This window comes from Lampetra fluviatilis, chromosome 1 (genome assembly GCF_964198595.1).
Source record: "Lampetra fluviatilis chromosome 1, kcLamFluv1.1, whole genome shotgun sequence".
NCBI lineage: Eukaryota > Metazoa > Chordata > Hyperoartia > Petromyzontiformes > Petromyzontidae > Lampetra > Lampetra fluviatilis.
This window is the reverse complement of record NC_136275.1, coordinates 26377648-26448727: the sequence shown is the minus strand read 5'-3', so window position 1 is coordinate 26448727 and position 71080 is coordinate 26377648. Positions and strand designations below refer to the sequence as shown.

The window sequence follows — 71080 nt, the reverse complement described above, 5'->3', positions numbered from 1 at the left end:
ACTCTCTTTGGTTTTCCTTGTACCCGCTGAGAAGTTAATAAAAACCTTTAAATCGCAATTACCAGCGAAACGTCGTACTCAAATTGTAAATGTTGTGGTTTCGCGCTTCAACACACCGGTGGGCTAAAGCAGTGAACTAATTTGTCTTTTGTCAACGTGACACTTTTTTACTGATTGGCCGTGTCGGGTGGTGGAGGGTTACGACACATTTATAAATAACGCGATCTAAACCCAAAAACGTTGATTATAAAGGAGTGGACGTCGACCAATCACAGGCAGCAGATCCGATTCAGCAAAAAAATGTTTCTCCACCATCGACCACGTGCATATCATGAATCAGATAAAACTCGTCAATCGTGCGCGCTCCCAGCTTTGGTTCAATGAAGATGACGTGGACTGATCGTGAATGGAGTCGGAATGCGAGGTGGTGGGGGTGGTGGGGGGGTGGTGGTGGTGGGGGGGGGTGGTGGGGGGGTGGTGGGGGGGTGGGGGCGGTGATGGTGGGGGGGTGGTGGTGGGGGGGGTGGGGGGGTGGTGGTGGTGGGGGGGTGGTGGGGGGGTGGTGGGGGGGGTGGTGGTGGTGGGGGGGGGTTGGTGGTGGGGGTGGTGGTGGGGGTGGTGGTGGGGGTGGGGGTGGTGGTGGGGGTGGTGGTGGGTGTGGTGGTGGGGGTGGTGGTGGTGGTGGGGGTGGTGGGGGTGGTGGGGAGAGCGAGTGTCTCACAATTCAAAGGTTGCAAGTTCAAATATCGTTGGGGGGGGGGGGAGTTGATTCAGCTCATCATTCCCGCAGGATTGCTGAAATGGATATAATGTTGTGGGGACGTCATCGCCGGTAATCCTAGGATTGGACTCGCCCCCGCCAGAGCAATATGGAATTTCCAATTAGCTTAGCGATGTCGACAGGAGATGAACACGGCCCCAATGCTTATTTGAGCAGCCCGTGTGAGTGGATACCGCTAAGCGATGTCCGAGATCCCTTCAAGTGACATTCTGTAGTTCAAACAGCAGAGGGCAGCACGTCTCTCACTCGCTCTGCGCGCCACGGCGAAGTTCGTCACGTAACAGTCACACCGAGCTCGAAGTTAGCCTAAATTAAGTGCAGAATCTAATTCATTGTGAGGTTGTTCTGTACAGAAAATCTGTGCCCAGCCCCACACCATCAACTCACTGAACCTTGAGAACCCCATATAATCCCGCGATACAACCCTGTATAATTCCGTGGCCAGATGTTAAATACTTCGCCTGGCATACAGGATGTTGTGGGTCCGATCCCAACCCCAACCATGACGCCTGCTGTATATTTGGAGTTTGCATGTTCTCTCTCCCCGTGGTAGCGTGGATTTGTCTCCGGGTCCTCCGTTTTTCACCTCCACATTTATGAATATCCATTTAGAGTAATTGGCTGCTATGATAAGCCATTTTGTTGAACTATCATTTGTGGCCAGGTCGCTTCTGAAAAAGAGTCGTATAGCTGAGTGGGCCTTACCTGATAAAAATAAAAGAGTTTCAGTTTTTTTATTCCAAGACCTCAGCGGTACCGGTTCAGAGGTCTCACTTTCTGGGCCACCCGTCCACATTCATTGAAAACAATATTGTGTTAAAATACCCTCCATGGAGATGCAAAGGCTCAGCCGAGGTGACACGATCGTTATTATGCTTAATTCACAGTTCATAGCAGCGTTCTCAATGCATGTGTTTCCTTGTGCAACGACGGCTCGACGGAAAGGGCAAACGCTTTGCGCTTAAATACACCGCTCCAGCCGGGCGCTGATGGGCTGTGCAGGCGTGCAAGCCGTGTGGAGGCAGCGAGGGTTGGTGGGTCACGCATATTTGCGAAACTCCCTACCCATAGGGGTCAAATTTTATCGTCATTCTCCTGGCCGGCCATGGTATAATCATGCTACTTTTAAAAAACAATCGATGCCTCGAGTTTGCCGGTTGGCTGCGAGCTGGGCTCCTCTCCACCATCACGACAACTCCGCTCATTCTCGCAGCAGCAGCGGCTTTTGGCTGGACATTGAACAAAGGCGGTCGCTGCATCGCGCGATTTCCGATGCGCTTATGCGGCCGTCTGGAATGCTCTTCCTTCAAATATGAGGAAGCCACTGAGCTATGCACTTTTAATGGTCTATATTGAAAACGAATTTCTTGAGAACTTGCTTTTTGTGTTTAGTTTGTAGCCTTTCCCTGGCACCTCCGATTAGGACGATTGGCTACCTACGGTACGAAAGAGGTTCAACCCCAACAATAATTATTTTGTTCGTAGCTGCAGTCCGTTGCGACTGAATAGGCGCGAAAAATTGTTTCGAATAAATGTAATATTAATAATAGACAGCAACACAAAAGGGCTGGGAGCAACGAATGCAAAAGACTGGCACGGTTCATTTAAAAAAAAATTCCTATAAAAATAAAATGATTTCACCAAAGTCTTCTTTAAAACCTACAGAATATCAAGACGTATTGTGTTGTCGAGGAGTATCGTGAGAAGGGCAGGGACACGATGACAGCTGTCGCTTATTTCCCATTGCAGAACAACGGGTTCTCTACTCTTAGTAGTGGTAGTAATAATATATATTGGACTACCAAAATATGTATGTATGTTGAACTTATTTCGCACTCTACGTAGCCAACCATGCTAATCTCAAGATGCCGTGAATTAATGAAAGGAACGATGTTAAAGAAAAAACCGGGAGGCAAAACAAGAACCAAAACGGACGAGGAAAAAAGCTAGTTTATTTTTTTGTCACAGGATTCAGACGGAATTTATCGAGGTGTCAGCGCTCTCCAAGGCTTGACCTCCAGAGGTAGATGGGAGTTCCACGGCCGGGGTCCACACATAGTGAACGTTCGCTCATGCCGAGAACGTGACCGCGATCGTGGTGTCCGCAGATCTTTGAGGGGCCCCGGCGGGGGCATGAGATTGAAACGGCTCCTGAATATAACAGTGGTGAGATGTTGACCATCACGCCTCCTATGCAGGAGGGTATTGGGTTCGATCCCGACACTGACGCCTGTATATTTGGAGTTTGCATGTCTCTCTCTCTCCGTGGTTGCGTGGATTTTTCTCCGGGTCCTCCGGTTTTTCCCTTCACATTTAGAAACATGTGTTTAGAGTATTTGGCTGATATTAATTTCTACATGATAAGTCACTTCATTGAGCTATTATTTGTGGCCAGGTCCTTTCTGAAAGAAGCACTATATATCTGTGGGACTTAACTGGTAAAATAAAAAATAGTTAAAATGTTTTTTTTTTTTTTAAGTGGAGGCAAGCCCTCGCAAGGCCTTAAAATATGAACCCACATGATCTTGAATCTCACTGGACGAGAGAAGAGGAGAGACGTGCAAGGAAGCACCGTGGCTGCCACACTCTGAGGTCCCCAATCGACGAGGAATTGCAGGAGTCAATCCGCGAAAACACACAAATGCGTTGACCGGCCGTCGCTCCATCGGCAGACGTAACCGAGAAACTGATTTCAAGGTGGGAACACGAGATCTTCACGGCATTGTTTACATCTGCCTCGAAGGAAAGAGACTGACGGTGCAGCAAGTGTACTAATTTACAGCTGCATTCCATCCACACGGAGACCATGTGCTTCCCCGTCCGGTTATATTTTTAAAGATAAAAATTAAGAATACTCATGGCATTCATTGGTAATGAAGTAAAAAAATTAAAATATTGGTAACAAAAATCCCACATTAAAAACACCAGATAAGAATGTCTGTCACGAAAAGCAGTAAGTTTAACGTCAAATGGAGGGGGGAGGTTCGATTGATCATCTGTGATGGCGTGGGCAGTTATGAGCCCCGCCACAAGCTCCGTGAATGTTCGCCACGAGGCATCAGAAGCCAGGGAAGAGGTAGAAACGACGCCTGAGGCTATTCCTCTCATCCACGGGCATTTGCGGTGGGTCCTTCACGGAACACCTGTCCTTCACCTGCGGGGTTGGGGAAGGGGAGGGGTCGTGATCGTGCAAGGGGTTAACGTACCACGTATTGACAGAGTGAACTCGCTCGTTTTCAATGACCAAATCACCCGAATGTGCTTGATCCATCTAGAGCAGTGGTTCCCAACCTTTTTTTGGCTTCTACTGTACCCCTTGTTGGATTTTGTTTCAACCGAGTACCCCCTTGCATGACCCAACATGGTTCTGAGAAATAAATGTACAATTAATGAACATCATTATTTTGACCACTTGTCCATTTTGTGAGGTATCCTATCTGGTAACTGCAAGCTAATAAAACCAAAAATGCAACGGACACTGCACGCGTGATGTAATTTGTTCGCGCTCCCTGGTTACACTTGGAAACCACATTGTTCACTATCAATGAGTTTAAAAATGTATTTTATGTCGTTCGAGGTTACCATATGGATTCAAATGTTATCGTAGTTATTTCATATTGGAAGATTCATACATGATTATTCATCAATGTCTCTCAAGCATTACATAATTTCACACATTTATAAATTACCTCACAAACCCCCCTGGGACATTGCTACGTACCCCCAGGGATCCGCATATACCCCGGTTGAGAACCGCTGCTTGAGACCTTGAAAATTGAGCAGCTTTGAGCCTGGATAGTGCTTGAATGACCGACCACCGTGCATAGAAAGCAGGTGGTGTTGTATGTGTTGTATGTACTTTGTATTCCTTCCGCACCATAGATAGCTAACCGTGCTAATCAGTGTTTGTTGGTGGTAAAAAGGAGTGCACGGAAATCCATTGGTTCCGTATTTCCGTGGTTGAATGTACAGTGCTAAACATATAGCAACCTGTTTACGTTTATTGCCAGCGTCTAGCATTTAAAGGAACACATATATCATCTGAAAAGAAAACTAAGGGCACTCTTTAAAAAAAAGGGTCACTTTGCAAACCCAACAATGAACAAAACATAAAACTAGGTGTTGTGTTGACATCGCTATGGCGGCGGCCATGGTGATGGTGCCGTAAGCTGCCGGAAGATCTACCGTTTTGCTCAACGGTGCCTCTATTGTGCATCTGCAGGAGGCCGAAGTGGAGCAACTCACTCTGGTGAACAGTTCCTGCACGTGCTCTGTGCAAGCGTGCTCCTTTATCACCTCCACCAGATGTTGAATCAGGAAGCTGCCTTTAGTTGGGCTCCGGTATGATACGGCATCTGTAGCAAGTTGGGGAGTGGGGAACACAGGGGGAGACATGGGTTTCGGACTCTGCTCAGAGAGACATGGGTGTCAGACTCTGCTCAGACAGACATGGTTTTCAGATTCTGCTCAGACAGACATGGGTTTCAGACTCTGCTCAGAGAGACATGGGTTTTAGATTCTACTCAGACAGACATGGGTTTCAGATTCTGCTCAGACGGACATGGGTGTCAGACTCTGCTCAGAGAGACATGGGTTTCAGACTCTTATCAGACAGACATGGCCGTCTGGAATGTTCTGCCTTCCGATATTAGAAAGCCAATGGAGTACTTTTAAATTTAGATTGAAAACTAATTTCTAACTGCGTTTTGTGTATAGTTTTTGTCTTTCCCTCGCACCTCCAATTAGCCCGGTTGACTACGTACAGTGCAAAATAAGTTCAACAAAAATACATACCCGGTCTTAACCCGATCTCGAATGCTGTGCTTTGTGTGATCAGGGACATTTATGCACAGCAAGTGATTTAGGTCCAGAGAGTGCATGCTCCTTATATGTATACGTTTCAGTTTTATTGCCGCCGTTAATAAGCAGAGTGTAAATATCTTGATTTTTTTATTTATGCAATAATTCTATAACCAATACATTGTGCAAGTTTAGGTATGTTTTTGTTGTATTAAATAGCATGGGTTCAGCAATTACATCAGCCTACCTCCCGCTCTGCTAGTGGGGACCCTGCGCTCTCCGCCGAGTTCTGGCGTTGGGAGGTTTTGCAGTACAGGCTGTGATTGAACACTAGGCTGGTGGATCCATCTCTCTGAGTCAGCTCAAGTGTCCCGTAAATCACGTGACTTCTGTGTGGCCACGCCCACTTTTAATCTTCCCCTCTACCCGCCGCCCCCTGTGAGAAAACACTCGTCTGTAACTGATCGAAGCTGATAGAATAAACTCAACTATAAACTATTTTTATTTTACGAGGTAAGACCAACTGAGCCATATAGCTGTTTCTCAGACGCAACCTCACCACAAATGACAGCTCAACAAAGTGGCTTATCACATGTAAATTTATAGCAGCCAATTACTCTAAACACATGTTGAATCTAAATGTGGATGGAAAAACCGGAGGACCCAGAGAAGATTCCACGCTATCATGGGGAGAGAGAACACGCAAACTCCAAATATACAGCAGGCGTCAAGGTCGGGATCGAACCCACAACCTCCTGTATACCAGGCGAGGTAGTTGACATCTCGCCACAATGGCGCCACACCGCCCTCTCATCCCCGACATCTTGGCCTGGTCATTCCTATTCCCCTCTTCTCCTTCCTGCCCAGAGTTCATTCCCGTGCTGTGAGATGAATAAAACTTTTCTAGGCGTGAAGGTGTGCAGCCCTGTAAGCCTGTGCCGTGACGATGCCTGGGGGGGGCGGGTGAGGGACAGGGGCTGTGTGACCTCACCAGGCAGCGTGGAGTAGAGGCAGGTCATGTCGCTCTCCCGGGGCACCCTACGGCCACCCGTCTCCCAGCAGGCGTCCACCACCTCTTCCGGTGCCGCTGAGTCCGTGGCAGTGTGAACTACTGACAATGCAAGGCGGTCCAATATTAGAATTCCATTGCAGTCATGCAGTATGAACACGTTATGCTCATACGTTACAGTGAGCTTTACCTACGATGCTGCACCAATTTGCTTATAATAATCGTTCCTTACTTATCTATGTTGTATGCTATTGGTTCATAGCAATCCTGCAACCACTACACAATTTACATGTGTAGAGGAGTAGAGGAGAGTAGTGGCGTCGCGTGCGCTGTCCGGTGCTGTGACATCACGGGACGTGGGGTCGCACGCGCCGGGCAGTGCACGTGACGTCTCGCCTCAGAGGGTATTTAAGGGAGACCCCGTGACGTAAGCGGGGTCACTGGAGGAACGGGGATAGTGGAAGGGGTGAAGAGGGAACCCTTATAGTGATACCTGTTAATAAACCCTGGCGGAAGCCCCTAACTCACCTCCGTCTCCGAGTACCTCCGTCTACAACAGCAACAACTACTTAACACATGTACTGCAATAACAAAATATTATCATTATTAATAATCATATTCTGAAAATTTATTCAAAGCATGCGCGAACAGTGGACGAGATGAATCGTCACGATACAATCAATCGTGACACGAGCGCCAGGACTGCTGGCTTCACAGCGAGCTCACCCCTGCATGCCTGCACGATGATAATCTTGGGTTTGTGCTTCAGGCCCGGGCAGTTATTGTTGTTAAGCGCTGTGTAGATCGTCTCAATGCTCAGCAGGTCACTTTTGTCCTTTCCGAAGACCCCTCTGTTGCAGCCGTGGGACATGACAACCACAAATGCGCTGTCCGAATGCATATGCTCGTCCATCTTCGCAAACTTCTTCACGAGGTTTTCAATCTCCTAAAGATGAAGAAAGAAGCATGGATAGATGATTTAATCCGGCCCTTTATTGCTCAATTTTAGACGACCCTTTTTTATGTGCTTTTTATCGGGTAGGTATTTTTACTTTGTATGTTTTTTAAATAAGAGACTCAAAGAACCCGGGTGCTCGGCTTCCGAGTGACCGACGTGTCCGAGCATCATCGTAGTGATCCCCAGCAGTGATCTAGGGAGCGAGAGACAAGAGGGGGAGAGAAAAAGGCACACAAATAGGAAAGGGAAACGGAAGGGGACGGAACAAAGAGAGGAGCCAAATGAGGAGTGAAGCAATGAAAGGGGACTGCTCTCTTCCTTTGAGTGAGAGATCCGTGCAACGTTGTCCCGCGAGTGTTCAAGGGGTGGATATCAAATTGCGCGAGGTTGTAGCCAGTGTTCCAGCGTGGGTGATTCAAAAGATCTAATTTTGCTGAGGCTGAATGTCAGGCTGAATGTGGGGCTGAGGAACCCTTCATGGTGGCCTGATCTCGGTCTATCAAGTGGCAGGGGGTGTCAAACGCAATTGGACAGCGGCGCTGGTTTGGATTAAAATGCACCTCCCGTGGGCTACACTGTGGGGCACTATGCAAATGAAAAGCATAGTAATCCGGTATTAATTTACCGATTAAAAATCCGAAAGCGTGGGGGAAAATTTTTTTTTTTGCTTTGCGGCAGGGCGTGCCAAATCCCATGTGTTTCAATATCTGGTTTAACTTCAGGTTGACTTTAGGGAGAAGTAAAAATATATATAAGTTGTAAAAATTAAAACGTCTGTATGTTTGACACCCCTGGTCTAGGATGATACGCGGGGTCACCATTATTGCACAAGCACGATTTCAAGCTGGCGGCCCACTGAGGTGGAGGAGGGCTGCTCGCGCGGCCCCCACCGACTCGTCTGGGTAGCCCATCATTGCTTTAGAGCAGCTCTCTTTCTGCACCATCGAGAGGAGGCATCTTCTGCCAACAGCGGCTCGAGCAAGCGATCGCAGGGCTAAATCTTCACCACCTGTTGCATAGAAACACAAACTTACCTCTGCGCTTTGGTCTTTATGTACAATTGGAGTGTAATCCAGCTCCTTGAAAAGCCACACTAAGTACTTAACATCCTCGTCAGAGCCATTACGCTTCGATAACCCTTCAGTAAAGTTCATATTGTTGATGATGAGGGCCTGCCTCTGTCTCGCTGGTCCACGTGGCATCACCTGGTAAACCTGAAAATGCGCAATTGTTCATTCAAATAAGATGCAACAACAACAACTTGGGTGCCATTTTCAATACCTTGCTGATCTCGTCAAGGAGCATAAACCATCACGCGAACTCCGGTCATCCTCGCAGCAGCAGTGGCTTTTGGATAACCATCGAACAAAGACTTTCAAATGCGCTTCTGCAGCCGTCTGGGTCGCTCTTCCTTCCGATATTAGGAAGCAACTGGAGCTATGCACTTTTAAATCTAGATTGAAAACTAATTTCTTTAGAACTGCTCTTGGTGTCCTTCCCCCGCACCTCTGATTGGCACGGTTGGCTATGTACGATGCGAAAAAATTAAACATACATGCATACATTTTTTATTCCAATCTCAGAACATGGATCCACGACCATGCTATGCTTGGAATCTACTTCTTTAAATGAATCACTGCCAATTCACCTCTCACCTCTGGACTGATAACACGCTCCTCAAAGTCACTTTCTCGTGTGTCCTTACACTTCCACCCATCCCATTCCATCTCTGAAAATAAGTGCAACCTTCCATGTCAGAGAATGGCCTACAAAATGAGGTTTTATAGAACTACTTCCGCAGCATTTTCAAGGAACCCTTTATCCACACTCATAGCATTTCCACCACCCTCCAACCAAATGTTTTAAATTCTCAAGAGCTGGAATTTATCCAAATTAAATTAGACGTTTGTGTAGTCACTGGTGACTGAGGTGAGACCATCAACACCATCTGAGAATAAAGAGTATTTGGTTGCCGTTATACATTTCCACGCGAGATGCCACTTCGTTGAGCTATCATTTGTGGCCAGGTCCCTTCTGAAAAAGAACTGTATAGCTCAGTGGGCCTTAACTGGTTAAAAAAAACGTGTTTAGTTTATAAAGTTAAATGGGAATGATTCAAACTCCGTTTCGTTGAATGGATCTGCGAGCTGGCGACCCTCTGGCATCTCCAAGTACGTATGTATGTGTCTATGTTTAACTTCTTTCGCACCGTACATAGCCAACCGTAGTCGCAAAGGAATATGCCCCTCCTCCGCATGCTTAGAGTTTAGTTTTAACTCTCTCCGCTTGAGAGCCTGGTTTACTTACGGGCGGATGACACTCCAATTAAAACGCATTATCTCAGAGGCTGCAGCTCATCACTCTACCTTCTGAGTTATCTGACCACCACTCCAAGTGCCATTTTAATGACCAAGGATGGATGAGCTGAACTGTCATCGTATGTATCTAAATATATTTGCTTTATTTAGTTTTAAATGTCATTCTGATATCATAGGGACTTACATATTCTTCTTCCTTTTTTGAATTGTAAAAGTCTTCTCTTGATGCCTTCACTCTCTCTGTGCCTGAGGTCACACTATCCGTGACATCTTCTGAAAAGAAAAAAAATCAAGCAGCTAATCCCATAATCGCAGTGGCAGATGCTTGGTCTTCAGACAAGACCATCACGAACCCCGTGAGAGTTTCAGAAAAGATAACTGTTTTTTGAGCACATTGCTTAAAATAATCATGAGCTACATTGTCGAGAATATATATTTAAAGAGCAGACAATGAATCCTTTCAATATCCATTTTCTTCAGGAGCACAGATCCTATGCGGAGTGAATGCTCTAACCACGTTTCATGGCAAGCAGTTGGGTTGCAGAAAAAGATTCAGCAATATCAAACTTAACCACAAACAGCAGTAATCGGGTAGTGGAAATCAGTTTAGCGATATGGATGTGCAATCTTGCTTGAGCGCGGAAACATTTTAAAGCGAGTCCACATGGGTCGCCCATTATCAAAAGAATCAGAATATTTATTTATACTGGATGAATCAGATGATCTATAAAGCCCTTTTCCACATATTTCCAGAAGGGACGTTACGGCACGGCACCAACCACCAACACTCGCAGTTGACTGCCAGCTTTTCTCCCCCAAGACCCCGAGGCCTCGTCCCCCCCTTCTTTATATCCCCTCGCTCCTCTTTCCCGCCAAATTGTATCAGTTTTTTCCCCTAATCTACACCACCCTCCAACCCCCCACCTGTATAATATTTTTTTGTGGGCATGACCTCGTGTCCCTTACGTGACCACCTTATATCTATCCTTTCATTTATCATTTATTTTTCCAAGGTAAGGTCCATCGAGTTATATAGCTCTTTTTCAGAAGCGACCTGGCCATCACAAATGTCTAACCTCAGCGTACATACATGTCACCCCACGTGACCTCTACACACTTGAAGGTGCTTGGAAGTATGTGTGCTAAAGTTTGTATCCTTCTAAACTCCGTGAGGCACAAGTATGTTGGTTGCGATGGTGGCCCACGTAGACTTGACGGCGGTATGGATCCAGGCAGTGACAACAAAGGCATGGGAACAATTCACGAAGTTGCGGTCGAAGCGGAAAGAAATGACCGAGATGGCGATCACGAGATCAGGGTGACGGGTGGGGGTCGGAAATTGAAGTGGCCGAGTGTGGGGGGTGGTCATTTGGGATTGTGAGTTCAGTGGGTGAGGAGATCAGATTGGTCTATGGCAGTGTTTCTCAAACATTTTTAGCCCTGCGGACCTCTCAGTCGATCCAAACATTTCTGCGGACCACCCAGCCCTGGTGACAAAACACATTCACTTATCCCTAAATACCAGAAATATAAATTATTCATATTTTCGGAACATACTTTTTTTAACCCAGATATAAGGTTATTTTTAGGAGGTGGGGGGGGGGGGATTTAGATCTGAGTGTTAGGGTAGTTTACCTAACTTCATTTTGAAATAAAATATCATGAGTAAAATATGAATTCGTGTCCAAAACAAAATATATAAAAGTTGACATTATTTCCAGATCAACCTGCATTTACATCACAGTCCCTACGGACTACCTGAAGGACCGTCGCGGACCACCGGTGATCTGGGGACCCACACTCTGAGAACCACTGCTGGAGATGCGTGAAGTGAAGAAATGGGGGATCACAAGTCAGGGACATGGAGGTGGGCACTGTCGCGTGGCCTGTTGACAAGGATGAGACCGACTAGGTTCAGGAGCACGGTGGGATGCAGGCCGCTGAAACAGGGTGTGAGAAGGTTGCCGGACGACCACTGGTGGGGAACATTATGCCGGTGGCACCTGCAGCAGTTTGGTAGGCCACTGGGACTCGCAGCTGGGGCCTACCTGTGTTCAGAGTCATCAATGCTTCGTACACGGGTTTTGCTTCATCCTTCATACGATCTCTCAGTTGAGGATTTTCTCCGCAGTATGGTGACAACGTCTCTTTGAGAAATCTGGTGCAGACTCCATCACCCATATCGATCAGATGGTCGAGCAAATGCCTTGGCAGCTCCGCACGTGATTTTTCATCTAACAAACTATAATCTGAACGATTGATAATTTCGTTTGCATCAAGCCTGTCAAGGATATCCTTTATGAAGGGATAAAGGATTTTTTGCAGTTCAACTTTACATTTTTTGATCACTCGCAGATTACGATCACCAGACATCTTGAACAATTTTCTTTATCTGTAATAGAAAAATACATTATAATTATTGATATTACAAGATGTTCAAATGTCATCTTCTTGGTTCTTTCGGTAAAGTCACGTAGAAGGGAAGCAATAAAATAATAAAAACAAAACACAACAAAACAATTCTCACGACGTTTAGGCCACAACGCAAGCAGCCGTCCTCAGGCGAAGAATGAGACATTATCAAGCTAGGAGCTTATATAGGTGTAGCGAGGAGGAGCGCCTTAACAAAATAATGTGCATATGAAGAGGAATTTAGCATACCAATGGGCAATGCGTAGGAGGTGGGCGGAGGGGTTTCAAAGTCCCATTATGCCCATGCATTATGCAGGATCAACAGCACCACGGGTGGGCGCAAGGAACAGCGTTAATAAAGGAAAGGAATGTTAATGATATGTAGCTGCATTTACCAAACAACCATGTAGAAAACCAAAGTAAAAAACTACATAAAAAACTAAAATATAAACTGATACTTACTATACTCTACAATAAGCTGAGTTACTAACAACAAATAATAAATTACAATTCTACGTCGTAAGAAGTATATAATATACTTCCATCTAAACTTTATTCTCTTAGCATATACAGTACTATATACTGCCATAGATACACCCAGCATTAAATTATATACTGTATTGCTGATGCAAGCCATCTGGCTATCATGAGAGATTCGTTCATGAGGCGATCCACATATACAAACACAGAGACAATTTTAACCGAGAAGATGGATTCAGGCTTAGCAATCATTGGAAGGACGTAATAAACCATTTCGATACACATTAGGGTGAGTTGAATAATACATAGTGTTATATTAAAATGTATAAAGTATAGGGTGGTTTACAGCAATACAGTATATAATTTAATGTTGGGTTTATCTATGGCAGTATATAGTACTGTATATGCTAAGAGAATAAAGTTTAGATGGAAGTATATTATATACTTCTTACGACGTAGAATTGTAATTTATTATTTGTTGTTAGTAACTCAGCTTATTGTAGAGTATAGTAAGTATCAGTTTATATTTTAGTTTTTTATGTAGTTTTTTACTTTGGTTTTCTACATGGTTGTTTGGTAAATGCAGCTACATATCATTAACATTCCTTTCCTTTATTAACGCTGTTCCTTGCGCCCACCCGTGGTGCTGTTGATCCTGCATAATGCATGGGCATAATGGGACTTTGAAACCCCTCCGCCCACCTCCTACGCATTGCCCATTGGTATGCTAAATTCCTCTTCATATGCACATTATTTTGTTAAGGCGCTCCTCCTCGCTACACCTATATAAGCTCCTAGCTTGATAATGTCTCATTCTTCGCCTGAGGACGGCTGCTTGCGTTGTGGCCGAAACGTCGTGAGAATTGTTTTGTTGTGTTTTGTTTTTATTATTTTATTGCTTCCCTTCTACGTGACTTTACCGAAAGAACCAAGAAGATGAATCCCTGCAGTCACGAAAGCTTTAAATCGAAATGTTCAAATGTGCGTGTCCTAGTTACATGGCCGAATGGTCGTGCGTTCACCACTCATTGCATTTGTTGACAGTTCAAAGCCAGAGGCCGCCCTGATCATTACTGCATGTGTAATAACCTAAAATGTAAGCAACAACCGCTTTTCAGTGGATTTAATGATCCCCTGACTTCAGTTACAAGAGTAGGCCATTGTGTGCCAGCATCAGGGTCAAAATTCGAAAATTACCTGCAAATGACTCAATTGGGAGTCTACACACAGCAGCAATCATCGCCCCCTACTGACACAGCAATACCCCAGGTCACTCTTGCAAATGAGGGTCATCCTGAACTCCTGAGTTGTCACCTGGTTAAACAGAAAAATAGTATTTTGCTCTTATTGATGAAATGGCCGAAACACGGCGATTGAAAACTGGCATGACCTTGCCCAAGTACAGTATATGCACAGCCCCTTTGTCAATCCACTGCTGAGTGAGGGCCTCCCCACGCCATAAGATTCGTTTGGGCTATTTGTCCATACTTCACTGGGCTGGTCGGTGAGAGTTGGGTGAACTTAAAGAGCAGAGACTTGGGAGCGTTGGCGTAGAGTGCAGCAGTCAATCTGCCGACACACGTTTCCCGGCAGCAACAATGTATGACAATTAGCCAGGCTCCAATCTGCTTGGCATTCGAGATCTCATGAGGGCGGGCGTAATTCCGAGTGCCTTGGTTGATGGGCGTGGGGCTGTGCTCGTCAATGTTAGGGGCCTGGAGTCAATCGTGGAAATTCAAAAGATTCCCATGGCAACGGCCAATTTCTCTATATAATCATCTCAAATTACTGCATTGGGTTCCTGGCAATTGTACTTCTAGCACAAGGTTATCCCGAAGGAAAATAGGCGCAATTTATGTTTCACAGGCGACTATATAGTGTGCAGTCGCTTCCACCATAGAATTGTGAAATTCCCATGAATTAATGTTTTCCTTTAACCAGCAGGTGAATTAAACCCACGAAGACGCATGACACTGCAATGCCTCTTTTTCAGGGGCGAAACGTAGATGTGTATATGTAGAGTATGTCGAACTTCTTTCGCACCGTACGTAGCCAACCGTGCTAATCGCCGAATTTGAGCAGGGGTTTCCTCTTGACTTGTGAGAGTTGTGTGCTTGACATTACTGTTACTGTACCTTTCCGAGCCAAAACTACCTTGAACGAGAAATGATGAATCACGTGATGTGCGAGACAGTTCGTTCTAGCGTAATCGAACATGATGGACAACACGGATCTCGCTTCATCGTTCCGTCTCTGTTCGGTGTCACACATCATATCTGTTCTCGACCCCATTCTCTTTTCATCGCGTGAAGTGTGGATGGCTTCGCTGGCAGGTGGTCACGGAACAGACATATGTGCCATGAGTAGACAAAGATGACTGGCATATGCACCGTCTGTGTGCTCCACTTTGCCGACTTTTTAACCGCCCGGCGCTCCGCTCGCTGGTGTGAGCATCACTCAAAAGTGCATCTAGCCTGGCACTGCCCAGTAGCGTCCCTTCAAGAGCCTCTATCGGAGATGCCGATTTTGACAAACCGCTGCTACCAGAGTCATGGACAAGTCCAATCAGCTGCACATGCCCTCCCGTGGCGTGCACGTCTGAGCCCCTATCAGGCCAGGCGGTGGCTGGGCATGTCGGCTAATATGCCCCAACACTGAGAATTGGTACATCCATAAAGACAAAGGTTCCCCGGCCCCTCTATAAGCCGAACAGACTGTTGGGGCAAGTGCTTGTTAGCGGGCAGCACCTTTTGCAGGAGGGCAAGGGCAGCTGGAGGGGGGTGGGTGGCCAGCACCACGCCGTGTTTGAGTTCACTCACCTGCGTTCCTGGGCCAAGGGCGAGCGACAAGGGAGGGGTTGTGCGTGGCGCTCGACGCGGAGAATCGAAACCCAATAGTAGGAAGCAAAACAAAAACTTCGATTTACGGGAAACGCGGTGACGTCACGTGACATTGTCCGCTTCGCACATGCCTCAACCACAGGGTGGCGCTGTGTCAATGAATATTGTATCGGGACACCGTTGAATTTCGATGTAAAGCTTTCGTGACTGCAGGGATTCATATTCTTGGCTGCTTGCGTTGTGGCCGAAACGTCGTGATAATTTTTATAAATGTTTTATTTTTATTATTTTATTATTTCCCTTCTACGTGACTTTACCGAAAGAACCAAGAATAGGGACACCGTTGCTTGTATTATTAACAACGGAATGCCCGTAGTTCGCGGTGCGCATGCAGTAAACGTGGCTGAATCAGAATACGCTGGAGGAACCCGATGAGCTATAAAGCTCTTTTTCTCCAGGGTTAATCGCTGCGTCGACTCATCGGTAAGCGATCCATCGAGTTTGACCCCCCCCCCACCAATTGATTATTGCGACACGTGAACCGCCTCCTTTTTTGTTAATTGTCAGTCCGTTTTTTTACATCACAAAAAGTCAGACCCCCCTCAAATATGACGTTATAAAGCTCTGCCCCCCCCCCCAAAAAATATAAAACATGCTTCAAATCGCTTTAAACTATTGTGATTGTAGTGCGTATTTAATGTGGCGTTGCACTCTGATGTTGTAGGAGAACATTTTATTTAAAAGTCTATTTAAGTAGAACGTGTTGTCTATGTTTATTTAAAGTTGCGCATTTTGATGTGACGTCACATTTCTCAAACCCCCCCTCCTCGTCACACATCATCACAAATGTCTGACCCCCCCCTCCCCCTAGGAGCGTGACGCCATTTATGGACGGCCCCTTACCCCTGTGTTCGATTCCTGACTTGGGCGCCTTCTCTTCCTAGAATTCGTCTATTTCTCCCCCATGCTCTGTGAGAGTGGTGCGCGCGCGTGTGTGGAGAAGGCTCGTGAAGGAGACCTACTGGGGAAATTGGGAGGCAGTCGCCCTCCAACAACAAGAACAAGAATGGAAGGGCAGAGCGACACTCACAACAACGAGCGGAGCGCCGGGCCGAATAAACACGGCAAAGTTAGCACAGCAGGGGGCACAGCTGGGTACATCTACCGGTCATCTCAGTCAGCCAACCCATGGCACCTGCTGGGTCTGTCCCGTGACCTCCTGTCAGCGTGTACTCGACACTTCAGGTTGCCTCAAAGTGCACCTAGCCTGGCACAAGCGCCGTGGTGACATCACCGCCACTTCGTGGCGAACGGCGACTGTTGTGTGTGACAGGAGGGGAATGCCTTCATAGGTCCTTTCGAACAGCCTTTGCTCTGTTCAGCCTATACGGGGGATCTTTTGCGCGTGTGTGGTGAGCGGTGGCGCAGCGGTTAGCGCGCCGCGCTACGAACCCGGCGACCCGAATTCGATTCCCGCTCACAGACAACGCCAGTGGCGATTATCTGAATAGGTCCTGGGCCTCCCCTAGGTCGACTCAGCCTCAAATGAATACATGGTGCGATGTGTAAAGATCGCCACTGGGGAGACAAAGGTGGCCGGGCGTGGTGCTGGCCAACAACCCCCCTCGTGTGCTTTGCGAGCATTCATAGGTGCTCACTAACAGCACTTACCACAACAGTTTGTTAATGTTATACTAAGGAGCTTTGTTTTTTTTGTAAGTGGACTTTTGATGTTATCCATTTGTTCTGCATTCATTTCCTCCGGGTTCTCCTGTTTCTTCCCATAGCTAAAACAAATACATACAATGCAACTGGTATTGCCCAAAGTACAGTATCCCATTGCTGAAAAATTATCTCGAAATTACCCAATTGGGATTACACGCAACATCGCCCGCTGCTGTGAAAACTTGGCAGGACCCTGCTGAAAATTGGTTTGAAGCTCAGTGAAGCTATCTAGGGGTAAACAAGCGTAATAAAAATAAAAAGTATTAGAGTTCAAAGTCTTTAATAAATGAGAGACACGCAGGCATACGAAGGGGCGGCTCTGTTGTGGTGGGTATGTGTGTGTATCTTTGGAGTGAGCCACACCATTATACAATATATCATAGATAACCTCTGGATCGGATTTCACACACAGTGTCTCATCAGCAAGTCAGGCTTCCTTGTGTAGTGGTGGTGTTGACGTGCGCCGACTGTGACAGTGATGGATCACGGGGCGGCGCGGGGTGCGGGGTTGGGCACGCGTTGTGGGCGTGGTGTGGACGCGCGCGCCGGGAGTGACAGATGACGGGGCGGCGCGGCGTGGGTGGTGAGGCACGATGAGATGTGGGAAAACAGGATCGTAGCCAGCGCCCAGCGATTGGTCGAATAAGTGGGTGCTCGCAGCGACGTCCGCAGGTGGGGTATAAAGGGGGACGCGCGAGAGCACTCGGGGAGAGTTACCCAGTTGAAGACCCGAAGACGGAGCTGAAGACCTAGTGCCCCGAGACCCCTAGTCCCGCCGTCCTTGTGGGGACCGGGGCCCTGTGTGGCTCGGAGGCGAGGCTGTGGGACCCGGGGTCCGACGCCCCGTGGGTCGGGCTGGGGACCCACAGTCGAGACGGATACCCCGGGCAGGGAGTGTCCCGAGTAGCTCAGTGGCGTTAGTCGCCGAGTAGCTAAGTGGATGTTGGTCATCCGAGTAGCTCAGTGGCGTTAGTCGCCGAGTAGCTAAGTGGGTGTTTGTCACCCGAGATACTAGGTGGATGTTGGTCATCCGAGTAGCTCAGTGGGCGTTAGTCGCCAAGTAGCTAAGTGGGTGTTTGTCACCCGAGATACTCAGTGGGTGTTTGTCACCCGAGATACTAAGTGGGTGTTTGTCACCCGAGATACAAAGTAGGTGTTAGTCACCTGTGAACGAGTTTGATAAAATAAAGAGTGTGTTACCCGTGAAGTCGTCTCCCGCCGAGTTACTACATTACACTTGCATCGATGCTGGTGAACTGCCAGATGATGGCGACAATGTCCCTCACGTTAAGATATGGATCCTAGTTCGAATCTAAATAATACAATACACAAATCACAATTATAAATAGTGTAGTTGGCAAAATAGAAAAGCAGATGTCTCCTTCATATATATGTCTCTACGCGTACAAATATAAAACAATTCATGGCCTATATTTTTGGTTCTTTCGGTAAAGTCACGTAGAAGGGAAATAATAAAATAATACGTGACTTTACCGAAAGAACCAAGAATATGAATCCCTGCAGTCACGAAAGCTATAAATCAAAATTCATGGCCTATTTATTCTGAGGAATTGGAGACGCTTCTGCTGAACCTGGAGAATGCCACGTAGAGGTGCGACCTTGATCATCATCCACACGAAAATCAAGCACCTGCCTGGATATTGTATCATAAAATACATTTTCCATCATAAAAAATACTCAACTCTGAATTATCCATTAGTAATGGGGCAGTTGTGGCTCGATTTGAGGAGTCATATCTTTGGGCAGTTGTGCTCATGACCAGTTCCGGTTTGGCATCAAAGGATGTTGTTTTCGAATCAGTTGAGCAGCATTATTGTTTCATCGGTTGCATAACGCCATTACCGGCGATAGCTATGCCCTCTCTTCTCTATGTTTGTGAAACGTTGACCCCTTGAAAGGAAGATCTGCGCCGCCATGAACATTCAGACTGGATAGCCTACGACTCACCCTGGGTTGAACCAGATCGGATTGTGTGAGGAGCTCACAGATCCTTGAAAGGTTTGGACATGTTCCCAATCAGTTAGCTCCTCCGACAGGCGAGGCTGCGTTGAAATAGGTCGTGTAGCCTGCATGCCCAGCCACCGCATCTCCAAGCAGCTTCTGTTTGGCCGCATCAAGGGAGCGAAACGGGTACGGCAGGCGCTATAGAAGAGATTGGTTAATGTGGTGTGGAACTTAGTCGACTTGCCCAGTAGCGTCCAGCTCGTGCAGGAGGCTGCTGGTCCGTTGAAGGCAGTGGCAACAACGGAGTTGATTAGAGGAGCGACGCTCATAACTCTCCGAGTGCTGGACGACCTAAAGCATGTTGGCACAGTGGGCAGCACAAGTGTTGTATATGCCAGTCAACTCGTAACACCTGGATGAGTCCTGCGACTTGCTTAGTCATGTACGCCCGTGACAACTATTTACGTATAACTAGCGGCACCTTGAAGTCCACTCCACTCCCGTGGCTTCTTGTGTTGGCGAACATCGCTCCAGCAAACATCCGACGTGATGCCGCGACGATCCGGATGTACAAGATCATTGAAAACTTCGCGCTGCCGCTCCACCAATACATACAGGAACCCCCAAGCCCTCGGCTTAAATCCAGGAAGGCTTTCTGGATACGCGCCTCTGCTCTGGCAACTGAAAATAAAGACGCCGGCACTCGATGGTCTGGGATTCTCTCTCTCACGACGGCTGTGGACCACACTGAACCACGCTCGGACACAGCACGGGAGATGTGGCGTTAGTCGCCGAGTAGCTAAGTGGGTGTTTGTCACCCGAGATACTAGGTGGATGTTGGTCATCCGAGTAGCTCAGTGGGCGTTAGTCGCCAAGTAGCTAAGTGGGTGTTTGTCACCCGAGATACTCAGTGGGTGTTTGTCACCCGAGATACTAAGTGGGTGTTTGTCACCCGAGATACAAAGTAGGTGTTAGTCACCTGTGAACGAGTTTGATAAAATAAAGAGTGTGTTACCCGTGAAGTCGTCTCCCGCCGAGTTACTACATTACAACTGGCGTCAGAAGTAAACCTGTCTTCAAGAAGTATGGACACGAGGAAGACTACCCGTACCCACGAGCGAGGTCGGGACGACGACGGCGTACCGGGGACACCAACCTCGGCAGGAGAGGACGAGGAGTTGCCGCCGATGCAGCACTTCGCGGTGATGGCCGACGCTCCGCTTGCCTCCGACACCAGCCTCCAGGACGCGCACTCCCGGTTGGCGGAGTTGCTACTCGCCGCCGCCGCTGTCTTGGCCGACATCTCCGTTCCGGCGAGCGGAAAAACGGCTGCGGGGTTGGTGGAGGAAGCGACGTTGGAGGAATCCCGCCAAAAGGCGCTTCGCGCCAAAAGTCTGGAAGTTGCCGCCGTTTTTGGGGGGCCGCCACCGATTGGCGGGAAAGACGGACGCCACGTGGCCGGACACCTCCGCTCAGCGCTGCCCACGTCATCAGCGCGCGCCGGAGCTCTCCATTTTGCGCCTGACAACCGAGCCGACATTTTACACAACTACAGCGGAGCACGGGAAAATCTCTCCGACGTCGACGACGATCGGGTCCTCCAGCAAAGATTGCCCGCGCTGTCGGCGTTCAAGGCGGATGGGGGCGACTGGGGAGCCTTCCAACGAAGGTTCCTCGCTCATCAGGAGATGTTGGGGTGGTCCGACACCACTGCCCTGCGTGCGTTGCCAGCGATGCTTGACGACGACGCGCTTGCAGCCTTCACATCTGCTGCAAGGTCGTCCCGCTCTACGCTCCAGGCCGCACTACACCTGATGGCGAAGGTGTTCGGGCCGCCCTCCACGTGTCGCCACCAGTTCTACGATCGGCAGAAGGTGGCTGGAGAAACGACGCTCGCCTATCGCACGGCACTACTCGCCTTGGCGGACGCAGCTTTTCCCCGCATGGATAAGGAAGGGAAGGACGCCATGGTGACGGAGCAGCTGCTGGCGTTGGCCCACGAGTTGGGGGTCCCCATCAATGTGGCGGACGAGATGGATATCTGCTCCCTGGCGATCGCCACGAGCATTCACGCGTACGAGGTCCTCAAACGCAAGCCGGGGGTCGTCTGCAAATGGGCGGGGAACGCGGCACTGGCCGCCACGATCGCCGAACCTCAGCCAGCTGCGGATCAGGAGCAGGCCTTCGCTGCATCGCGTCCGGGGGAGTGGAGAACGGGAGGTCGTTCGCCCACACGTTCACCCCGCAAGCTGGAGCAACCGAAACCTACGACGTCCGTCGTCTGCTACAACTGCGGCCTTCGGGGTCACGTCGCAGCCGGGTGCCGGGCCCCGCGTCAGCGCGCCACAGGACCACGTCGGGACGACGACCAGGGCCACAAGTCATCCCAACAAAACCTGGCAAGTCGCGGCACCTCACACGTTCGGTCCACAAACACAGCACATTCGGGTCGCCGCTTGGCGGTGGGGGGTTCGCGGCTGGGTGCCAGGGGTTCAATTCGGCGAGGGGGGTCCGTACGCGGCCCGCAAGCAGTCGAGTGGTCCGAATTGGCCCACAGGATCGTGGCTGCGTCGGCCGGGTCGTCCGTGGTAACGGGGTTCATTGACGGGGTTGAGGTCCGGGTGCTTGTTGACACGGGTGCGTCGGCCACCATCATCTCGGACCTTATTTATAACATTCTTCCCGTCCAAAGTAGACCCCTTCTGCCAGTAGACGTGCCATTTTATGCGGCGAATGGGGGATCCCTGGGGATCATCGGCCAGATTCGGGCGACTATTTGCATTGGTGACATCAAATTGGCGGGCCCTATTTTTGTATCATCATCGCTGGCCGTTCCCTGTTTGCTAGGTACGGACTTTTTGTCCAAAATGCCCATCAAAATTCTTATAGATCAGGCCTGCATAGAGCTTCCGTCAGGTCGGCGGGTTGCGTTCTTGACGAGCCCTACCAAAATGCGCACGGTTTGTGCGACGGTGCAGGCGCTGGCAACTCACACTGTACGGGTGCCCCCGGGATCGCAAATGTTAGTACCCCTTCGGTTCAGGAAGCCACTCGAGGTGGGTGCGGAGGCACAGGGGGTGCTGTTGGGGCCGTCTAACAGAGCCAGAAGGGGCCTCGACTTAGCGGTTGCTCAAACCATGGTGAGAGGGGACAGTGAGCCGTTCGTAATGGTCCTGAATACGGGGTCGCGGCCGGCCGTAATTGCGCAGGGAACGGTGCTGGCTCACGCCGCGCCGCTACCCGTTGAGGAACGGCTCGTGGCTCAAGCAGATTTCACTGTCAAGTCGCATCCTCCAAGTGATGAGGGGACTGAGTGGTTAGACTCGTTGTGTGCGGGTTCTGCTAACTTGTCCGAGGTGCAATTGGGAGCGTTGAGGGGTTTGCTACTCGAGTTTGCTGACGTGTTCAGCAAACATAAGTACGATATCGGCTGCACTGACCTGTTGCGCCACCACATAGCTACAGGGGACGCGGCCCCTATTCGTCAGAATCCCTTCCGGCTCAGCCCAGCCGAGAAGGAACATGTGCAATCGGCGGTTAATGATATGTTGGCGGCCGATATCATTTCGCCCTCTTCTAGTCCGTGGGGTGCTCCTATTGTCCTAGTAAAGAAACAGGACGGGTCCTTGCGGTTTTGTGTCGATTTCCGCCGCTTAAACAAAATCTCGATGGCGGATGCGTATCCGCTCCCCAGGATGGATGAGTCGCTGGATGCCTTGGCGGGAGCACAGTTTTTTTCCACACTCGATCTGCTTTCTGGATTTTGGCAATTGCCACTCGATAACGAGTCTAAACCTAAAACTGCTTTCCGGACACCCGGTGGCCTATTTGAATTCAACCGTTTGCCCATGGGCTTACATTCCGCTCCCGCCACGTTCCAGAGACTCATGGAATTGGTTTTGTCGGGCCTCCAATGGGATACCTGTTTGATTTATCTCGACGATATCATCGTCTTTAGTCGGACTTTCGAGGAGCACCTCCAGCGACTGAGAGCGGTGTTCCTCAGGATGCGTTCCGCTAAGCTTAAATTTAAACCGGCTAAATGTTTTCTGCTTCGGGAATCGGTCCGGTATTTGGGCCATATCGTGAGTCGTTCAGGGATCTCGACGGACCCTGCTAAGACGCATTGCGTCAGCTCATGGCCAACGCCAACCTCGGTCACGGAGGTTCGCAGTTTCATTGGTTTCGCCTCCTATTACCGTCGTTTTGTCAAGCAATTTGCCACCATAGCCAGGCCCCTGCACGCTTTGACGGCTAAGGGTGTGAGGTTTCACTGGGGGGCGGAAGAGGAGGCTGCGTTCTGCTCCCTTCGTGACGCCTTGGTGCAGGCTCCCCCCTTGTGTTACCCCGATTTCACACAACCGTTTTTGCTTGACACAGACGCCAGCAACACGGGTATCGGGGGGGTGCTCTCACAGGTGGTCGGGGGGGTTGAACGGGTGGTCGCCTACGGTAGTAGAGTTCTTTCCCCCGCCGAACAACGCTATTGCGTAACTCGTCGTGAATTGTTAGCGATTGTGTTTTTTACACAGCAATTCAGGCCGTATCTTTACGGCCGTCATTTTACGGTCCGTACGGACCATGCGGCTCTACAATACGCTATGCGCGTGGCACAGCCATCGGGCCAATTGTCCCGATGGTTGGAGGTCCTTCAAGACTACCAATTCACGACGATTTACCGCAAGGGATTGCGACACTCAAATGCGGACGCCTTGTCGCGGTTGCCTCCGTGCACGGACTGCACATGTTTGTTGGGATCGGCGCGGTGCAAACCCCCGGTCGCCGGCACCCCGGGAGTTGCGCTCGCCGCCACTGACACCCCGGGAGAGGACGCCCCCACGGGGAGGGATTCGCTGTTGTCGTTGCCCCTCATTGAGTGGGGCCGTCTCCAGATGTCCGACAGCTCCCTACTTACGCTACGTCGGAAAGTTGGCGCTCCCGAGGTAGGGGAGGCGCGGGTCGGTTCCTGGGTGTGCAGACAGGGCCTTTTGATGAAGTGGGACAACATGTCCCGGCGTCACGTGCTCGTTGTGCCTGTTGCTATGCGGGGTAGGGTTGTTCTGGCAGCTCATGAACGGCTCATGCATCTGGGTTTTCACAAAACGCTCGCCCTAATCCAGCGAGACTATTATTGGCCGGGGATGGGTAACGACGTGGCGAATATTCTTAAGGGATGCGTAGGGTGCACCAAGAGGAAACCGCCACCATTGGCAGCTAATCCACCGCTGCAATCCATTCAGGTTTCGCGTATAAACGAATTGGTAGCGTTGGACATCTTGGGGCCCTTTCCGGCTACACCAAGGGGAAATAGGTTCCTGCTGGTTGGCGTGGAATACTTCACCCGATGGCCTATGGCATGGCCGCTCGCCAACCAGTCGGCTGCGGCGGTGGCGGACGCCTTTGTCCAGGGTTATGTTTTGGACAAGGGCGCCCCCGAACGCTTGCTGACGGATCAAGGAAAGAATTTTTCGAGCGTTTTGTTGCGCGAGGTGTGCGACCTGTTGGGTACAAAGAAAGTGCGTACTTCCCCCTACCACCCGCAGACTGACGGGATGGTTGAGCGTCTGAACAGGACGATTACGTCTATGTTGTGCCAACAGGTCTGCGACGATCAGGTTGATTGGGACTTACAGGTGCCGGGGGTACTCGCGGCCTATCGAATGGCCCCTCATGCGGCGACGGGGTTTTCGCCATTTTTTCTTATGTATGGGCGGGAGGCCGATCCGGCCATGGACGTCCAACTGGGGATTTCCCAGCCACGTGCAAAATCTAAATTGGCAGACCACATCAAATTTAATATCGCCAAATTGACTGAAGCGCGGGAGGCGGCGAGGTTGAATTCGCGGTCGCGGCAAATTGCGAACGAGAAATTGCATGAGCGGAGGGTGCATACGCATGATTGGAAACCAGGCGATAAGGCCTGGCTGCATTGTCCACATGCACCGTTGGCTACGTCCCCCAAGTTGTTGAGACCTTGGAGGGGACCGGTGGAAATTGTGCGGGTTGCACGACCCCAGAGTATACAGATTAAATGGGGGAAACGCCGTTGGTACGTGCACCCCTCCCGACTGAAGCCCTATGCGGCACCGTGTGACCCCGTTCTGTGCCGTGACGACCGGGCGTGTGATGTGACCGTCGACTCGGGGAGGGAGGTGTCGCAGGCTGATCCTCACGTGTCTCCACCTGACCCACCCCCAGGTGCCTCGGGCTTGACGGCTGCTGACCGTCGGGAGCCTGAACCCCGGGGCACGCACGGGTCCTCGATGCCTGGCCGATGTCTTCCTGAACCGCCGGCACCACCGGACGTTCAACCGCGTCTGGTGCCGTACGACGGACCGGCAAGGCGGACTCGGGCTAGGGCTCAACAATTTTCATGAAGACGTTTTTTCTCTACACCGAGCTCGCCCGGTGTTCCCCTCTGCCGGGGTAATGTCCCGTTGTAGGGACGCTCGGAAAAAAGGGGACACTGCACGAGTCGAAAGAAAAAAAAATTTCCATTTATTTTCCTTTCTGCATACACATTGCTATTGTCACTCGCCGGTTTGTATATATTGTTCTATTGTCGCGGTGGCATTGGTTGATGGTTGCGGATGGTAGTGTTCGCGTCGTGTTGTGTTGTTACGTTAGTTGTTGTTCTTGTTGTTGTGTTGTGTTACGGGGCACACAGGGCGGTTTGTATATTTTTATAGCAGCCGGGTCGGCTGCGAGCTATGTGGTAGGGGGTGATGTAGTGGTGGTGTTGACGTGCGCCGACTGTGACAGTGATGGATCACGGGGCGGCGCGGGGTGCGGGGTTGGGCACGCGTTGTGGGCGTGGTGTGGACGCGCGCGCCGGGAGTGACAGATGACGGGGCGGCGCGGCGTGGGTGGTGAGGCACGATGAGATGTGGGAAAACAGGATCGTAGCCAGCGCCCAGCGATTGGTCGAATAAGTGGGTGCTCGCAGCGACGTCCGCAGGTGGGGTATAAAGGGGGACGCGCGAGAGCACTCGGGGAGAGTTACCCAGTTGAAGACCCGAAGACGGAGCTGAAGACCTAGTGCCCCGAGACCCCTAGTCCCGCCGTCCTTGTGGGGACCGGGGCCCTGTGTGGCTCGGAGGCGAGGCTGTGGGACCCGGGGTCCGACGCCCCCGTGGGTCGGGCTGGGGACCCACAGTCGAGACGGATACCCCGGGCAGGGAGTGTCCCGAGTAGCTCAGTGGCGTTAGTCGCCGAGTAGCTAAGTGGATGTTGGTCATCCGAGTAGCTCAGTGGCGTTAGTCGCCGAGTAGCTAAGTGGGTGTTTGTCACCCGAGATACTAGGTGGATGTTGGTCATCCGAGTAGCTCAGTGGGCGTTAGTCGCCAAGTAGCTAAGTGGGTGTTTGTCACCCGAGATACTCAGTGGGTGTTTGTCACCCGAGATACTAAGTGGGTGTTTGTCACCCGAGATACAAAGTAGGTGTTAGTCACCTGTGAACGAGTTTGATAAAATAAAGAGTGTGTTACCCGTGAAGTCGTCTCCCGCCGAGTTACTACATTACACTTGCATCGATGCTGGTGAACTGCCAGATGATGGCGACAATGTCCCTCACGTTAAGATATGGATCCTAGTTCGAATCTAAATAATACAATACACAAATCACAATTATAAATAGTGTAGTTGGCAAAATAGAAAAGCAGATGTCTCCTTCATATATATGTCTCTACGCGTACAAATATAAAACAATTCATGGCCTATATTTTTGGTTCTTTCGGTAAAGTCACGTAGAAGGGAAATAATAAAATAATACGTGACTTTACCGAAAGAACCAAGAATATGAATCCCTGCAGTCACGAAAGCTATAAATCAAAATTCATGGCCTATTTATTCTGAGGAATTGGAGACGCTTCTGCTGAACCTGGAGAATGCCACGTAGAGGTGCGACCTTGATCATCATCCACACGAAAATCAAGCACCTGCCTGGATATTGTATCATAAAATACACTTTCCATCATAAAAAATACTCAACTCTGAATTATCCATTAGTAATGGGGCAGTTGTGGCTCGATTTGAGGAGTCATATCTTTGGGCAGTTGTGCTCATGACCAGTTCCGGTTTGGCATCAAAGGATGTTGTTTTCGAATCAGTTGAGCAGCATTATTGTTTCATCGGTTGCATAACGCCATTACCGGCGATAGCTATGCCCTCTCTTCTCTATGTTTGTGAAACGTTGACCCCTTGAAAGGAAGATCTGCGCCGCCATGAACATTCAGACTGGATAGCCTACGACTCACCCTGGGTTGAACCAGATCGGATTGTGTGAGGAGCTCACAGATCCTTGAAAGGTTTGGACATGTTCCCAATCAGTTAGCTCCTCCGACAGGCGAGGCTGCGTTGAAATAGGTCGTGTAGCCTGCATGCCCAGCCACCGCATCTCCAAGCAGCTTCTGTTTGGCCGCATCAAGGGAGCGAAACGGGTACGGCAGGCGCTATAGAAGAGATTGGTTAATGTGGTGTGGAACTTAGTCGACTTGCCCAGTAGCGTCCAGCTCGTGCAGGAGGCTGCTGGTCCGTTGAAGGCAGTGGCAACAACGGAGTTGATTAGAGGAGCGACGCTCATAACTCTCCGAGTGCTGGACGACCTAAAGCATGTTGGCACAGTGGGCAGCACAAGTGTTGTATATGCCAGTCAACTCGTAACACCTGGATGAGTCCTGCGACTTGCTTAGTCATGTACGCCCGTGACAACTATTTACGTATAACTAGCGGCACCTTGAAGTCCACTCCACTCCCGTGGCTTCTTGTGTTGGCGAACATCGCTCCAGCAAACATCCGACGTGATGCCGCGACGATCCGGATGTACAAGATCATTGAAAACTTCGCGCTGCCGCTCCACCAATACATACAGGAACCCCCAAGCCCTCGGCTTAAATCCAGGAAGGCTTTCTGGATACGCGCCTCTGCTCTGGCAACTGAAAATAAAGACGCCGGCACTCGATGGTCTGGGATTCTCTCTCTCACGACGGCTGTGGACCACACTGAACCACGCTCGGACACAGCACGGGAGATGTGCGTACACGTTCCATAAATGGAAAATCGAGAATCACCAAACTGCGGCTGTGGTAAAGCCCAAGCCATCAAACACATCACCGCCATCCATGCACACTCTGGCAGTATCGCTGCGATCCATGCAGCATCGACTGCCGCCTTGGATTGAAGGACCTTAACATTTAACCATGACATCATCTACATAAATTGTAGCGTACATGCCATACGAAAGAAGAAGACGTATAACTAGAGTATAGGGATACTATATACAAAGCATTATGGTTTCGTATGAAGCATACCGTATTGGTGCTGTCTCAGGGTGTCCAGGTGAACCCACGTTACGATAAAATCACGGGCTTGGTCCGTATCCACTCGCCGTCTCAGCTCAGGTTATATTACTGCGGGGCTGTTATATGGCCGTCCGCTCTGGATTACTCATGCGAATGACAGAAGGGGGGAAACCCCTTACCACGGACTTCATTGAGAGGGGTTATCGGTGAATCGACGAGGAAGGGAGACATGGTGGTATTTTACCTTCCTCGTGCGCTATTGTGGGTCTGATGTTTGCAATTCCACACGCGCTCTTTACGTGCTCTGCGTTCACAATAAACAAGCCAGGCGTGTGTGTTGTGTGTGTGCGTGTTTTCATCTTGTGGGGAGTGTAGCGGTTAGCGCGCTGCTTGACGAACCTGGCGACCCGAGCTTGATCCCCGCTCATGGCCAACACCCAGTGAAGATTATATTATCTGAACCGGTCGTCGGCCTTCCCTAGGTCGACTCAACCTAAAATGGGTACGGTGTGTAAAATCATCGCCACTGGGGAGACAAAGGTGGTCGGTTGGCACAGGTGCTGGCCATCCACTCCCTCGTGTACCGTGGCAGCCTTCATATGTGCTCGCTAACAGCACTTGCCCAAAATGTCCATTCAGACTATACGTGTGTAGAATTTATTTCGTACCGTACATACACAACCGTGCTAATCGGAGATGCGGGGTAAGGACAACAAACTAAACACAAAAAGCAGTTATTTGTATTTCCGTATGCATACGTGTGCAGTATTTTCGCATGCAGAGTTTTTTTGACCTTTGAGTGCGTGGGCGCGTGCAGGGGATCAATAACACGAGTCTGTGTCTCATCGCAGTCACCGTATCTTCTTGTCTTATATCGGGTTATAAACAGCTTTAATTTAAGGCGGTTTTAAACAATAATAAAAGTGTACATAAGATGATGGTAGCTGCAATTCCACATGTTGACTTTTGAACTGCAGAATCCCAATTGAAGGCAACTTAAATGTATCCACGTTAATTTAACAAGTAGGCTTTTGCAACCAATGTTATTCATAATAATAAAAGTTAATTTGGATTAGATCGCGTAAATATAAATGTGTAGTTAACCCACCACCACCCGACACAGGTAATCAGTAAGGTTTGTCACGTAAAAAAAAACCGTGCCAATTAGTTACTACTTCAACACACCGGTGTGTTGGAGAGTAAAATTGTAAATTCTGTGGGTTTTTCTGTTTAGTTTGTTGTATTTCCCCCACATCTCTCACGAGCACGGTTGGCTACGTACGGTGTGAAATAATTTCAACATACCTACAACATTTCACGTGAAAGCATTATTTTCAGATAAACATCAACGCGTGGGCTGTGATCCATAAACCTGCCAGGACAAACTTTAGCAATTCATGAGTAGGCAGAATTTGTAAAGCATGAGCCCACTCCCATCCTGTCATCTGCATGATGGACAGGGTTCGCTCAATATGTTTGTTATACATTTTAAACAATTGCAACAATGTTTATTTGCAATCATGAGCAAGCAGTCTATAACCTGTGTGCCACACACTGTGATGTGTTTCACTGTGCCCATGTCAGTACAATCCCCGCGGGCAGAGTTGTGGGCTGAATCCAGTTCAGATTGGAAGTTCAGACTGCGATGCATTTTAAAAGTTAGTCAGCAATGTGTTCATGTTATTTACTTGAATGCAAACACTTGCTGTGTGTAATGAGGACAACGTATTGGAGACGACACTACCCAGGAGACTGCACAGAAGACTGCATTGTGCAATAAACGTGAATGTGAGACAGGCGGGGGGGGGGACCATGTTCAGTGAGGCTGCGTATGTGGCCTATTGGGTGTGGAACCAGGTGGAAATCTGTATCCAGCATGCTGTTGCTTCTCCGTGGTATTCTTACTGTGATAAAAAAAAGTAAACGTAAAAACAAAATTGATAAAAACATAATCACAAAAAAATACATTTCCATTAAGTTACGTTTTACAAAGCTTAGGATGCTGGTAATTTTATGTTACGTCATGACATTGTTGTAATAAACACTAATTCTGTTATTGAACGCATACAACAAGTACAGTATTAATCCCGAAGAAACCCCTTTTCAGGCTGTATGTGCATGACAAATAATTGTAATATTTCACATTCAACCAATTAAGCCTGCAGTAACGATAGCTTCAAATCAAGATTGTAAAATAAAGTCTGCTGTGATCGTTTGTAATGAGTGGTAGATTTATGAGACGGCTATTGAGGCTTTTATATGGAGGCTCAAAATCCCCCAACATTTAAATAAAATGTGACCTGTTACCAGGTCTACTCCACAATTACCCACACCTCCGATTAGCACGTACGGTGCGAAAGAAGTTCAACATACATACATTGTGCAAATGGGGTTCATCGTAGCAAATGTATCAGAATCCGATATTCTTTGTTTAAGTCCTAGGACTTCTTTCTCTCATAAGAGATGTTCTTATTAAAGCACTTATTCAGAAACTGGTATTCCTTGTTATAGCCCTCTGTTTTATACATCTATTTAACATGGCCATGTCAGAGCACTGGTGCAGATTCTGTTTGACAGTTGCACACATCTAGGAAGATCGGGTTTACAAGAGGACTCACTCTCAGGGGCAACATCGATGGGGGGGATTAATCTTCAGGATTACCAAGCAAACAATGGAAGCCACGAGGAGGGTCACAGCCACACCACCCATGACCGCCACCTTTAAAATGCCTACATTATGAAATAAAATTGAAGAAACAATGTCATCCCATTTATGAAGGCCCGAACAAAATATGCACTCAAATTTGCTCAGATTACGATATTTATGCAAAACTGTACCACATTTAAGGAGCATATTCAATGTACATAATACATTTATAGTTACCTATATGAATGCAGTATCACATGTATGGTCTATGGATTGTATCAAGGCCGTAATTATAATATATATTATATTGGGGGGGGGGGCACATCCCCCGCAATATTCAAATTTGCTCAAAATACCCCCCCCCCCAATATATTGCTATAAAATAAATTTGTTTATGTGATTGTGGTTATGGTTGTACTTTATTAATCCCTAATCTCTGCCATTACATACAATGAAACAGAGCAATGTAATACAAGACCCTATTATACATTATTGTAAAAAAGAAATAAAAAGTCCATCCTATGTGTTAGTGAATTTTTAAATATTTTAGGCAGGAAATTATTTTCAAATTTAGATTTTTTTTCTTGGGGGGAGACCCCCAGACCCCCTGGAAAATTTGGTCCCCCCCAATGTTGACTCCATGGTTACGGCCTTGGATTGTTTACAATGTAGAGTACATCTGAAATCAATGCAAGTGAAGCACATCCAACTGAAAGCTGGACAATGAAGAAGGAAGAGCACGTGCTATTGAAAGCAGAAATGCCGAAGCTGTGCCAGATTACCACAGCAACACTGAGGGATAGGTAGAGATGTGAGGGCATCAGCATACAACAGCGAAGGAAGCAAGACAGCGATGAATGAATGATCCATTTAACACGTAGGCTTTCGCGACCGTTATTATCCATAAGAGGTTTTTGGGTTAGAGCGCGTAAATATAAATGTGTCGTTGGACACGCCACCACCCGAGACAGCCAATTAGTAAGTTTTGTCACGTAAACAAAACATTCCAATTCGTTACTAGTTCGTCACACTGATGTGTTGGAGTGTAAACCCAAAACATTTACAATTCGAGTACGACGTTTCGCCAGTAATTACAACCAGCCTAATCAGGCGATAGCCCGGTGACGTGACAAGCCTTACTAATTGGCTGTGTTGGGTGGTAGTGGCGGATTTAACGACACATGTAACCTCTTATGAATGAATGATCCTTATAGAGCAGGGGTCCCCAACCCGTTAGGAACCGTGCCGCACAGCAGCAGGAGGTGCGAGAGATGAGTCCGCACGTGACCCGCCCCCATTGTTTTATTATTCACCACTTCCGTCCGCGACTCTTTCCCGCACTGCGCACTTGTCTCAGTCACAGTGTTGGTAAGCTCACAAGCTCTAACCCCTAGTAGCCACAATGAGTAAAAAACAAACGTCGCTGGAGAGCTTCTTTGAAAAGGGGGAAAGACTCAATGATGACCCCCCCACCCGGTCCGTGAAAAAATAGTCTTCCATGAAACCGGTCCCTGGTGCCAAAAGGTTGGGGACCGCTGTTTAAATATCGAGGACTGTATTTTTTGTTTGTGTTATAGTGCCCTCTGCTGGAACACTTACCATCTTCAACCTCGCTTCTAGCTAAACTATATTCAAAACATAAAATCACGGTGACAGTTTTGCAGAAAACAATTAGTTTGAATGATAATGATAGGGGTTTCCCCATTTTTTCTGGCAACAAAACTGAAACCTTTTTACAATACTTGTGGTCAAAGTGCAAAAAAACACACTGATAATATATATGCATTGTCCTTGAAACTAATTGGTCCACAGCAGAGATTGCTTTCTTTTGAGCCTCGTCTCAATAAGTGCTAGACCAGAGGACGCCAAAAAGCGTATAACTCAAAGACAATGCACTATCAAAGTAATGAGGGCTCGGGGTAAGCATCTACATCATTAGACCTCCTTTGCCAGTACCAAAATATAATAGGGGTTTTCCCCTTTTTATATTTTTACACAACTAATCCGCCACACGGCATTCTGGGAGTCCAGCTTATCAGCAGCATTGGTACAATCCAAGCAAACTCTGGACCGGTTTCAAAATGCAGCATCTCATCATCAGTCAGTCTTGCTTGAACCGACGCTGACAGACCGCCAGATGTCCACAGGAAAGGGACCTCACTGTGAGATATTAGTCTTAAGATTGATATAAAACGATATAATACATACTCTTTGGTTGTTTCGGTAAAGTCACGTAGGTATAAAATAAAATGAAAATAAAAATAAATCACGACGTTTCGGGCACAACACAAGCGTCCGTCATCAGGTGGGAAAGCATAGTCTGTTGCTGAGGCAGACTGTTTTAAAAGGTTTGAAATGGGTGTAGCCCAAGGGTCACTTCTTTATGACTATGCTTTCCCACCTGATGACGGACGCTTGTGTTGCGCCTGAAACGTCGTGATTTATTTTATTTTATACCTATGTGACTTTACCGAAAGAACCAAAGAGTATGGATTCCTGCAGTCACGAAAGCTTCAAATCAAGATATAATACATAACACAATCTAACTATTTCCGCCAATAATAAGAAGCCCTTGTGGCCGTTGGGATGTGTAAACATACTTTTTAGTGGAGGGTCTGTGTGAAGCAGGAAGGTTGTCTGCTTAATTATTCGGTTACATTCTCCACAACGACGCAACACATTCTGCTTTTGTGTACATCGATACATATATATGTTTGATATATTGATGATTGTATTCGATGTCCCATCCTTAATTGGCATCCAAGTTCTACCTCCCAGCGATTCAATAAATTGTCATGCTTTACAATCACGTTTGAACTTAAGAATGCATTTATTTTCTCCATGTTTTCCTGTCTCGTTTGTATAATCTGTTTCGTTTAATGTGTCTCATTCGCAGTGCCCATCTCACGTGTCTATCTCGTTTGTGTAATGCCTCATTTGTCCTTTTCTTACCATTCTTCAGACTTGGACATCGAGCCAAAAAAATGCTAGACATCCTTCATCATAGATGCGTATGGCAAATTTGCTCCACTTGGGTTCATTGAAATTCTCATAACGTTATAACCCACGAAATTATTGCAGGCGTATTATATAATATATGTGTAGTAAGTCCAACTGAGTCGCAGACGTTGTTCCTTTTAGAGGCAACACATTTATTGTAACACCGTATCACAAAGGGGTAACTTCCCCTTTACCAGATACAGCTTGGAGTGGTGGCCACCCAGCTAACTACCCTATACAGAGGACTTACTTCTACGAAGGGTCGGGCCATCACTCGGGTCTCCGACCACATGGTTGCCTCGTAGGACGAAGAGCTTCAGCTTAAGACGTAGAGCTTCCCGCTTCCAGATGTTGAGCTTCCAGCTTGTAGAATGCAGCGACCCTGGTCCCTCTCAGGGACCCGCCTTATATCCCCCGACGGTCGGGGCTGCTCCGCCCTTGGCCCCGCCCGCCTTCTGGAGCCTTCTAGCTCCCTTTCAATTCCTCTCGAGAGCTCTCCCCGGACACGTGATCACCCCTAGTACCCCCACCTGGGGGCCTCTCTGTGGACACTCTAGATCACGTGTCTGCATGGCCCGGGGCAACCCTGCCCTTGGGCTGACTCTCCCGCTCCCCCTCGTGGGAGCCCCCACCACACGCTATGCGCGGTGCCCGCGCTATCCAGCGCTCACCAAGCCCCGCTAGGGCTGGTACTACACCCGCTCACAGGGTGTATGCGATGACAGTGCATCGCGTGCCATACAGGGCCCTCTCAGGCCGGCACCATACAGTGACATTCCCGATGTCACTACACATGGATTAGTGTGGCTGATAGTCACGTGCCCAGGCTTTCCTGTTATCCACAATATATCATTGCACCTTTTTGCCACTATCAAAGTATGAAAAATAAGAATATGTTTTATCCCTTTCTGGCAATAAAACAGGTGTTAAGATGTTCAAACACCAAATAGAAACCTTTTGCAAGGAATCAGGTCTGCATTAACCACACGTACTTGCATGTTCACCACATTGTGTTTGAACATCTTAAGACATCCTATGTATTGCCAGAAAGGGTAACACCTATTTTTATCATCCGTAACTTGTTAGCACATTAATCGAATCGCGTGGCTCTTTTCTCCCCATCATCGAAGGCGCATGGCGTCGGTGCGAATTTTTCGCAGATTATCGAATAAACCTCCGCAGTTCAGAACCCGCGATACCCCCTCCATATTACCCCGAGTTATTGGAGTGTTACTCTATTACGCAGCTCGAATAGGATCGGATTCAAAGTGAACACACATTTGATAAAAATAAACTTAAAAACCGAATTTCGTAAAAGCTTTCAGATGATAGTGAATAAAGAGTCGTTATATTTACATCTAATTTTCACTAAAACAACCATTGCAACACAAATCGATTATAAACCATGGAGAGTATTATCCTTCACAATATTTTTCATACGACAAATATATAAGATGGGCACATACTTTTTTTTATTATACATCACAACTCATAATCTTGTATCATTATTATAATAAACAATATGCATAGTTGATTACATGGCCACATTTAATGCTCAAAGAAGTGTAACACATTTACATCAAGTCTTGTACAAAACGAGCAGACAAACTAACATTGTCGGAGACATTTTAACTCGGATGCGTGCACTTTGCTGCAGCTGTCTTCACATAAATAAAAAGCGGTTTCAATTACAGAAACTTAACAATTCTACTAGATTTTTGTAGGTTTACCGATGTGATATGTTTTTAAAGAGCGTTAAAATATTTACAACCACAGCCACCTGGAATCTCAATTGCACTGTCTTGGAACACAATGAACGGGATATTTTGACTCACTGCATTTTAACCACGCAGAACAGTACAGTATTATAGAAATGTGGTATCTCTCCGTGGTGTGTCAACACAATCCTGGTGGGGAAATGTGAGGTGAATACAGTTCAGATTGAAGTTAAAACCGCAACGAATTTGAAATGTGATTATTTCATTTATTTCAAAAACTGCACTTTGCTATGTTGTAATTAAGACGATGCTCGTGAGAGACTGCGCCCCCAATTCAAAACGGTCGATTGCATCCACGTGGGCATACTAGAGCGGCAGGCTCGACCACTTCATTTTCGTTCCAACGGAGAAGATTGTAAAACGTGTAAAACGCACTGTGTGTCCCGTAATGGGTCGGCAGGACTGAAGTTTGAGACGATGTGGTCGAAGTGCCTCCAATTTAATTGCTTAAAATTATATATATATATATAATGATTCCACTTTTTCACACACTTCGTTTTTTGTTGTTGTTTCTACGTAAAGAATCACCCTGCAAAGTTTGCACACGCGAGGTCCACTGATCGCTATTGTAAATTAGGGAGAAATAATATGACCAGCATTGTCACAGGAGGGAGAGAAGAATATAAATTAGTGTTGTTGCACGTGAAACCAGGAGGCACCCGGTCTGCCACCCACCGAAGGGGCAATTATAGGCGATTATTGCCACCTGGTAAAGCCGTCAGCTCAATAGGGCGGGGAGTAGAGCGACCATAAAAAGCTGGTCCGGCAGGTCTAGCTGCGATATTTACGTATGAGTTATGGAGTCGTCTTTGCGCACCGGATGGCTGCTCGTGGTCCTATCGCTGGAGCTCTTCTCAAAGCTGGTTGCAGGTCATGTTATTGCCCGTTATACGAACAACCGAATATGCCAGTGCATAAACGGTTCGCAGATCTTACCTGTTGATGCTGATGAGCGTTCTGGTCTATAAAGCGATCTCTAACTGTTCGATAGTTTGTATAGGTATTAATGCTTCGACCACAATCTGATCGGCGAGGAGCATTACCATTGTCCTAGAATTGTGGCAAGTACCAAATGTTTTTATAGAACGCAAATGTTGACTTTGAGTCCTAAGCTATGTTTAAGTCCATGTGAGTTCTTATCGGACTTGGCAACTTGATGAAACCAAGGCATTTTTGAAGAGCATGGAAGCGGCAAACTCATGGGTTGAGCATTGCGCATGGTGGCACGTTGTTTGCAATCTCAAAGTGTTGGGAGCGAGGCTTTTTGGATGACGAAGATGTGACTTTCTCCGCACCCGATTGGGCTGCGATGTGGCTATTTAAATGGCAATGTAACTCGTCTCTCAGTGAACCCATCGGTGTAGATTATTTGAGGTTGGGGGGGTGGGGGCGCCACGGTGGCGAGATGTTAGCTACCTCTTTTTTTTTTAAATATAGGTGGTAAAGTAGCATTTTCTCCTGGGTCCTACGGTTTTTTCCCTCCATAGAATTATACATGCGTTTTACAGTGTTTGGCTGCTATTAATGTCTGCATGATAAGCCACTTTGTTTACCTATAATTTGCAGCCAGATCGCGTCTAAAAGAGCCATACAGTTCAGTGGGTCTGGTAAAATAACAAGGCTTAGTTTTTTATCCTGCAATGCGTGTGTTTCTCTAACTTTCGTTACCCCCACCCCCACACGACGATGCAAAGAATTGTCTTTAATTAAAATTTCCAACATAGCAGTGCAGAGCTCTTAGATAAATGTCCATTGCGGTTACTTGACAAGGTCGTGCGCTCGGTAAACATGCAATGTTGGCCCAACGCTCCATGTTTATTGGGTGTGAGGTAAGGACGAACGGCAGGGTGTTTTTTAGGCTGCGAATAACGTCAATGTTTTTAATAATGCGTAGGTGTTCGTGGTTGTTGCTGGCTGTCTTTTGGAACGCGGCTTCGATTTGCACATCGTGTCGTTCGGCACCCTGTCCCGACTTCCTTCCACTTGCTGGGTGCTTCTGTTCCTGAAAAATGTTTTTGGGTGATAACGGCATGGAACCAGCACGTGGAGCGCACCGTCATGCCGCAATGCCTTGCCGATTGCAAGTAGCATAAAATTATCACGCCAATTCTGGTCCTCCTCGCAGCGGTGTTTGGCTGGCTATCGAACAAAGACTGTAACTGCATCGCACGCTTCTGTGGCCATCTTGAGTGTTCTTCCTTCCGATTATTACGAAGTCATTAGAGCCGCCTATGCACTTTTAAATATACATTTTAACTTGAACTTTTCGTTTTTTAGTTCTCCCCCTGCCTCCGCACCTCCCGATATAGCACGGTTGTCTACATACGGTGCGAAAAGAGGTTCAACACATGGCAGGGATCTGTTAATATTTTTGTTTCTCCTTGTGTCCATTCCTACAGCTCCGAAGCCCGGACCCATGTCCATGTGGGACCACTCGTGCCCCAGGCTAGACTCTAACTTTGATCCCTGGACCTGCCTAGCCAACGTCTCGTCGTGGGAACGCAGCTCGGCAAAGAACATCGCCACGGGTGAGAACCCCCTTTCATGCGGTGGCAGTCTGAGTAATTTAAACGTTTGACAAAACGTAATTTGTCTCTGGACGAACACCTGTTGCTAACGCACAGTCCCTGTGATTTCTTCCTTGCAGAACGGGAAGGCAATCGAATCGCAGCAACGTTTAAAAATATAATGGGACGGATTTTGGCTGGAATCGTTCATTGCATCCTAAGTGCACCAAATCGATAGAATTGCACGCTGCATGATTTTAGTTTACATCAGTGTTACCGCTTAATGAAGGTGCTTTTCCCCAATAAACGGAACTTTATTCAAATACACTATAGCGCTATCTCGTATTTTCACTCGTGATGGTATGACGCATGCCCGAGAACGGGTACGTGCACATTGGTCAATTGTAGTCCAATGCTTGATTTTAAAGGTCGTGAGACCTGGTTGTGTAAAACCTCCCTTTGTGTGCATCCTAAAAGTAGTGGACACGGACTCGTACAAAACCTGCATCAAGGCGTGGTTTTCGCCAGCCCCTGGGGAGTGCACCGTGCCGGACCCGAGTTCTAGAAGCGGCAGTAGCTGCAGCCTGGTTCCTGACGAGAGCTGTGGCAACATCACTGCCTGCCCGGGCCCTTTGGGGTCGTGTGCCACACACTGCGGGTGGGACGACACCGGCACACGCCTAGGCGAGTGTCCTGACACATAACGCTTGACTGTCATTTTAATGATATGCCCACTTGTACCTCCCCAGACGTTGTTGCCGAATCTCCAAGATTGTCAGGAGGGTTCGAATATTGTTAGGCCAATGTCATGTTTTAATTAATATTAGCTTTATGTAGGTGGAAATTGGAGAGGGACCACCACTCGTATGATGGGATTACCTGGAACGGCCATCTCTTAATCTTGCAGCCTCATTACTGCAGCACCTGGCAGGCCCTGGCGGGGTCATCCTTTCAAGTGTCGTTAATGACTTGGAGACGCAATTTTTAAATTAAACGCCGAACACACTTTGTACACTTTACAATGCACACCCTACACTTACTGCCTCTTGCTTATATGCAACTCTTCACAGGTAGCTAGCCTACACACAACGCTAGCTGTCTAACACTGACGGTGCTGAATTAAGACTGCCAACTACGTCTAGCAGCGCAATTATTAAGTGGAGACGACAGCAGCGATGGCGACTCTTCAGCCGCAACGACGACGCGAATCCCACTCTAAACGACAGCCCTTAGGACCCCTCTGGGGGCCCTTCTTATACTCGCCCTGGCCATGCCCTCCTTTTGGAACCGATTAGCGGGCTCTCGGCGTGTCCCTTCTGTAACCTTTTCCCTAGATCCCTTTCGGGTCTATCACGTGGCCTGCTGTCAGTCAGGGCTTCTACAAGCTGTAGATGCCCTTCCCTGCCAGCAGCCAGCACTATGCTACTTGGTGACCAATTCTGTCGCTACACAACAGAGGTCGCAAACGGGTTTTGATTCCTTACCTGTACCCGGCTGCACCAGGGTCGCAAACGGGTACCCGTACCCGGCCGTACCCAACCGGGTACGGGTATCGGGTACCTGATTGCGACCTCTGGGATGAAGCCATGTTGCAGGCGCGGGTGGCTTGATTCTAGGAACTTGAATTGTGAGAAGAGACAAGACGTTGGGAAATGAGTGACAAACAGTTACTCACCAGTGACACACGGTCTACCCGTACCCGGCCGGGTAGCTGGTTATCAGGTAGGGTACGGGTATCTGGTACCCGGTTGCGACCTCTGCTACACAAGTAATAGCCACGTTCAACCCTGCTTGGTTTCTGATATCTGAATTTAAAGTGATTTGGTCACGAGCAAATGAACCGGCATGAAAAGATAGTGGTTATATGGGATAAGACGTCATTTCCGAAAAGCAATGGCAATGAATGCCCAAGTTTGGCAATTCAGACTTGATAATTGTTTTGACCAGATTTAAGCTACACATGCATACATTTTAGGACTTTGTTGGACCTATTTAATGGGAAATCGTGAGGACACGTTTGGGAAATTCTGCAGTAAATATCCTAGTATTTTATAAAACACCGTGTGTCCTTGCAATGTTTCACGAGTGCTGATGGTGACTGGCACACTACTGTTTGGAAATGCTTTATCTTCAACCCCAGGATTGCAGAAGCCTGGGTTCTGTCCCTCCGTCGTTCATGACATCTTGTGCATTCACTTTGTGGAGCGTTGCTCTGCCGATCTCGAGTGCCCTGGCCGACTGAAGTGCTGCGACGCAAAGTGTGAACGCTATTGCATGCAGCCACAAGAAGGTACAGAATTCACGGCTGGTCCATTGATTGGCTAAATGTACTATGAACGCTTAAAAACTGAGATTGCTCTTGGATAATGTATCGCCCAACTCGTGAATTAGTTGTATGGTCCATTTGTTACTCGGTCATGCACAGCTTGAACTTACAATCCACAACATGGTACTTTGCACACTGAAGGAACGCTATCAAGCTAACAAATGTAAGATTTAAAATATTATTTTAATGTCGCGTTACTCCGTTTGTATTGTATATTTGTAACATTTTAAGCTGCCTGACTTGTCCACGATGGCTGTAGGTGTGCACAAGCTCGGGTTGTGTCCCCTGGCGAGTGATAAGGTTGTGTGCACCCGGCTTGAAGAGGGCTGCAGCAGTGACTTGGGATGCCCAGGGGAGCTCAAGTGCTGCCTCGTCTCGTGCGGCCGGGCATGTGTGCAGCCTGGCCTAGGTATCAAAGTGAACCTGTTTTAAACATTGCATCCCTTCAAGGCTAAAGCCATTATTAAAAAAAATCTGTGGCTAGTGACATGTGTTCAAATTTTTACAAGAACTGCTTAAATTTATGGTGCTTCACTTGAGGCACGTCATTTTAACACGTTGTTTCGTGTTTTTCAGACTCTACAAAACGCTCCGTTCCATTTCAGTAACCTGGACTCGCATGGCTTACAGAATTTAAGAATGCGTTTATAATTATGCAGTGTTTTTTAAATCTTTTAATATTCTAATGCTCAATAAAGATTTTTTTTCTGGTAGATGTTTCAATTGTGACATGGCAGATATTAAAAATATTTTGGGTTCTAAAACCACACTTGTCATCTTAGACATTTCCCAAGCCTTGCAGACTCGTACAAAATAACACCGCATTAAAAAACAAGTCTTCAGCTTTACAACCTTCACTGAGCAGACTCGATTTTAAGATTAATTTCTATGTGCAGTCCTTTTAAATGTACAGTATTCACTTTCCCTTCACAATTTGGTCATGCAGCTTTTCCATTCTGGTGTAAGGTACTGTAACATGGCAAGGGATAGTGGGGTCAGCGGAGATGGGTGGAAACAGGTGCAGGGTACTGTATGAGGGACGTCGACGGCTATGCTGGAAGTATCTACCGGGGGAAAGTGGATGTTACCAGGGTGTGGCTGAGCAGATGAGGGAGCGAGGTCCGCGATAAGGGCAGTGGCTCGGACTTGACGACAATGTGGATGACATCGGTGCCGACATGGTGGAACCAAAGACTGTCTGATATCTACATGGTTTAAACCACCAGGGTTGCAGATAGTCATCGCCTTGTGAAATGCTAGTCTTACTCTGGCCTTGTAAATAGGTTGCTATAAAATAAATCGTCTAGAAAAGTAACCTACGAAGGCGCTTTGTTACACTGGTTGGTAATGGTTTAAGGTCTGGGGCTTGGTATAGCAATGGGTTTAGCTGGACTGCCATCTGCTGCCTGTGAAGCAACCCCAGACTTGAATGCCTGTTATGCATGGCCATCGATCCAATAACTCTTCGGGCTCAATGCTTTGCATTCGAGTTTGGAAGCGCATTCCAGTTGATTTTGGGCGTGTGCAAAATAATTTCACGTAGTTGAGCCCACTCCATTGCAAACGCATTTTGTTTTGAACCTCATTAGTTAAACATCGCTATAAAGGTAAGCTTTTACTTTCCTGGTTTTGTATCGAGACCATAATCTTTTTTTGGCAGCAGTGCCAGGTCTGAACAATGCGTGAGATGTACGTTTTTAATTAAAGGTATACCTGGCAAATATTGAAATTGGTGTATAGTGGCTAAGGATTAAAACTGAAAGCATTTGCAATATTAACACTGGTCTTTTAAGACATACATAGTTTTTACTTTGTGGAAAATGCAACACATTGCCCTTAAGCATGTTAAACAATATACAATCTCTGAATGCAAGCGATTTGGATTTGCAAGACTGCAGGTATGAGTCACCCAGAATCTACAAATACCATCAATTCCTGCATTGAACAATCCTTTTAAAACAAATCTCGTGTTCGAATCTCACGTTGGTAAACTTTTGTTTATCCAAAACTCAATTTTTATGGCACCATATTTTAATCTTAAATTCCCAAGCCCTTGGTCTTTGTGAACCTACCCCACCCCTACCTACCATCCCCACCAACCCCCTATCTGTAGCTGCACGCTCCCCTTTCCACGATCCAAGCTGTCTGAAGGGGTGGGTCTCATATTGATTAATGTGGGCATGGCCTAATGGGAAGGGGTGGAGCCTAAATAGGAAGTGGACAGCTTAATGAGACGACGCAAGAAAGGGCAGGACTGACAGAACCAAGCCCAAAATTCCAACCCCACTAAAAATATTGCAACTTAAGCTAAATTCTGAATTTAGTGCTTTAACCACAAACCTCCCTGTTCATTTTAAGAAAGTGGAGAAAATGCGAAAGGCAGCACATGTTATGCCAGATGAAGCCAAATGAGAACGTGTATAATTGCATTGTGTGGTCTTTCAAGATGGTAGAAAACAATGCTTTACAGGGAAGTTTATTTTCAGAAAGCTATTTAACCAGGCAATTCAACCCTGCATTCATATGAAAAAACTGCTGATACCCAATCCTTAAATATAATCGGTTGAAGTCCTTGTAAGTGAAACAAACCAATTCAACATGTAATAAAAAGGCCATTGTGCTTTGCAATTTTAGATTTCATGCAAAACAAGCGAACAGTACAATATTTGTATTCAAATGGTGAAGTAAAGGCAGTAATGAACAAAATGGAAAATTAACACTATCCATTAAAAAAACGAATTACAATGACATTACACAGGCAGCAAATGACTCGCGCTCCAATCGGCATCTATGCTCACAAAACCCAATGTGATAGTATGGATTTAAAGTATAAATATGCAACAGCATAGAGATATAAATCAACAGTAAAAACATTATGGGAAGGGTAACATGTGGACTAATATTTGATTTAGACCCCAAAAATCTATGCATTATTTTGTAACTAGTGCTTAAAGGTGGGGATTTAAAACATACCTGTTTCGATTTAAAGCTTTCGTGACTGCAGGGATTCATATTCTTGGTTCTTTCGGTAAAGTCACGTAGAAGGGAAAAACAATAAAATAATGTTTTATTTTTATTATTTTATTGTTTTTCCCTTCAACGTGACTTTACCGAAAGAACCAAGAATATATATATACCAACTGATTTGTTTTATATCAACACTCTGAAATGCCCTGGTTACCCTATTAATTTTACCTTTGTCAGTCAACAATCATTCACTTCTACAAGGGCAAATGTGCTTTTCAAAATATCTAAAAAATATATATTGATATGTTTGACAAAATTCTGGCATGTTGTAGCCACCAACACTGACGGACGCCACAGCCTGATCCACGTGCAGCAACGTGAAGGGCCACAGCCGATGGGTCACCCAGAGGACCTTACTCTTCTTACTTGTAAGCATTGGCCTTGTGTTTGGGCAGGAAGGTGAAGCTGGATGGCACTGGCCCTAAAAGCATCTCACTGCATACAAAAAGGTCACACCACATTAGGCAATAAAATCATACTTTAACAACTATTTGAACACAGGTTGACAGGCATCATTTTCACCGTAACATTGTGTATCACATTTCGATGAACACTGAAACGGTTAACTACTTTTTCCCCATTCCCATGACTACCATAGAGCACTTGTGACACAGAACTTGGCACAGGCCTTGGGGTTTGTTTCCATAAAGGAGTTGCACGCTTTCACCCAGGACTATTTCGAAAAGGGTCGTAACCTGATGGGGTCAAGACATCCCTTGCAACATAGTGTGGAAATACATATGGGAGAGGTTAGCTAGCGATAGTCTAACTTAACCCAGCCTGAGTGAAATTTAGTTGAAAAAATTTCGTTGGGAATAGGGCAGGGGAGGATGAAACGGGAGGCTGAGCAATGGAAACCTCATGGCTCTGTTCAAGTACACAGATGGGCACGAAGTCTGAGCATTTCTTATCGCGCACTCTTGAGTCCAGTCCATCACGAATGCACACGTGGAAAGCTCTTTGGAAAACACAGGTTTAAGTATCTTGCAAAACTGGCTCAGGGATGGATCCTGAAGGTGAGCTGGTAAGTCTTTCTAGGTTTTTGGGTTGGAGACTCCGAAAGTGTGCTAGCCGTATCGCACAAGGTTCACACGTGGGTACAGCAGATCACCATAGATTGCAGATGGAAGACGGTGTTGATTTGGGTCTGAGACTGGTACGCACTGATCAAACGGGTTTGAACCTTAGACAATAAATGGGCCCCATTCCTCGGGTATTGAGCCTAGATATTAGAGCAATAAATGAACAATGTAAGAATTAAGAACACGTTTATATTTGTGCGATCTAACCCAAAAAAATCTCATGAATATTGGTCACCATTCTACGTGTTAAACTCATTAAGAATTACTTGCAGAGTTACAATTTTCATAAATTTCCCAAAAAATAATAAGCATCAATCATTTACATAGAAATAATTTAATCATGCTGTCTGCCACCTGTCCACACTGAGCAGTCACAAATATGACTGGTTGGCATAGTTCCATTCTGTTCTCTGCACTGTGGCGCCAAGAACAAAACTTACAGGGAACCCTCCGTACCTGATTGTGATCCAGTCGGCGACGTTCTGGCTGGCCATCAGGCTCTCCATGTCATCCCGGCCCAGGTAGTATGGTGGACGCTCATTAATTTTCAGCGGCACACGTTCCAGGATTCCCACGGGGATATACCTGAGCCAGACAGTCAGGCATATCTTTTCTTGTAAAAAGCAAGCCATGCATTGATGGTCACCAACTTTTGCTTTTTAAGATACCTTGCATAACATATACACACGTGAAAATAACTTAAAAAGTGCATAAACACAATGCACATTGCAGATACTAGAGAAATATCAAATTCATGGTGCGCTAATTAAAAAAAACATTGCTTGACATTGGTGTCCGACACTGCTGCTAAACCTATGACATGGTCCTGTCCCCCATAATTATGAGCCCATACAGCAGTGCAACCCACCAGTGATAAAGCTTCTGTTATTTTAAAAATAGTTTCACATCTGGTGATGTAAAGCATGACCAGATGTCATGCAAGCAAACATCTGAGATGAAATTCCTGATCTCATGTAGACGTGACGAGCAACAAAGCGTCCCTCACCGGCAGAGGAAGGAGAGCCACTCCAGCAGGAACTTGCGTGTCTTTTCCACCCCCTGCGTGTCCGAGCCCCAGTGCTCCAGGCCATATTTTGTGAAGTCCCGCAGCAGCTCAAAGCGCTCGTGGGATGAGATGTCCCAGTGTCGCCGCCCTTTGATTTCCGTGAAGATCCATGGCTTGATCAGCGCACCTCTGCACTCAAGAGCCATAGGCACCATCATATTGAGCACTAACTTTGTGTCATCAGTCACAACGTATATCATAAAACGAACCAAGTGAATTCCAAATGCTTGTACGCGATGCTTTAAAATGGTTGACAACCTATTGTGCCAACTGATTCATTTGTTTTCACAAATAACTTTTCCTAGACATGAAATAACCTTCATTTCCAGTACAGAAAGCAAAAATTATATTTTATTTCTATTATTACTTTTATTAATTTTAATTTTATTTTCTACCTACGTGACTTTACCGAAAAAACCTAAGAGTTGGGGGGGGGGGGAATTCATTTTTGCATCATATTTACAAACTTAATCACGTACAAATCCATGGTATTTTTTCACATTAAATTGAGATACCTATCAAAACAGAACTATTATAAGTCGTGAGATTATGATCTCCTGAAGTGTATTAATGTTCAACAGATATCCAAATCACGTTTTGTTCATGACTGCAGCGCTTAAAAGGCAAAAAAACTGCACCAAGGCAAGCACCCCAGGCACAATGAGGCACCCTTAAATATTGTACAACATTGCAATGTATTTAAGCTCTTGTTAAGCACTAATTAAAATGTGAAGTTTGTTGATGTTTAATGTTTTGTCCTTCCTCCGCACCGATTAGCACGGTTGGCTACATACGATGCAAAATAAGTTCAACATACATACAAGGTTTGTGCACCATAAGACAAAGACAAGTGAGATGGTTCCCAACCTGGCTATCATGACGCCGGCTACTTTCGTCTGTCGAGCCAGATCCATGTCCTCGTAAGACAGCACATCTCCATTGCCTGCATGGGAAAAATGTAATTTAATCCTCACCATCACCAGCAGTAATGGTCAATCCACTGATAGATGAAGGTCTCCCAAAGCCACCACCATCTCTGATGGTCCTGCGATGTAATGACCCATGTGCAAATTGTCTGATTGAACCACTCCATCTCTGGAGCAAAACATATAAGTCACGTAAAACAAGTGTGCTGAACACTGAAGATTAATCTGGAAAATACTTCAGTGTGTATGACTATTATTGAGGCAGACCAGTAAGAAAACTAATTAAATAAAAACAAGAGCAGGCTGCGGTGCTTTTTGAAAACTGAACTTAATAATAAAATCATATAATTTGCGAAAGGATATTGTGTAGTGACAGCGCCGACTGCTGTCCAGCAGCAGCAACTGCGGTGGACAGTTAGCGCATGCGCCGTTGAGCATATACACGGGTGTGCTGGCAGGGTGGAGGAACTGGGGCAAGGGTCACGGTAGACCTCATAGGGAGGCCCCTGGAACCCTCTGGTGGGTTCGAGAAGGGAGGCACGGCTAGGGCGGAGCCAAGCCGTGCCGAGTAAAATAAAAGCAGCGGAGAGCGAGAGCTCCGGGCTGCCGGTTCGGGGAGTGGACTCGTCTCGTCGTCGCCGCCGCCGCCTTCGTCTGATCATTGCGCGGCCGAACAGTAGTTGGCCGTCTTGGTCGACGCCGTCGGTGCAACGCGGACAAGGTCGTGTCTGGGCCGGGCTGTACGGCAGTGTGGTCGTGAGAGAGGAGGCCGGAGTGGGTGGTGTAAATGAGATAGAGATAATAAAGAGAGAGACGGTGCCTCCTGCAACTGCCTCGTCTCCGACCGAGTGTGTGCGCCGCATACCACACCACACACACGCCGGGCGGGAGGAGGACACTACACATGTAAGCAAGACTGACATGACACGAGCTATTCATTCTCATGAGATTTTAAAATGTTATCACATTTCCAAGCCATTTTCACATGCCGATAAACTGTGCTCCAACTTTACTTCCCAAACTACCAGCACAAGTGCAGTAAATAAGTACTGTAGTGGCGGAGCCACTACAGTACTTTGAATAAACTGGCATAGTTTATTAAAAGTACTGTAGTGGCTCCGCTACTATCTTCCGTACATTTCTCACTCCACCGATGTAATCCTCCATCAGAAATTGTAGTGTGATAAATTCACAGCGCAGAGCAGAATAAAGTTTATTTACATAAATATCCAATGCAACACTATCAATTGTTGGCAACAAGTGTTCAATTCAAGGATAATAATTATAAATAGCATTAAAAAAATTGTAGTGTATTTTTTTATACCATATTCAGATCTTAATACTGACAAATAGTATGTTTGCACAAAACGCAAATGATCTGCTTGAGTGGTCAGGATTACCATGGGAGCATGCACATCACATATGTCACAACTAATACTCCCAAAATAAATCTGATCATTGTCAGATCTCGGATGCAAAGCAGGACTGAGCCTGCTTAGTGCTTGGGTGGATGACCACTAGTGCACATACTCTTAGGTTTTTTCGGTAAAGTCATGTAGGTAAAAAGAAAGAAAAAATAAAGAAAAATTATAATTTTATTTCTATTATTTTTATTTATAAAATTATAATTTTATTTCTATGATTTTATTTTTACCTACGTGACTTTACCGAAAAAACCTAAGAGTATGAATCCTTGCAGTCACGAAAGCTTCAAATCACTAGTGCACATCCGGATTTGTTTGGCAGGGGGATGCAAGGTGCCGGGAGATGGCAGCACAATGGACTAAGCTCACATTGAGATTCAATGTATTCATTTTGTACAGAGCTTGTTAGTGTTATCCCAAAATGTTAATGTTTTCTGTGTATTTCTAGTTTCCTTTCAGATGCCAAACTAAGGAGTCTAGAGACTCAGTAAGGCTTTCCAAGGTAAAGGGAATTATTAAAGATTACTATACCGAATAAGGGCAGCGGGCTGGCCACCTCCGCACAGTAGTCGATGTACTTCCAGTCAGCCAGTTTTGTGTAGCGTTGTTCCCGCGATCGGCCATGCAGCTACACTCACACAACAGAGCAGTGCCACCGCATGTAATAAGCTTAATACCTTTATATTAGCACTGCCTCTTATACACCAGCCAAGGCTCGTGTCAATCACTGAGCCAACCATGTGGTGAATGCTGTTCAGTGGATGTACACACACCCTTTTTTTTTTGTCAAAACAATTTGCCTCGATCATTGCTTTGTTGATTTACAAATGCACTTCAGGAGCTTAGGCTGGAATTTATGAGTGAATTCCCTAATAAGTGTAATGGCTGCAAAGACATTTTCTGCATAACTAACACCGGGCAAATTTAGTGGTTAGTATATATAGGCATGAACAAAAAAACATTACATTAACAAGTATAATTCGTATTGCAAAATTAAGTAAAAAAAGTGTATTCATTGTGTCTTTTAGTCCAACAAATTTAACTATAATGATGTGAATTTTAATGGAGGACTTTTATCATCTATTTATTACGGTAACATCAGCCTCCACAAACTGTATATATGCCTTACTGGATGAAACATTGACCAATAATGTATTTATTTTTCTATTTTTCACGGAAGTAAATTTTGAGGCGTACGTAGACACATCCCGAGGTTTGCGAATATGCATTCCAGCAGCGATATAATTCAACAAATCACCGAAAAATTATGCGTGGACATCTGCTTCCAGAGTAACAGAAGGAACCAGTGGTTAGGCTGGCCATTTCTGGCAGTAGTCACATTTGAGCTGTGTGCTTGTACGTACAGTGACCATCGAGATGCCCCAGTCACGCAGCTCAGGGATGAGTTTGTGGGCCGTGTTCGTTTTGTCCTGCACTCCGGTCCGTATTTTTGCCGTAAGGGGCATATCAAGAACCTACAACAGCGCACGTGCGCGAAGGAGAATACAGACGTGAAAAAAGTCTCTCACTAACACACACACCATAAAGTTAAAATGGGCAATGTGTGACTGATTGGAAGATATAAACACGTGGATAGAAATGGTCACGCAGAAATGTAACAAGTAGAAATGCATGATGTCCAACACAAGATCATGATGAGTGGATAAAGATTAGTTTAATGGTGTTAGGTTGTATGGATTTAATTGATTAGCCTTACCGACACCATGCCACGCACAATCTGCTCGAACTTAAGTGCCCGGTTCATGAGAGCACATCCTCCTCCCTGTGCACAAGAGCACATGTATTTATACATGTACACATGGTCAATAGAAGCACAAGGAACTTAAAGCACGAGCTACACACAGCTACTTATAAACGTAGAGTCAGTGTTAATTTTCCTATCCCTACCTTTACCCTAAGGCAATGCATCAGGGGAAAGGTTGGTCTGCGAAGGAGGTGAAAACATGTGTTTGAAGAATATTAAACCTCTTGTCAGGCATCTATCATCAAAAAAGGGCCTTTAATTTTGGTATGTCACCCAGAAGCTGTATGGTTAAAAACACCCAGCTGGTATACTCATAGATACCAACTTCACAGTGTCTTAAGATGTTGGTGAATCTAGATAAAATAAACATCCAAATTGTAATGTATAATGAATAACATGGAATTACTCAAAATTTAACAAAGCCTGCACATGTCAAGTGCACAGGCTTAACAAGAAGGTCTGCAATGTGCAACTTCTAACATTTGAAAATTGGATTTCATTTGATCAGAATTGTGTATAAAAATGATGTGCATTGATTATTAATTTGCAAACAAATAAACTATATTGTGTAACTTGGGAGTTGAATAGGTGTAACACTAAAATATAATATCGCACATGTGCATGTGGTACTGTACAGCTCTTTTGTGAAAACACTGCTGGATGAGGGACCTTCCCATGCCATGTGAGTTTTGGGGGTTTTAACATTTTTCACCATGCTGGTCAGTGTGGGTTGGTAACGGTGGAAAGCATATATATTGGCTCATAGCACAGTACACTGGTCTCTGCTATAAAATTTCCACGCAATAAGCCACTTTGTTGAGCTATCATTTGTGACCAGGTCGCTTCTGTAAAATAAGTTAATACATCAAGTGGGCTTTACCTGGCAAGAAAAAAACATATTTTTTATTTGCATAATTTTAAGTGATTTATTTACCTTTCCTATACTATGCACTCCTATCGTGTTTTGTAACACTTGTTGCTTTATCGTACTTACCCGCCCCTACTGGACATCTGTGAAAAATAGCTTTTGAGCTCATCAGATTTCTCCAGTATAAATACATATTCCAATTCTGATTGTTTGCTGGCAACAGTCCTGCAGCAGCCTCTAACAACAATTTTACCCATGGTGGCCACTCATCTAAGCACTATCCAGGCTCAAACCTTCTTCGCTGCCGATACCTGCCGAGTTCGGGTACATTCCAAGGTGAGTTGGTCATCGTATGAGTAGCTTCGCACCTTATTAATCACGAGGTCGATGGGGCAGCCAACATTTATGTCCACAAAGTCCATGTCCACATTCTGGTTGAGAAGCTCTGCACACTTGGTCATGGTGTCTGGGAATCCCCCCTCCAGCTGCGGAACAACATCGTCCAAGCGGACATTACAACCATGGAGAAACCAGGGGAAACCCCTTCGGTGTCTGCTGAACCTCATCCATTGACCCAGAATAAACACACTACACCTATGAGATGTGGCCATACAGTACGAATGATTGTTTTTCCCACAAGATACGTCATGTAGGTGGTAATTAAAGTGTAACATTTCATAAAAACAGATGTGACAACTGTTTCAGCTGGACCTGAAAACATTATATTTATATATATTTACACGGGTTAACCTCATGTTTGTTTATCTAGCGGAATATGCAATTGCCATGTTTTTGTTAATCACTCTCATTCAAGATTAGGTTATTGTTGGTAACCTATTAAAAACATGTTCATGGACCCAGGCATCTATATAAAAATCTGTTTCAAACATATACACATTACAACCATTTTGGGCAGTAGGGTTGAATAAACTCAACCTGCTGGTAATTTGATTAAATGCTACACTTCAGCGTCTGAATTTCATTCAGGGATATTTTTTTAATTTAACACTACAATGAACGTGTCTCTAGTGGCTCATGTGAACCCATTACATTCACCATACGAGTATGAAAAGACTCTTACATGCAATTTTATGTATATACCATAAGCTGAAGGATTAATATATTAAGCTATGAATGCATTAAATCTTGACTTAAAGCGTTCGTGACTGCAGGAATTCATATTCTTTGGGTCTTTCGGTAAAGGTTGAAAGAAAATGTATTACTAGTAGTTATATTGTTATTTTCATTCAATCTATCTACGTGACTTTACCGAAAGACCCAAAGAATATGAATGCATTGTTACACTGGAAATACTTTACAAAAGCCGGACTTTAAGATTAACATTAATTTACTAAAAGTCTGCAAGGGAAATCCAGAGGGAGCATGAATGCACCTGGATTCCAAAGATGTCCTCGGTGTGGTGCCTCTTGAGCAGAGCCCACTCGGACATCTGGCCTTGTAGCAGGTTTGTGCACATGGCCATCTCCCCACACGTGATGTCGGCGCCCTGCATCTTGCAGATCCTCCGGAATGGCAGGTTACCACACTGTATGCAACATAGGACAACGGACGAGTTTCCGATTTGGTGCTACACAACTCTCCACCCTGAGCAAATATATAAATTCAGGCATGTCACGAGTCAAAGAAATAAAGATTGTTCAATGTCCTGATGATTAACACGGTTGGCTACGTATAGTGTGAAAGTTCAACATACATACATCAGAAGAACAAAGCAAGGGAAAGGGCACTCTCTTCCAAATAAAACAATGCATCAAGAGTCAGAATATTGCACATTTATTTAGCTACGACCAATTAAAACTTACAGTGGTGAGTGGAGCCAGGTACAGCTTGTCTCTGAAATCAATCTGAAAAAAAAATTATAAAATGTTTTTCATTTTCTGGCAACAAGGGTGTTTAAATAATTTCAGTAAAGATACTTTTAATAATTCCGTAACATATTTAAGTGAAAATTTGGGTTTAAAAAACTGTGGCGTAATTGGGCATTTCCCTAGAACCCATGTGCATTTCTGAAAAAATAGACTCACAGCTAGATAGCAGATGTATCATATGATCAAAGATGGAGGATTCCTTTAACAACTGCAGAATCAGAATATTTTTCATCCTGTAGAAATACGATGTGCCATGAAGCTCTTTTTTCACAAATGTCCAGTAGGGGTGGGTCAGAAAAAAGAGCAAATTAAAAGAGCAGCAGGTTCCTGATTTTTTTGTGTAAAGGAAAATAGGTTTATCAAAGTATGAAGGCGCAATATGGTAGCAACTGCATGAATCATGGCAATATTTAGAAATGGATGGAAAAGCTGCAATCAGGATGTGAGCATGTTCTAGATGATAACAGAAGTAGTAGGCGAGCCAGCTACTCAGGTTGAGAAGCAAATTTTGGAAGTGGCAAGCAGGAATGAAGTACATAGTATCTGCCAGAGATAAGTGTGGGAAAATAATCCGGCAGCTTAATTCCTTGATAAATGTATCTTGACACCCTCAAAACAATAGCAGCTCACTGCTCTTCTAGATACGGTTGTGGAGCAATACACACTGGACTTGAAATTCAGAGGTTGACGGTTTGATCTCCCGGCTAAGCAGTTGAAGATATAAACAAGTTACTTAAGTTCCCCACCTGTCCACCCTACAATATTCATGGGACCACCACAGATTGCGTGGATACTCCCACCTCTTCGAAAACTTCTCATCAGTGTAGAAGAGTAGACCAAAATACCCTCTAGACATTTCAGGGCAGTCCATGTATCTTACACTGATATTTTTGCCATCTTTGACAATATTAACTACTATAAATATATATTTAATTTTACTAGGCAAGGCCCACCGAGCTATATCGCTAATTGTCAGAAGCGACCTGGCCAAAATGATAGCTCAACGAATTGGCGTATTATGTGGAAATTTAGAGCAGCTGAATACTCTTAAAACTCAAATATTATACTTGTCAACTCTTCTAATAAATTCCAGTCATACCCCATTCACTATACTATTTTTAATCAAATCACACCTAAGGTTATAAAGTTACGTTTTTTTATTGGAAAACTCCATTCCAAAATGTTCTATTAGCACTGTCATAAGATGAGGAACTATATATTAAATCTTGCAAACAGCAGTTCATTATCCTCTGCCAAAACAATCCTGGAAGGTGATATTTGTAGAATACTTCTTACTTAATTAACATCAACAGGCTTGCCAAGCTTCACTTTATCAATTGCATATAAATTCAATAAAAATGTTTAATTCTCATTATTTAAATATGAAAACTAAATGAAAATCAAACATGATCAAATTATGTCAGTGCAGTCATTGGTGACCAGACTAAGAGCATTAACCTACTCCTTCGGAGAACCAAGTGTAATCAAATGTGGCTGCCCAAATTCAAACCTAGTATCTCAGCAATGCCCACTCAGTGCCCTGGTATTAACCCTCGAAGCATTCCAAGCCACCTCAGCAGATTATTTAAATTTTAATTGATATACATAATGAACTTGAACATTATATAAACAATAATTCATTAACACTGCCTTAAAAGAAACATATATATGTAATTGCAACATTTCGGGTCAAGCCCCTTCTTCATACCTTGCTTATTTTAGGAAAAGAGCTGAGCAAAAAAAAGGTAAACAAATTGACACAAAAATATTACCGTCTTCTTCTCTGGCTGCCGGATTTTAATGATGTCCTCATCCGTTAGAACGCCACTTGTGCGGACAGGACACCCACTTATACTGCTACCCCTTGGCTCTGATGTCTTGGATGCTGCACATTCAGACGCGGCAGCTTGGCCGTGATTGTTCAGGTCACCAGCAGACACCATTTTCAAACAATCGGTCAACTTGCCAACTCCTTTTTCGAAATCACTGCACAATGTGCTACCATTAGACTCTATAAAACATTCCTTTTCAATCGGCACTGACGATGTGGTGGGACAATTGTTGGATATAAGCTCAGCTGGCTGGGTGCTGCTTTCCGACTTCGAGTCTCCATGCTTCACAGATGTACTGCTAGGATCTTCGGAAGCTTCAGATTTTGGGGTTGGCTTTTGTTTAGAATTTCCCTTTTGTTTGGACATCGAACGCAGGTACGTCTCTGCGCCAGTAAATGGAAACTGACGCTTTCGCAATAGCTTTTGTGTGCCCTTTTGCAAATGGTTAACAGTTCCCGGTAGTGGAACAAATGTAATTTCCCTCGCTGGAGTCTTTTCTTCCAGAGCCCCTCCAGCTATCTCTGGGTGACCACTGGCATAGCGGCAGGTGATGCCATAAGGGCAACGACCAAACGTCTGATACAGGTGACACTCAGGACCCAGGTCAGGCGGTTTAACGAGCATATACTCTGCCACGTCGTGTATGAAGTAACAGCGGTCTCCATAGAAGCACTTGGACGTAGATCCCTAAGCCATACCACGGCAAGAAAAACAGAGACAAACGTACATCGTCTGTAATTATGCATTGTTATCCAATATTTTATAAGATAAGCATGATTAAGCCATAACTGAAACTGCACATTGGCAACACTAAGTTTTCATTGTCATTTATCTACAAAATGGTTTAACTCTTTGCATATTACCAGTTCGGTTTATGCACGATTGGTGTGCACCTTTATTGCATGCAAGTAATCAATTATGGTTCAGTACTGATCAAATTAACGTTCATTTTACTATAAGACAATTGCATTCAATTGTGGCAATTATAAAATAAAACTTCAATATTATAAGTTTCTGCACATCACTGAAAGAGAAACAAACCCAATGTATTCATCTTCATGAACAAGACAGGCCCAGTGTACAAATGTTGTATTAAAACAAAGTTTGAATCATTATCGATAGAACTATTCACAGCCATGGTCGGTTGCCCTGGTTCTGTTTTTGTTTCCTGCTTTTCATGCATTGCGCATTTGGTGGATCCTAGGATGGAATGCTCATTATACATTTTAATTATTGTTCCAAAAAAGAGATAGATAATCGTGATCGGTTTCTGGAAGTTTCAAATTTAACACAGATGTTTGTATTCTCTCAAAAACTTGAGGACATACATATCCTGCACACAGCAGCCTTCTGTGCCTACCTGCAACACGGAGGGGCAGAGCTTGACCTCGTAGCTGTTGGGCTTCACGTGAGGCCTGTTCTTGTTTTGACCCCGTACTCGCTTCTTGGCCGTCGAGATTTCATGAACGGCCGTTGTGCTGGTCGGACGCGACGGCGCTGAGCAGTCATCGTCTCCCAGTCGCGGCCTCTTTTCTGGAGGCTCTGGTTTGTCTCCGGTGTTATCCGCCTTCTCTCCTGCGATGCCACCTTCAGAGTTCTTACCTGTACATTTTTGCTTGTCTTTGAAGGCTTTGACAATGTCATGAAAGTGATCTTTTGAGGTCAAGTAGCTGTGGAAGGCATTACACATTTCCAGATTTACCGAAGTTCAAGACTGAGTTTGGTGAATTACATTATGAGACGTGATCAACTGTGGACTTGTTTAAATATAAATATACTGAAACTAGTATATTACAAAAACATGTTACCAAAACTTCAGCAGTGTGTTTATGTAGTTATTTAAAACAAGCAAAAATAGTCAACGGTTCTTAATGCTGTGCCAGTACACCTGAGTACAAGCAAACACCAAAGGTATGGAAACTGGATAAATATGGCACATTAGAAGTAAAAGTTACCAATGTAATTGATTTGTGATATTACCCCAATAGGTCCTACGATTATGCAGTAATCCAGTATTGAGGTACAATGTTTCTGGTAGCAGTGTGACAACATTAACTGCAAATAAATGTATATACTTGAAGACATCTAGCTCATGGCTGGAAATACTTTTGGACATTCACCAGTGTGAGACAAGTCTGGTACCAAACATACTGCAGAGGGTGGAATGAGTCCCACAATTTGACTTGGCAACAACACGTGAAATGATAACCCACGTATCAACAAGGATTGTGGCACAAACTAATGATCTATAATCCAGTGGGAAGTGTGGTCGCGCAATTAAACCAATCCCACCTCATGAATGCAAGCATCACCACGATTCATGACTGAGCAGCATGAAGACCTTACAGAACATAGTCCACGTATTTATGTCTACCCAATCAAATGCTTGTAATCCAATTGTCATAGAAGTTGGGATGCGTTGGGTGAGACGGCTCTGCAAGGTCGTTGCACCATAAACATGTGGACTAATCAATTTCAAGGACAGTGCATTCATTATCAGTTGTCTTTTTGTTTGCATTTTGACCGCAAGTGTTGTGGTTAATGCAAACATGATCCCTTGTATAACGGTGTCAAGTTTTGTTGCCAGTTAAAAGGGTAAAAATCTATTAGTATATCTTGTTACTGGCAAAAGAGGTCTCATAATAAAAATTCTTACCCCGAGCTCTCAATATTCTGATGGTGCGTTGTCTTTGAGTTGTGCGCATTTTGGCGTCATCTGGTCCAACACCATGTGAGACTAGGCTCTAAGAAACGCTGTCTCGGGTGTGGACCAATCAATTTCATGGACAGTGCATTCAATATCAGAGTTGTCTTTTTGTTTTCATTTTGCCCGCAAGTGTTGTGGTTAATGCAACCATGATATAAAGGTGCCAGTTTTTTTTGCCAGTTAAAAGGGTAAACCCCTCTTACTATGTTTGTAGGATGTGAGAGCGCTGTGATGCCAGGAGGTACTACTCACGAGGGGTTGACGTGCGCGACACCCGATGAGCACGCCGCAACGGGGCTGTCAACGGCAACCCCATCCGCCATGGCGCTCCTACTTGGAACGGATGAAGCACCTCCGGTTAGCTACGTGCGGTGCGCAACAAGTTCAGCGTACAAAGCAATCGCGCCATAAGTACCGCTAACTTTTGCTCTCGCCTGTACATCATTTACTCGGAGGTCAATCATATTTGGCGAGGCTCGCTCGTGTCAACACAAACGTAACGTGACCTGCCCGCGCGCCAGCCTGCAGAACTAAAGTTGATAGTACTGCAGGGATTTATGAACAACAAAAATTATTACACATGCGACTCAACGCACATGTTTTCGTGCGCTTAAGAATCGATATAACGATCAACGCACATCGTTCCACCACGTGGAAAACTCCGCATGACTAGTTCAACAACACTTGACCAGTTATTGACATTGTGCGTCTCAGTTTAATGTGCGTGCACAATATATTTGTGTGTAAAGAGGGAGGCGCAGTGGTTGGTCCATAACGCCGCGGATCGCAGAACCAAAGTGGCCTCTTGAAACTCGACCGGTCCTGGGCCTCCTAGCACCTAACCATAGTGACCGGCGTAGTGAAGTATGGCCAAACGTCTCTACAGCCGACAAAGCGTGGCTTTTCTCGGGCTACTCCGGTTTCCTCCCACATTAAGCTACATTTTCGTGAAGTGTAATTTTTTTTATCGAATGTGCCCTATGAAGCAGCATCCATACAACACGACGCAATACCCCGATCCACAAATACGAAGGAGACATCACAGCGGTGATCTCCTCCGCGAATCCAGACGCGGTCATTTGGCTTGACACCACGTGGAATTGTTGTTCTGCGTCTACAGCAGCAGCCATACGAAGCAGCAGCCAACATCCTCCTGAATAAGGTCTCGAGACTCGCTATTAGTACGTGCGCACTACGGGCATCCAGTGACGCCGGAACTCCGCGTAATGCAGACAGATGTTACTGCGACTCCACTGCAGTCGACTTATTTACCTCTCTGCGCGGTTTTAATCTTTCTGGAGGCTCTCGACTCTGCCGCCTCAAGCTCGGAAGCGCTCCCGTGGCCGCACTGTACGCGGAATTGTGGGACGACGGAGGCCACGTGCTGGGTGGTGGCGGTGCCGCGCACTGTACGCGTGCACGTGGTTCCTCCCCTACCACCCCTATGGTATGGGTTTGGTTTGAGTTTAACAAAATATATTTTTTAAAACTATTTTTATAAATATATTTTTTGTCATTTTTTTTTTAATACCCACTGTCCTCAATTTCCAAACATGTAATTCGTGATTTTGGACAATTTATGTTATATTCTTGGTTCTTTCGGTAAAGTCACGTAGAAGGGAAATAATAAAATATAAAAATATAAAAACAATATTGTTTTTATATTTTTATATTTATATTATTTTATTATTTCCCTTCTAAGTGACTTTACCGAAAGAACCAAGAATATGAATCCCTGCAGTCACTAAAGCTTTAAATCAAAAAATATTTAATATGTTGTCGATAATTAAGGACATGTTAGTAAAGTTATTAATATGTTGTCGAGAATAAAACATTTACTAAATATGTTACCGATTTTTTTACATATTAAAAAACTAAACAGTAATTGGCTTTGATTTGTATTGGCCTCAGCTATTACTCCTTAGTCCAGCAGGAGTCAGTATTGCACTTTCTATTGGATCCATGTGCGAAGGGAGCAGAGGCAGCAGCGGATATTGAATCCAAAATACCAGCTCAGCAAAGCCCGCAGAGTCTATACTATAGAATAGATACTTCCCCTCGTGCTGTTTAGGAGCCCAGCGATTGTCTCCTAAAATTTGAGAAAATAATGTTCACAGTAAAAAAGGTAAAAGCGCATGCCTTCAGTTGCTCGCTTTACTCCACTGGTTGGTGGAAGGCCCTCCACTAGAGGGAGCTATAGAGAGGCCCTCTAGAGGGTATTTGGCCTTTTGTACCCACACTTTACCAGTGTGAAATCCACAATTTTCTATACAGCATGTTATCACCAATTTGTCAGTAGCGCTACAGGCCGCAGTCATTCCATATCATCGGCATCCAGAAGCTTAGAGAGTATATAATATCCAGGAGGATTTTGCATTGGGATGTTTGGCCATTTCAACGAATACGTGATTTAGTGATATCTGTAGCAGTACTGACTCCACGAGCTTTATTAAGCCGCACTAACGAGTACGGTAAAGTACTCCATGGTCAAACAACCCCAATGACCGATACAGCATGGCGAGACTTTCATCCAGCAGTACACTAACAAAATACAATACATTATGAGTATTGGTACGCAAATTTCTACTATAGCCATTGAAACGGCCTGGCTGTGCACTAAATTCACGTTTGCACCCAATGCTTGTTGGAAGTGGAGGACCTCTCTCTCTTCAGAGGGCCATTTATCCGACATGCACACTGACCAGTGTATAGTCTTCCAAAGTGATCCTCCGGGAGACTCACTACAGGTTACGCATTTTACTGCCGAATGGACAGAAATAAATATGGACGAGTTAAATGTGTCCAGCCACTTTGACAGAACAAACTATTGTCTTTCATTTGTAAGTTGAGCTTTCAGCTTCTACACTGACAGTAGAACTACATTCATACATGCATGTGTAAATTAAATCCTTGCTCCGGATGGAAGACAGTTGATGTGGTCAAGGTAGTCAAGAAGGGTGCGGGGGAAGTTTGGGGGTGGGGGGGAGGGAAAGGCGAGTCCAATCAATGCACCAGTGTTGGTCACTTCTCTGTGGCATCAGGCACTAACATTGTAATTGATTATTTGACAGCTTGTACAATCCAAAATCGATAAATACCAATTGACATGTGAGCAATGAGGTAAACAGATATGGTACTTTGGTCTGGCAGCAGGAATCCCATTGGATTGGCTGCAGGTGAAAACAGAAAACTGAGCTCTCGCTCAGGAGGTTAACTATATGTGGTAATTGAAGACAAAGAGTGGTACTGATAGGACCCGTCTGCTTGTGAAGTGCATGTGAGACCATTAGGCGTAATAAATGGATTTCTTTGTTGTGTCTTCCAAGGGATAAGAAAAACAATCCGTTGGTAGACAGAGGCCCTTTGGGACTGACTTATGTTATGAAATGATAGGATCCCTCCTGTACCCTGCCTTCATGCTCGATTCACAATGAAGGATAGATGACTCGCTGCACTGCAGCAATAGTGTGCGCACTCTGCTGTTGTAGTGGTGCTGATGTTGTTCTACAAATGCCATTGATTGCACTGATGCGGTGGGAAGACCTCTCATTCTGTGTAATAGGATGATCTTCCTACAATATTTTGAAATACGTATGAGGGGTGTTCAATAATAATCGCAATGGGTTAATTTAGTTATGCATACACTTATACTGTATAATCTCACGCAATATACAAACTATGGACCATATAGTAAATCACTGTGGTCTGTGCTCCTTCAATGGAGGAATAGCAAAACTACACAAACTCTCTCCTGAAGCCCTCTCATGGCCGGCAGACCGACATTGGCATACACGAGAATAGAATTGCAGACGTATACTCTAGCATGCAAACGAGAATGCAAACTTTAATAATCTGACTGGGCAGGTGAGGCTCTGAAAATCCCTGGGGCAAGTGTAATACATAAGTGAGGCACATCACAAAGGCTATTTACAGGATATCCGAGCCTTCGGTTATAGAGTAAAAGATGTGCAGAGGAGAAGCATACTTGTGAAAAGGGAATAAACATCATAAGTGGAGAATCAGGAATGTTTAATTTGTAAGTCATGTAAAACAGGGTGGATGGTGGAATGTTGAGAAATAAAGTGGTAGATTTGGTCCGTGAGAGGTGATACTATTGCAGACCCTTGATGATCTGGTAAGGATTGTGCTATGAATAAAGAGGGGTTCGGCATGTTGGAGGAAAACGGAGTTTGTACAGGGAGAAAATCCATGCATATAAGGGGATGATGCTCAAGGTAACCATCTGCCAGCCACATAGCAGCTCCAAGGTCCGAGGAGACTAGGCACACTTGGAGTGATTTGGTTCGAGATAGAAATTGTCTTTGCGTGGGAAGAAGCGGTGGTTGTTAAATAATAAAAAAAAAATGATTAACATGATAATGTTGCATAACATTGCTAAATGTAAATTAAATTAAGTTCAAATTGGCCATGGTGTTTTGGAGATTATTGAGCCTAAATAATATGCATGATGAGGATATTTAAAGTAAGCACGCACACAATAAGCACATTTTTTATCGTAATATGTACCGGTTAGTACAAGATGGCTTCGATATAAGGCCAACGTTTGTTTTTATATGACCTGGTATTGTTTTAGAGCAATATCGAATGACCTTCACGCTTAAGGCTCAGATACTCTCTAGCACTATCACAGCTTGTAAATTCCAAACTATGCCTAGGGAAGCCAGTATGCTTTTGTAGGTAAACGTGATTTGATTGTTTTTATACTTCATTAACTTGAAACTATTTAATGGCATGCATATACAAATACTATTGCTCATATTGTAGGTATAAATGGAGCAGATTAATACATGTCATTACTGTTGGTACAGCGTTGTTCATTGTTGTTTACATTGCATATAATATCATGCTGCTCTTGAAATAATCTATATCTCCTGTTTCCTACCTGGCTCCTGTCTGGGCTGCTCGCCACACCAACAATAACGCTACGTATTCTTGGTTCTTTTGGTAAAGTCACGTAGAAGGGAAATAATACAATTTTATTATGTTTTATTTTTTAAATTTTATTATTTCCATTCTACGTGACTTTACCGAAAGAACCAAGAATATGAATCCCTGCAGTCACGAAAGCTTTAAATCAAAATTTTCAAAATAACTCTACGGTTAGTGGCTGCAGGCCGTTGCCACCAAAACTAGCTTGGTAACTGGCTAAACGGAATTTCCAGTGTAAGAAAATAAACGCTGAATTGGATTGAAACTGCGGAACAAGTTCGGAAGAGGTATAATAGTGGCACAGAAGAGGTGGGAGTAATGAATACAGAAGACTAACGTGGTTCATATGAAATTGCTCAACTTAAATTCATGCTCCTGTTAATGTCATTATCTAGCCAGAATACTGTTAAAATCCTAGAGATTAGAAACAGAACCCTCACAATACATGTTATCTTGACATTTTGTGAACTAAAAAATAGATTACTTTTAGAGCCCCGACCAGTACAGAAAATGACAGCTGTTTCTTAATTTCCGCTCTCTGCTAGTACGGTACTGTTTATTCATTATATTGCGTAAAGCACAGTTCGCGATGACACATGAGATGCGTATGCAGGCTGAACAAAGACCGAGGCGCGTGGGTAACATCTGGAAGTATCCAGCAGTGTGTGATGCGATGTCGAGGCAGCCGTCAAACCGCTTATTCCTACTCGCGTGACGCAATTCTGTTCACTCAATCGCGTATTATCCAATTCGTATTATGAAAACATGCATTATAGGAGATCAGACTGTATATGCTATCTGCAGTGGATAAATTACAGTGAGTGATATTGCGTCTGCACTCCAATCATCTAAAAAAATATATATATTTCTCATCTCTCGGACTAATGAATAGCTTGCAATCATTAATGTTTTATACGCTGATGAGGTAGGCAACTATGGTTAATATGTTAGTATATTTAATTTAAATTGAAGTATTCTGATTCTTGCATTGTCAGTTTTTGCTTTGATATATATAAACAGAATGAAGAGCATATATTAACCCATGTTCTCACAACATCTTGCTCATATTTTCGCTAGGAGGTTGAACTGGCGACTTTGGATTGCAAGTTCAATTTGCTAACCATTACACCAGTGATACTGGACCAACCTTGGACCAACGTCCACCAACGTTGGCCCAATGTTTGCATGTTTACTGGGATACTAGCATATAACGGTGCATCAATTCATTTATTGAAATATATTTTTAAGCTCTCCATACACACATCCAAACGTGTGGAAATTATTTTTTTTTAATCGGAAAATGTTCTAATTGGTTCGTGTAAACACTACATCCACTTGAGGCTGTCCATTCAACACAACAAAACGGCAACAGCAAAAATTGAAATCGATCATGACCCCAAACCGTGATAAAGTATTGAATGATCAGGGGAGACATTGTTTTGCTGTAGAGGTTACAATCAACATCGCAGCTATTGGGATGATGAACAATTGGATAATTGTCAAGGAGATTTCACATAATGCTAATACAGTAGTTTTAATACTTAAACATTGTGGCACATGTCTTGTTGTATCTACTGTATGTATATATGTATGTTGAACTTATTTCGCACCATACGGAGCCAATAGTGCTAATTGGAGGTTAATGTTAATGCTGCAACATTGCAGTAATACAACCTGGCATCATCATACCTTTGTATAAGCCTTGATAATCTTTGCTTGGATATACACGTCTCAAGCCACATCAGACAATTGTGGGGTGGTGTTAATTTCCCGTTTGTATCCTTTGAGCCAGTAGTAGAAAATTTCACATTACTATTGTAATAAAGGACTCGATCCTGGGTCTGTCTCCGTTGTCCTTTATTCGGGTTCTTACACTTTTCCCACACGGCCCTCGCTCAGAGCTCTCCCCTTGGCAGCTCCATAGCTGCCCTCGCTCCCGTAGCCTCCACACCTCGGCAGCTCCGCTGCAGATCCCCTGTGCAGTCCTCCGGCTGCCCTCACTGCAGCTCCACCGCTGCCCTCACTGCAGCTCCACCGCTGCCCGTCGTTCCTCCGCGCTTGGTCACCGCTGGCCGACGGTGCCAAGTCTTACTCTCCGTGTGTGTGTGGCGATCTCGCCACTCCTCGACCTCCGCCCTGCGTGGCCTCACTCTAACTCTATCTCCCACACTCTCCTGTCTCTTCCGGTATCTCTCCCTTAAGACCTCACCCCTCTCTCACACGTGACCTAACTCCTCCCCCCCATGACGTCATATCCGCGAAGCCGTTTACGCCCGCATTACACCACCCTCCCCCGTAGAGAAAATCCAGCCGACCTCGGCTGAACAATAACGAGACAAGTAATGCGAGCGAACACAACCATCACACATTCAAGGACAACGAAGCATACAATAAATATAACAACAACAACAAAACACAACAATAAAATTCAACGAAATGTAAGGGACTTTGAGCGCGTTCGGGTCACCGGTCCGTCCCGGACGGGCGGCGGCCCTCCTGCAGACCGGGAACGTGACGGGGTTTTAGGAGCGACAGGATGAAGTCCTCCTGTCGCTCTTGGAGGCCCGTCAACGTCCCGGTCCCGTGTCCCTGAAGGCCCAGCGTCGGGGGTGCGTCGCGATCGTGTCTGCGACGGGGTCGGAAGGGCGGCGGGGCTCGGAGTCCCCGCAGCCGTGGTAGGCACACCCCGAGCAGAGTCTCCTGTCTCCAGCAATGTCACGGCCGGCTTGTCTGTAAAAGGCACGACAGGCGCTCTTGCAAGGTCAACAGGCACAGGCAAGGATGAGTCGGCAGCCACAGACCCCGGCAAGGCAACATCGGGAGATGACGCATCGTCTCGAGGGGCCACATATGGTTTCAAGCGCGACGTGTGAACGAACCAACGCCGAGATCCAAACCGAAAACGCGCAGACTGTGGGTTGGGAACCTCGATGAGGCGGACCGGCCCTTGCCATGGTTTGTGTAATTTAGGAGAGGTACCTGGCCGCACCTGCGGGCAATGGAGCCAGGCCATGTCCCCCACCTTCCAGGGGCACTCCCCCTTCGAGTGTCGAGCACACCGCTCGTTCCGGGCCTGGGCTTTGGCAGTAGCCATGCGGGCCCCCTCCCGTGCCTCAGTAACCCGGCGAACGGTATCCCGAATGTAATCAGGAAGAGGCTTAGCAGGTCCCCTCACTCCAGTTCCCAACTGCACATCCATTGGCGGCACGTTCTCGCGACCGTACATAAGGAAAAACGGCGAATATCCTGTAGCCGCATGCGGCGTCATTCGGTATGCCGAAAGTACCCCAGGGATATGCAAATCCCAATCCGATTGTTTTTCACTCACGGTGTGACACAACATTGCGGACAATGTCCGATTCAGCCGTTCGACCATACCATTCGTTTGCGGATGGTAGGGAGATGTCCGTATCTTTTTAGTTCCAAGAGCCACGCACACCTTACCCAACAATTTAGAAGAAAAATTACGGCCTTGGTCTGTGAGGAGCCTCTCCGGCGCCCCCTTGTCCATAACGTACCCGAATAGAAAGGCGTCTGTGATAGACGCCGCTGACTGGTCAGGCAAAGGCCAGGCCATCGGCCAGCGGGAGAGGTACTCCACCCCAACTAGCAAGTATTTATTTCCCTTAGCGGATGGCGGGAAGGGTCCCAAAATGTCCAACGCCACCAATTCGTTAACTCTAGACACCTGAATAGACTGTATGGGCGGCACATATGGTTGTTTAGGTGGTTTTCACCGGGCACAATCGGGACATGCGCGAACGTGACCGACGACATCCGTTGTCATGCCGTGCCAAAAATAGTCTCGCTGCAGCGTCAATAGGGTCTTCTGCACCCCCAGATGTAAAAGCGTGTCCCCATGCAGAGTCCTAATCAACTCGTACCGCAAGGATGCCGGTACAACCAGACGCCAGCGTTCCTGTAACCCTTCCCTCCACATTAGCAGACCATCGCGGAGAGCGGTTTCCGGCATACCCCCCGTACCCAGTCCCCCACTCTTCTTCGCAGTCCGATTCCGTAACGAGACCAATGAACCATCCAACATTTGTTCCCGAATCCACACAGCCCTTGGAAGATTCAGAATCCCATCAGCCGGTCCCGGCTCCTTTGGAGCTTCAGGCACGTCGACCGCCAACGCAACAGGCTGAGGGGGTTGCTGAATCGGTGCACATCTATGCGTCCCAGACGCGCACGTGCAAGGGGATCGCTGCAGCAACCTAGAAAGCGCGTCCGCATTCGCGTGACGCACCCCCTTCCGATGTTGAATTTGGAAGGAAAATTCTTGCAGCGTGTCCAACCACCGCGCCAACTGGCCGGATGGTTGGTCCATCTTGAGAGCATACTGCAAGGCCGCATGATCTGTGCGTACAATAAACGAACGACCGTAGAGATACGGTCGAAATTGGCGGAAAAAGAAAACAATAGCCAAAAGTTCCCTGCGTGTGACGCAGTAGCGAGTTTCTGCGGGAGACAAAACCCGGCTACCATATGCCACCACGCGTTCCACACCACCTTTTGACTGAGACAACACGGCCCCAATACCCGTGTCACTCGCGTCCGTATCCAGAATGAAGGGGTGATCGAAATCGGGATAATCCAACGTCGGTGCCGTTGCCAGTCGATCGCGCAGGCCCTGAAACGCCGCCTCTTCCGGCGGTCCCCAAGCAAATTTCCTTCCTTTACCCGTAAGGAGGTGCAAGGGCCTCGCGATCGTCGCGAAATCCGGAACAAACCTCCGATAATATGAGGCAAACCCCAAAAACCGACGTACATCCCCCACCGTGGCCGGGGTTGGCCAGTCACGGACGCATGCTGTCTTGTCCGGATCCGTGGCCACCCCGTCCGCACTTACGATATGCCCCAAATAGCGCACAGACTGTTGCAGTAGGTGACATTTCTTAGGCTTAAATTTCAAATTTGCGGAACGCATCCTGGCAAACACCGCCTCCAACCGCAGTAAATGCTCCTCAAATGTGCGGCTGAAGACGATAATATCATCTAAATATATCAGACATGTCTCCCACTGCAACCCCGTTAACACCAACTCCATCAACCTTTGAAATGTGGTAGGGGCAGCATTCAACCCCATCGGAAGACAATTAAAGTGGAATAATCCCTGCGGCGTACGGAAAGCAGTCTTCTCCCGCGAGGGCTCGTCAAGGGGAAGCTGCCAGAATCCCGAAGAGAGATCTAGCGTTGAAAAGAACTTCGCCCCCGACAAGGCATCGAGGGAGTCGTCCATACGCGGCAGGGGGTACGCATCTGCCACAGACACTTTATTCAATTTTCGAAAGTCGACACAAAATCGCAATTTGCCATCCTTCTTTTTAACCAAAACAACAGGCGCGCCCCATGGGCTGTTAGATGGAGATATTATGTCCGCAGCCAACATGTCCTCCACTGCCCCTTGAACCTGATCTCGCTCCGCCGGACTCATCCGATGCGAGTTTAACCGAATAGGGGCAGCGTCCCCTGTGTCAATATGATGGTAAAGCAACGAGGTGCGTCCCAAGTCCAAATCGTCGGAGCTAAACACATCAGAATAACTCAATAATAATTTACGAAGCGCACAACGTTGTTCACCGGAAAGGGAAGAATTTTCCCCACACAATTCGGCGATCCAGCGATTATCTGCGGCACCAGGACCTGAAACACCACCAACCATGACCTGGCTGCCCAGATGATCTTGTGCCGTAAACGCCGTAGTGGCATGTGCCACAACCGTACCAGCCGGCACACATACATTTTCGGTACTTGCATTAAGCACCTGCAGAAACGGCTGCTGGTCTGGCCGGACAATAGTTTGCGCCCCAACGAGCGCCGCACCGCCCGTTATAGTGGCGGACGGCGACAGCAAAATCCCAATTGCACCCTGACGACCAGGTACAGGCTTCCGATATCGCAAGGGGATAAGCATCTGTGAGCCAGGTGGAATATCAACAGATACCTCGGACAGCGCCTGCACCTGAGCGACTGGGGCAGGTCGCCCCCAGGGCGACGGTAGAAATGTAATTTTTCACCCACCCGGTAATTCAATGCAGTTTTGATTAATTCGAATTAGAATGGGCATCTTGGCCAGGAAGTCAGTTCCCAACAAGCAAGGAACCGCGAGGGACCTCGAAATTAACACAATTCCCGAGGCCGACACTCCCCCAATAGATATTGTAGCGTCCACCTGGCCCACAATGCCCATGCTACCCCCGTTAGCAGCGACGCAGGAATCGTAAACCGGACGCACGGCCTCAGGTGGGATGTTCAACAGATGGAAAATGACATCCGATATAATGGTCGCGGACGCCCCTGAATCCACTAACACACGTACGTCCACCCCTTGTATAGAACCAGGTACAGTGGACGAACCAGTAGCGGCCGCGACGACCCGCCGTGCCAATTTACGCCACTGCGTTACCGAGCGACGTCCAGTCGATGGCCTCCCCCCATTATTAACAACACCCGGATCGCACGACAACGGTGATGAGTGAGGTGTCAAGCCTTGCCGGGTGTCTGGTGTGCACCGACTTGCCTGTCCTGGAGGATCCTTCCGTGGCACGTCCGCTGACGAGGCCTCCTGCTGGGGCGGACCCGGGATGCGGGCCCAGCAGTACCTGGCGTAATGGCCTTTATGGCCGCAGCGGAAGCAGTCGATGTTGTTGCGCCGCGCCGCAGGCACCCCGTCCCGACGCTCCCGCGGCGGTGGCGCAGATCGCGGCCGCGGCGTACTGCGGGCCGACCACTGAGCAGAGGCGGCTGTCAGCTCCTGCGGGCCCCCCCCGTCAGGAACGTACACCGCCTTCTTGGGATCCCAACCCGCGGCACCTCCCTCGACGATGGGCCCCCCCGTCCACACCGTGACTTGCTTCCAACGGCGCAGGTTGAACTGGGCATCAAGACATTTAGCGGCCGCCTGGGAAGTAAGCTTTTCGTGGCCACACACCGGCATAGGAATCCCCAAATCCCGGGACAGCTCGAGCATCTTACCCAAGATGAGAGGTTCGAGCAGGTCAGGCTCCGTCTCCGGGTATGCAGCCATGGCCAACTCCAATACCACACCCCTGTATGCCACCGGCGACTCCTCGGGTGCTCGCTGACGTTGAACAAACCGGTGATGAGCATCATCCGGTGGCTCATATACATCTGCCATCTCGACGAAAACTCCTCTCAATGTTTTCTTCTTCTCTGCCTTTATGGAGCGGAAGAATCTCACCGACTCGTCATCGAGAAGAGTCGGTAAAACCTCCAATGCCTCAGCGTCCGTCCACCTTGCTGAGCGTACCGCCACCAGAAATCTGCAGGCGAAAGCACTCCAATCGCCCACGATGGAGAATTATTTGACGGTCGTGAGATGACGACTGCGACTCCTTGTTGCACCGTCCTCAGCCGATGAGTCACCAGGCGGCATATTCAAAATGGCGTCGCATCGCAACGTGTTCAAGATGGCGGCCTCTTGCCGCGGAGAGCGCAAGATGGCGGCTTCCCGCCGTTCTTCTCCTGCCACGCCCAAGATGGCGTCTTCTTGCCGCGTGGCCAATGGCGCCGACAGCGGAGGCAAGGCAGCGACCTGCGGACCTCCATCGGCTCTCCCCAACGCCGTCCTCGGCGTGACGAGCTCGCACAATTGCGCGAGCACGATTTTCAGCGTCTCCAGCTGCGCCGCCATCTGCCTCCATCGCCAATCCGCGTCCTCTGGTGCAGACGGGTCCACCGACGCGGCGACATCTTGGACTCCCGGACCCGCACTCGTTCCCGCACGGATCTCCTCCTCCATCGCAGGCAGGTCGACCGCCCGAGGAAGGTCGTCGTCGTCGGATGATGTAGCAGATGATGGCGCAGGAATATTCTTTCTTCTGAGCTGTTTTGACATGCCGTTTCACTTCTGACACCAGTGTAATAAAGGACTCGATCCTGGGTCTGTCTCCGTTGTCCTTTATTCGGGTTCTTACACTTTTCCCACACGGCCCTCGCTCAGAGCTCTCCCCTTGGCAGCTCCATAGCTGCCCTCGCTCCCGTAGCCTCCACACCTCGGCAGCTCCGCTGCAGATCCCCTGTGCAGTCCTCCGGCTGCCCTCACTGCAGCTCCACCGCTGCCCTCACCGCAGCTCCACCGCTGCCCGTCGTTCCTCCGCGCTTGGTCACCGCTGGCCGACGGTGCCAAGTCTTACTCTCCATGTGTGTGTGGCGATCTCGCCACTCCTCGACCTCCGCCCTGCGTGGCCTCACTCTAACTCTATCTCCCACACTCTCCCGTCTCTTCCGGTATCTCTCCCTTAAGACCTCACCCCTCTCTCACACGTGACCTAACTCCTCCCCCCCATGACGTCATATCCGCGAAGCCGTTTACGCCCGCATTACACTATGGTAAGGGTGGGGATGCATATAACTACGACAGTTTGTCTCCCACAAAGTTTTACTCATTCTATTTACTCCAGAGCAATGAAAGACTGAGTAAACTCTTACCTAATTTGAACTTGCAACTTCTTTTATTGTGAATTGCACGCTCTAATCCACCCAGGAATCAGTGTATAATCCACCCAAGTGGATTAGGCACTAATTCCTAGAGCCATATTGGGAAGGAAGCAGCATCGTTGCCATCAGAACAAAGATTAAAGTGTGAAAATACTAAAGGAGTGCACGAAAACTGCAAAGCAGTTCATCATCCGTTGCACAATCCACTTTTACAAAATGTATGGCCTGTCTGAAGT

General features: G+C 46.5%; 3 protein-coding genes across 11 annotated transcripts; 1 reads left to right on the top strand and 2 right to left on the bottom strand.

Moving 5' to 3' along the window:
- Positions 1 to 2733: 2733 nt before the first annotated feature.
- LOC144938533 (caspase a-like) lies at positions 2734 to 15600 on the bottom strand. Of its 5 annotated transcripts, XM_078866568.1 has the most exons (9): positions 15578 to 15600; positions 14247 to 14327; positions 11915 to 12258; positions 10051 to 10139; positions 8583 to 8762; positions 7317 to 7536; positions 6573 to 6692; positions 5027 to 5136; positions 2734 to 3935 (listed from the first exon to the last, which is right to left on the bottom strand). In XM_078866568.1, exons 3-9 carry the CDS (start codon positions 12237 to 12239, stop codon positions 3840 to 3842), a joined length of 1140 nt encoding a protein of 379 aa, XP_078722694.1. In that variant the 5' UTR covers positions 12240 to 12258; positions 14247 to 14327; positions 15578 to 15600; the 3' UTR covers positions 2734 to 3839. The 5 variants fall into 5 exon arrangements, with proteins under 5 accessions (XP_078722694.1, XP_078722761.1, XP_078722769.1 ...); XM_078866635.1 differs by lacking the exon at positions 15578 to 15600 and having other exon boundaries at positions 6573 to 6689; positions 14247 to 14456; XM_078866643.1 differs by lacking the exon at positions 15578 to 15600 and having other exon boundaries at positions 10051 to 10136; positions 14247 to 14456.
- Positions 15601 to 36713: 21113 nt separating this feature from the next.
- Positions 36714 to 41545, top strand: LOC144938333 (uncharacterized). Of its 3 annotated transcripts, none has more exons than XM_078866260.1 (6): positions 36714 to 36882; positions 38412 to 38540; positions 39000 to 39203; positions 40660 to 40809; positions 41105 to 41254; positions 41422 to 41545. In XM_078866260.1, exons 1-6 carry the CDS (start codon positions 36810 to 36812, stop codon positions 41451 to 41453), a joined length of 738 nt encoding a protein of 245 aa, XP_078722386.1. In that variant the 5' UTR covers positions 36714 to 36809; the 3' UTR covers positions 41454 to 41545. The 3 variants fall into 3 exon arrangements, with proteins under 3 accessions (XP_078722386.1, XP_078722321.1, XP_078722473.1); XM_078866195.1 differs by having other exon boundaries at positions 38997 to 39203; XM_078866347.1 differs by lacking the exon at positions 39000 to 39203.
- A 1915-nt stretch (positions 41546 to 43460) lies between these two features.
- DUS3L (dihydrouridine synthase 3 like) lies at positions 43461 to 58823 on the bottom strand. Of its 3 annotated transcripts, none has more exons than XM_078860048.1 (14): positions 58704 to 58823; positions 57684 to 57764; positions 56085 to 56394; positions 54665 to 55411; positions 52827 to 52868; positions 52397 to 52549; positions 51372 to 51488; positions 50088 to 50153; positions 49735 to 49845; positions 48902 to 48998; positions 46888 to 46963; positions 45961 to 46149; positions 45411 to 45539; positions 43461 to 44307 (listed from the first exon to the last, which is right to left on the bottom strand). In XM_078860048.1, exons 2-14 carry the CDS (start codon positions 57752 to 57754, stop codon positions 44235 to 44237), a joined length of 2181 nt encoding a protein of 726 aa, XP_078716174.1. In that variant the 5' UTR covers positions 57755 to 57764; positions 58704 to 58823; the 3' UTR covers positions 43461 to 44234. The 3 variants fall into 3 exon arrangements, with proteins under 3 accessions (XP_078716174.1, XP_078716181.1, XP_078716190.1); XM_078860055.1 differs by having other exon boundaries at positions 57684 to 57761; XM_078860064.1 differs by lacking the exon at positions 52827 to 52868.
- Positions 58824 to 71080: the final 12257 nt, after the last annotated feature.

What these genes read in the sequence shown, in the direction of transcription:
- LOC144938333 (XM_078866195.1), top strand. Translation starts at nt 36,810, where the DNA reads ATGGAGTCGTCTTTGCGCACCGGATGGCTGCTCGTGGTCCTATCGCTG. An exon ending in CTTCTCAAAGCTGGTTGCAG is followed by an intron (nt 36,883 to 38,411) that starts GTCATGTTATTG and finishes CCATTCCTACAG; the next exon opens with CTCCGAAGCCCGGACCCATG. An exon ending in CGACACCGGCACACGCCTAG is followed by an intron (nt 39,204 to 40,659) that starts GCGAGTGTCCTG and finishes CTTCAACCCCAG; the next exon opens with GATTGCAGAAGCCTGGGTTC.
- DUS3L (XM_078860048.1), bottom strand. Translation starts at nt 57,754, where the DNA reads ATGGCGGATGGGGTTGCCGTTGACAGCCCCGTTGCGGCGTGCTCATCG. An exon ending in TCTGCCCCTCCGTGTTGCAG is followed by an intron (nt 55,412 to 56,084) that starts GTAGGCACAGAA and finishes GGTATGGCTTAG; the next exon opens with GGATCTACGTCCAAGTGCTT. An exon ending in GCCGACTGGATCACAATCAG is followed by an intron (nt 44,308 to 45,410) that starts GTACGGAGGGTT and finishes TTTTGTATGCAG; the next exon opens with TGAGATGCTTTTAGGGCCAG.
- LOC144938533 (XM_078866568.1), bottom strand. Translation starts at nt 12,239, where the DNA reads ATGTCTGGTGATCGTAATCTGCGAGTGATCAAAAAATGTAAAGTTGAA. An exon ending in ATAAAGACCAAAGCGCAGAG is followed by an intron (nt 7,537 to 8,582) that starts GTAAGTTTGTGT and finishes CTTCATCTTTAG; the next exon opens with GAGATTGAAAACCTCGTGAA. An exon ending in CCTCTACTCCACGCTGCCTG is followed by an intron (nt 5,137 to 6,572) that starts GTGAGGTCACAC and finishes AACTTGCTACAG; the next exon opens with ATGCCGTATCATACCGGAGC.